At 40.4% G+C, this 60948-nt stretch overlaps 1 protein-coding gene and 1 long non-coding RNA gene across 21 annotated transcripts in view; both read right to left on the minus strand.

Annotated features, from left to right (window-relative positions):
- Window positions 1–5774, minus strand: part of LOC120111499 (calcium-transporting ATPase 5, plasma membrane-type-like) — a 27866-nt gene extending 22092 nt beyond the window's left edge. The window contains exons 1-3 of one of the 3 annotated variants that reach the window (XM_039128583.1): window positions 5613–5774; window positions 1643–1871; window positions 1295–1498 (exon numbers count right to left, since the gene is read on the minus strand). In XM_039128583.1, the coding sequence (XP_038984511.1) occupies window positions 1295–1453 (159 nt within the window). In that variant the 5' untranslated portion in view covers window positions 1454–1498; window positions 1643–1871; window positions 5613–5774. The remainder of the gene's footprint in view (window positions 1–1294; window positions 1499–1642; window positions 1872–5612) is intronic. The other 2 variants (XM_039128578.1, XM_039128575.1) reach the window with 2 other exon arrangements.
- A 26753-nt stretch (window positions 5775–32527) lies between these two features.
- On the minus strand, window positions 32528–60706 carry LOC120111500. 18 transcript variants are annotated; one of them, XR_005512664.1, is made up of 17 exons: window positions 60557–60706; window positions 60190–60328; window positions 59690–60076; window positions 58976–59257; window positions 56937–57015; window positions 56585–56860; window positions 56424–56505; window positions 56075–56197; window positions 55844–55909; window positions 55653–55726; window positions 54909–55018; window positions 53063–53223; window positions 50083–50211; window positions 48339–48492; window positions 34699–34798; window positions 34209–34326; window positions 33477–34133 (listed from the first exon to the last, which is right to left on the minus strand). It is a non-coding gene; the product is annotated as an uncharacterized LOC120111500 (long non-coding RNA). The 18 variants fall into 18 exon arrangements; XR_005512666.1 differs by having other exon boundaries at window positions 32528–34011; window positions 34086–34133; window positions 56424–57015; XR_005512665.1 differs by lacking the exon at window positions 56585–56860.
- Between the last annotated feature and the right edge of the window lie 242 nt (window positions 60707–60948).

The raw sequence follows: 60948 nt of genomic DNA on the forward strand, positions 1-60948 counted from the left end.
GACGACCATTCCAAGTACGCCGACCGCCTCCTCTCCCTCTCTCTCTAACCCCCCGCCCTATGGAAACCCGATTGTCCCAAGAGCCAGAGCATCATGGCTTTCGATCAGACACCGGCCCTCCCTCTCCTTCTTCCTCTTCCCCGCTCTCTCTCTCTCCCTCTCTCTCTCTAAACCCCTCCCTCTTCGTTCCAAACTAGACCCTGCCCCTCTCTTTTTCTTTTTATTTTCAAATTTTGAATTGAGATTGGCAAACCTTATGCTGACTTCAATTCAAAATCTGAAAATAAATAAAAAAATAAAGAGACCGAAATGCTCCTAGCACGGTACACGGATCCATACCTCACCATGCCGGTCGCTAACCGGTATAGATCCCAGTACCGATTTTGAGAACCTTGGTCTAGTGCCTTTGTCTTGAGATTGAATTGAGCACGTAACTTATTGGTACCCCTAGTCTCAAGACTAATTGCTCCTACAATTAAGAAGCAATCCATGAAGAATGCTTTATAAGAAGCCATGGCTTGATCTTTGAATAAGATTGCTACATATGACCAGGGTTCTATATTGGGAAATTCCTAGAGTGCATCAATCTTCTCTCAAATTATCTTTCTCCACATCTCTCTCAATAAGAAATAAAGATATTCAGGGCATCAGTCAGATCGCTGCCCTATATTGCTTCACGCCCTGCATTTATTGTCTTGAGTCCTAGTCCATCTTACATCAACTTCTTCCATTGCCTATTCATCCATCTTAATGTTTTCCTATAATAACTCTGCTGGTACCACCTTCTTAGGGGCTCTAGAACTACCCTATAATAATTCCGCCGGTGCTAATTTCTTATGCGCTCTAGGACTACCAGTCCACTCTAGTAGAACACCAAGATAAAATCAAAATAAACATGCACTTTTAACAAATAAACTATCAGAAACAACTTGAGCTGCATCCATCCCCAAATCAAATCCCCATCTATGAGGTGCCATGACTCTACTTCCATCTAACTTAACTGGGTCCCCTTTCTGGACAAACACGAGGCAAGATATCTATAAATAGAAAGAATTAAAGAAAAGCAGTATTCCAAATTAACCACCGCATTGCTGAAAACGCATCAGATTGCATACAATAAAAAGCCATGAAGAAATACAAATCCGACTTGCGTATTGGTATGAAAGCACTTGTAATGCAGTTCAAAGAAATCAACGCTACAAAAAAAAAGCACTTATAATGCAGCTCAAAGAACTCAACGCTACAAAAAAAAAAAGAAGAAGAAGAAAGAAAAGCAATTAAATCAAGAACGTACTCTCCATCTCCGGAGCCGCTCTATGGGGGCGTTCTTGGGAGGGATATCGAAGGGGCCGCTGGAGGAGCAGATCTCGCCAGGGTTGCCACGCTCGCGGCCGCTCTCCTCATCGCATTGCCGCATGTACCTGTTGGGGGACGCCACCGGGCGGAAGGCCATCGCTGTCGCAGGAGAGATGACACCGTTGCGGTGGATCTGCTACCACTAAGCATCAAACGGCGGTCGATCGTTCCCCTCTCCGTCTCCAAAGAATCAATCGAGAAAGAGAGAGAGAGAGAGAGAGAGAGTAGGGTTCGCAAAGACCAGTAGGAAGAATACTGCCCTCCTTTTTATTGAGAGGCGGCTTACCTGGCGGATTGGAGAAGAAAACTTAAGAGATGGTGGGAATCGGAAGCAACGGGGACTTCTTCTTCGTTATTTCCTCCCTCTGCTCTCTCTCTCTCTTCCTCTTCCCGCGCCGCTCCTTCTTCGATATCTGGCTTCCCCTTTCCGGCCAAGAAACTGCTCTCCAGGAAGACCGGCAGGAAAGACGGTGATAATGAAGGAGGAAGTTTCCTCGAAGCTTCTTTCCTACTCGCTGCAACCATATATATATATGTAGAGAACGGTCAAGACTATTTGGTGGAAGCCCACCGGTAACGTAGTCTATAGTGATAATGATGCATCATAGCCGTTTGTTCGGGCAGGCCAGAGCAGCTGGCGGGGCGCCCGTACGGCTCACGCATTTCCTGCCGTTGTGAAAGAAATAATGATGAAAGAGAGGGCGGACTCAAAAAGAAAGATGTAACCTCTTTCAGGACAGGTCCTGAGTTACGTGAGGCCTCTAACGCAGAACCAAGAGAGTTTGATTAAGTAACGATGGTTATGTAACAACATAAGTACTTCCAGAGTCCAGACTGAATAGATTGGATGCCTGTATTCCGTTACAAGACATAAACCTCAGATGATGACATGGTTCATTGGCATTCCTAGAGAGTCAAAACGTAGCTTAAAGGTCACATGGAAACATTCAAATTCTCACCACTCAGGTCTGCATTTGGGCCTTTGCCGAGATGCCTTTCGAACCGATGCTTATCAATCTACTGCACATGCAAGACATATCTGAGCGCCCAGCCCAGCTTGTCACAAATCCAGATGCCTACCGATCTCCTCGAACAGCAGATTCCGTAAGGCATCATCGACACCACCACTTACCTAATATTCTCTTTTGGGAAGGCAAGATAAAGTTAATATGCATTCGGTTTTCTTCGAAATAATCGTGATGGCCTTGGATGCTTCCACGTCTTGTCTCCTACGGGGTCTCACAAGCCTACGATCACTCCACATGTAAAGAAGTCTCTCAAAGATGATGACCCCAAATTGCGAACCTCCCTATTATTTTATAATAATAATAAACAAATTTGTTCCATAGACTCCCTAAAGCCACTGTTAAGCTTTTGAGACAAGGGATGATTTTAATATAGTATTAAGATTGAGATTCTGTGTTCGAATTCTATTTTTGCATTTTTTAACTTCATTATTAAAAATTTTATATATTGAGCTTATCCAATAAAAAAAAAAGTCCGGCTCACACATACGAAGAAAAAAGTGTAAAAAAATATAAAATACATAAATAAATCTATCTTATTTTATTAACTTAAATTTTTAAAATAAATGGTGATTTTAACCTTCAATGACTATTAAATAAAAATAAAAATAAACATTTTAGTGAGGGCAGTTTACATGCCTGCTCTACTTTTTTATTATTATTTTTGGAGAATAGTGCCTATGACTAGACAAGAGAGCCACGGAATACTTCAACTAAAATAATCAAGCATAAGGAAAAAGATGGCTCGTCACGCAGGAACAGCAATAAAAATAATTATCTGTGATACTTCGTGTCCCAATTAGCTCTTGCCGTATGCTCACATGGATATTCTGACACAAAATAGGTGGCATGCGACGTGTGGGCTGGGCTTCCGAAACAAGGCAAAGTAATGGGCATCCAAAGTGATTTCCGCATCACTAATTAATTATTATCAAGTACCAAGACGATAATACGCGGCGAGGAATAGTGGATTCCGACTGCAATTCGTTGTCTAGTATAATTTTTTCAAACGTCAACATAAAAAAAACTCAAAGCGGTTCCACTCGTCAAATTCTGGTGAATAAATGCGAGTAGTTCCACCGACTTGTATAAATCTAGGGGCTTCCGGCTTAGAAAGGGCGTCAGCTACTCGGCCAGCCCCAGGAACGGAACCTGATTCTCTTGCATTCTCTTGCGTTCTTTAGTAGAGTAGTTGAAGCTGAGATCACCTAGAATGTGGAAGAATGTCTTGCCTCATAGATATATGCTTGGAAGCCCTAGAAAATATTACATTATTCTATTTACGACCTATCTTGCAGACAAATTATACTATACATCGCATGCACCGACTTAGCCATGCACTATACCGATCAGCTCATCTTCTTTGGATGGTTAATAATGAGTCAGGCTCATGGAAAGGAGACGAGGTGATTAGCATGGTGCACAGCTATGTGATGTATACATGTGATCTATTCCTTTCTATTTCTCATTTTTCTTTTCCACAACTTTATCCCTCTAACCATAGAAACACTAAACTAATGGCAAATGAACTTACTCACTGATTAGCTGGTTTAGGGGATAATCACTAATAGTTAAAATATTCAAGAGATGGTTAGCTATTCAACACCTAGACATAGTCTACTTGTATGCAATGAGCAACAGAGTCTTTTTCTATATATCATAAGCACCTGGCAACAATATAAAATTATGTAAATTTGATAGTATTTTACAAGGCATGAGCAGTGCGAGTTCGAATCGCCTCCATTTCAAGATTGAACTCGAGTTTCGATCTTGCAATCATGGCTGTTGATGTATCTATACTGGATGCGATTGCTTGGTTGTCACATGATACATGTAGCATATCCTCTCATACGCTTATGTGGGCCGGGCCTATGCAAATACACGACCGTTGTGCAATGCATAACTAGTCGTGATTGCTAGAATGGACCTCTCTAGTTCAATCCAGAACTAGAAAGAACCCTGGCTTAAAAGTATCATCTCATACGGTAGTGGTAATTTATAATAAGAGAGAGTATTTTTTGATCTGCTTAACTATAATTTCTCCAAAAAATAGAAAAATAAGAAAAAATTGCTGAAGTATGGCTCTAGACCCTTTTCGATTTCATTAAATAATAAAACTGATTTTAACTCATCTATTTATACTATTAAGGTTCGACTTGAGTAGAATTTCTCGTCTACTTGAAAAGATAGTAAGATTTTCTCGAAATAATAGTTTCTAGATATCAACTTGATATCAATATAAACTTTGCCTTCTACAATCTCGATTCTCTGAAGAAGCAAACTCTCAAAAAAATTATCATAGCAATATCAACTGTGATATTAATATCAACTTTACTTTCTATCATATCATCTGTTATTTTTTGAATTAGAAGATACAATTATGTCAAAAATTTAAAAAAAAACCGACAAAATTCGATTTGGTCAGATATTTCAGAGACCTAAATGATTTCAAAATCAGGTTATTCGGAGCTATATGAGCTTATCAACCGACTATCAGGTCGTAGAACACGAAAAGTTATCCCAATTTATCAGAGAAAAACATTTCTAATGAATACATATGAAATTTATGTTATCTAAAAGTTAGAATGCAAAAAATTGATATTAAATATTATGGATCTCAATCATGTACCCTATTCGAACCTATCCAAGATAATTATAATGGTTCACAATGAATCTGATGATCCTTTTTGAATCAAAATCATGGCTTTAAAAGTACCATCTCACATAGTGAAAATAATTAACATATTCAAGTTCAAAGGCTTACATGCAACCGAGATGATACTATGCATCTTATGTGCAATGAAAGGTCCGTGTAGAGGGAGTGTTTGGATGGTAGCTCATTCAAAGTGGAAGCTGTCACACGGAGAGTCCGTGTGGAGCGTCAACTAAACGGCCGGACGCACAGCTGTCGCACATGCAGCCTGCCTCGTTTGCTTCCGTCCAAAAGCACGTTTCCAGCGGAACCGTTCCGCTCGAATGCATACCAGCCCGTCCGATCGGTCGCCGACGAAGTCCGCCACGGGACAGACCGGCGGACGAAAAGCATCCCAAGGCCCGTGAACGGACGACACGTGTCCCTGATAGCATCCATCCAACGGGACCGCAGGTACGTGTCAGAATCTCACGGGCAACGGACGGCCTTCTCCTATACGTACACGACCTAGATCTAAACCTTTCCCTGAGCCTATCTGTGTGAAAGAAATGGCTACAGTGGTCGGAGGAGGACCGTACCTTTGCCGTGGAAAAAGCTGGAAACTAGGATGCGGCGAGGGGGTCCGACCGGACTGGCTTCGCGTGCTTGGGGATCTCGTTTGTTCCTTCCGTCTGTCGTTCTTTATCATGGAGAGGTCGTAGAGCGCCTGCCACCGGCGCTGGTGCTTTTGCGCTAGGTCAAAAGATGAACGTCGTGTCGCTTAATCGATAAGGATATAAATAGAAGAGAAAATTACAGATTGCCCCTCCAACTTGTCACGGGTTGCATTTATACCCTAAACATTCTAATTTTTTCATTGAGGCTCCTAGAAGTTATGACTTGGTTGCAATGCTTCTGTCATCCACCAACTCCAATGTTTTTAACGGTGTGTGTCAAATTGCTAAGTTACCTCTAGATTTTAAAATTTAATTTTGGAGAAAAATTTCTTAGTCCCTACGATCATTTCTTCTTTCATTCTAGCTAGGAATTGAATTTATCGCTTGCCTTTGCTCCTCTATTGGTCTGGAAGGACGTATCGCTCTATTGGTAGCCTTGGTAGTACCAGATGTGACGTACTCACACGTGGTATTCGTACCGGAGCCCGGAGGGGTAACCGAGCCGGTCCCACAGGTGAGGAGGATATGAGTAAAACCGGCTAAGGTGCCAAACACACGGTTATTTCTGCCCGCATCGAACATTCTCTTAGCGGGGTGGGGGCCTAGTGGGAGCTGCTATGCGGGGGTGGGTTTGCCCCTTCCTCCCCCCCTTCCCCTTTTTTCTAGCCAAAAAAAAAAATGCACAACCCTCTCAATTTGACTAAGCCTTTCTCTTCCATCTCGCATGTCTTCTGATTTCCTCCTCCTCCATTTCAACTCCAGCCCTCTCATTTTCTTGACTCTTTTATACCCTCTTTCCATCTTTGCAACTGAGGTAGAAGTCATGCCTCGTTGGTGTGCCTGCGTGCTTAAGTTAGAGGCTATCCCAAAACCCTCAAATAAATAAGAGAATTGTAAAATTTTGTGTATTTGTATTTAAATTGCTAGGCATGTTGTTTAGACTATTTAAATATGTAATGCATAAAAAAATTTGAGCCCTATCTTCATATTTGTTACGACATAGAAAAATCCTATAATGTATGGGATCTAATTGAAAAAATTAGAATTTTTGAGATATAAGTGCATAATCATGAAAAAACTGATAAAATATCTCTATATTTTTTTTCCTAAATAAAATAAAAAATAAAAATAATTACTGCTAATAAAAAAAGCAGAATAATAATCAAATATTTTTTTTAAAAAAAATTAGTCCACGAGCAAGGTTGGCAGATGATTTTGCACTTGAGGTATAATGACCTACATCTCATTAGGACTATAAGCATTGCTTGCATCTGCATGACTCGAGGCTTACCTAGCACGGGAAATGAGTTAGCGGAGGGGTTGAGTGGATCCGGATCCGAGGCTGTTGCGACCTCACCAACTCAAATGTATTTAAGATGCGTAGGTATTCTCAGGGTGATGTGCACCAATATCGAAGTTGTTAGTGACCATCATTAATTGGTATCGGCACTCTCATGATAATAGTATGTAGGTTTTTTCTTTTTTTTTGGTAAGCAAGAAGATAGGCATGTCGGTCAAACAAATTACAGTGGCCCTCCTAAAACACGGCAAAGACATAGCGCCATATCGATTGAACCGGAAATTGTCCTGATGGTTGCTTTGGAGTTTGGACTTGTAAGCGGAACTCGCGGAGCCACAGCCTCGGGGTTCCAGGCATGCACGGAAGCTTTGTACAGAAGCCACGATAGTCGCGACTCGGCGAGGGCGGCAAGACGGTCCAATCGCTCGATGCCAGCGAGGGCCTGATGAAATAGATAAACCGCACCGGCCGCGTTACGAGACCCGCGAAACCGGATGGACCCTTCACGTGCCAAGTGACGGGTGGGCCCCATCGACCGGCTTAGACGCCGCGTGTTTTCATGGAGATGGTCGAGGCGAGCCCGGACGTCGGTTGCACCAGCAGGTATTGCCCTCCTCGAATCTACAGGGTTCTCTCGTGAGAGGACACATGGGGAGGGGTATACTCCAGGCTTTTTGCTAAAGATGAGAGCTTTAGGTTTTAAACTACCACATCAGTATTTTTAAGGGTCCAATAAATTTTTATGTACAGTTGAAAAGGTGTACCAGACTATTCGTGCTAAAATTTTGCCCATCTATAAAAATTTAGAGGGCATCGGTCAATGTACAAAGAGATATGAATCTGTATACACAAAATAAAAAAAAACTCACCGAATTGATTCAGGTCGTGCTGCTGTTTGCTACAAGCCCCAAACCATTGCGGTCAAAACTTGCACCAATTGCACGAGCAAGTTGAACTGCTCAGTATTCACAGACGCAACGGGTTGAATTGGCGGAGTGTGTTCCAAGCTATGCAGAGAGGCATTAGATGCACCGTGCGTCCTTCGCGACCTCATAGTGACAATATTTCCCTTCACTTGGTATCAGTATAGTTGGGACCTTCCTCTAGCTTTAATTTATTGCCGTAGAATTTTGAACTGAGGTCGGAGCATTATTCGGCTAACATGAGGCGGTGTGAATCAAGCTGAATAAGGTGGCCAACGTGTGGAGAAGCTGATTTCCTCTGAAGACGACCTTCAAGAAGTTTGTTCGCCAAAAGGTTTCTGGTGGAAGGTCCTCCAATGCCTAAGTCAGAATAGAGAGGCAACAATATAGAAGAAGGAAATTCTCATCAGAGTAGAGTTTTCTGAATGAATGAGCTTATCTAAGAACCTTCGGGCTACCCCTTTATAAAGGATAGTCTACTTTGTTGTTACCTGATTTGATGCAACATGTATTAATGGCCAGGTGTGTGGGAAAAATTAAATGCGCATGCGGCCAATCTTGGGCCGCGTGCGCAATGCCAGCGGGTGCTGGAATGGCCGCGTGCGCAATGTCAGCAGGCGCTTGCTAGCGCCCGTTGTGCTCTTTCTTTTTGAATTAAAGGAGGGCTGGCCGCGTCCGCATTCCACGGACACGTGCCAGCCCCATTGGCCTCCGCGTTAAGAGCGAGAACGCGTCCGCGAAAGGCGCGGACGTATCCACAAAATGACAATAAAGCCCCTAAGAATACCCCGATAAATACCATTTAATTTCATCTCTTTCGGAATACGAAAAATTAGAGAAAAATATTGAAAAAATTCTGGAGAAAAATTCTTCCTCCTCCTAGCTACTTGTGATTTTTATTCTTGTTCTTTATATTTTATTTTATTTCTTTTATTTTGTTCTTCGCTGGATCTGCAAGTCCGATCGGATTCGTTTTGATTTCTTCCGAGACGTACCGAAGAAGAAGTTTAGGATCGTCGTATCTCTGAGAAGGGTTGCCAGGAGACCCGTACGTGGAGGTAAATACTTCTTTGGGATAGCATCTACATGCTTCGATCTACCTTCAATTAAGCTATTTTCTTCTACCTTTATTTTTACTTTAATATTAGTAGATCTGTAGGATTTGAAATTCTATGATATAAATTTATTAAATGAATAGATTTATTTTATGCTAGAATAGATTTATTTTATGCTAGAATAGATTTATTTTACATTAAAATAGAAATATGTGGATGCCAAATGATATATATATATTATTCCTTTTAAAAGTTTCTATTAATTGCATTTATAGATTTATTTGTTTATTTAGATAATATATTGCTAACAATCCAAAGAAGTGTTTGTTCATTTTTTTTGTTAGTAACATATAATTCAGTAAATCATTCTGAAAAGATAATTATTTATTTAACCTCCAAGAGATTTATCATAACTCCATTTGAACTCCTAAAGGAGTAATTTTCAGATCCCATTTAAACAAAAAATTTAGAAATTGGTTAATACATAATAATTAATTTATTGAATTGACTTATTAGATCTCAATCAATTATTCTAATAAGTTAATAAATCAATTCTAATTTATATAATTCATTGAATTGGCATTTTAGATCTCAATTATAATAATTAATTTGCTACATAAAATTAGTAATCTATTATTCTAATAAGGTAATATATCAATTCTAATTTATATAATTCATTGAATTGACATTTTAGATCTCAATTACAATATCTGATTTGTTGGCACAAAATTAGTAATCAATTATTCTAATAAGGCAATATATCAATTCTAATATATAATTCATTGAATTGACATATTAGATTTCAATTATAATAATTGTCTAGCTAGCACTAAATTAATAATTAATTATTACTAATTCGGAAAATTCAAACAGAAAATTTGAAAATTGGTTAATCCATAATAACAAATTTAAGTTTGCACTTAGGCTTTTCTAAAAATTAAATTTGTGTAATTTCTAGTGATTATATCCACTAACTAATAGTGTCAAAAAAAAGCTTGTCAAAAAGGCATAAGTGCCTAAGGAAGGCTGGTACTGAATTGAGCCTAGTGTTCCACCACCGATCTAAAGCTGATCTGGCTATTAGTTTTTGGATATATCAACTAAACATCCAAAATTCAATATAAATATTAATGCAATCTTTTGACATAAACTTTTTGCCTTCAAATAGGTTTCTATCTCTTTTCTATAATCTTGAACTTATGGCCTCTAGCACTAGTTACCATCTTAGTGTCAAACCTAAAAAAATTGATGGCCATAACTTTAGGAGGTGGCAGAACCAAATGCGGTTCTGGCTCACCACATTAGGGTTGATCTCAGCCATAGGTAAAAGCATCACAGAAGTTGATGACGGGTCCAATTCAACTACTTCACGATATGCCACTCGCCAAAACTCAAACCGAAACTCAACCATCTCCAACATTGAACTTTTTGCCTTCACCAGTATACCCTCTAGGACACCTGATGAGATAGACGATCATTGCATCCATAAAATTCTAGGTACCCTTTTTGAGAGGCTGTATGATATCTATTACACAGTCAAGAGTACCAAAGAACTCTGGGACACTCTAGATAACAAATATAATCTTGATGATGCTGGAGTAAAGAGGTTCAAGGCCTCCAACTTCAATAATTTTAGGATGGTGGACTCAAAGCCTATGAATGACCAAATTTATGATTTTGAAATTCTGATCCACCAACGTAGGGCTAATGGATCCAATTTGGATGAGTCATTCCAGATAGCCTGTCTGATAGATAAACTACCAAATTCTTGGTCTGATTTTGCTAAGACCCTGAGCCATACCCAAGGAGGTCTCACCCCTAACCCAAGTTTTGCACTCCATTAGAGTAGAAAAGCAGCATAGGCTTAGGAGTAAAATCTCTACTGGATACAAGAATAATGCTTATAATGTAGAGAACCCTTCCAGAAAAAATCAGAACCGACCCTTCAAAAATAAGCATTACAAAAAAAAACCTTACAACCCTCGAAACCCTAACCACCACAATGGGAAACCTATCTAATTTCAGGAGCAGAAGAAGAAGAAAGAGGATGGTGGTGTCCGTTTCTGTTATGTGTGTGGTCGTACTAACTATTTGTCTCCCCAATGCGTCTATAAGAAGACTGCACCTTTTCAATCCAAGAATAAGGGTCCACACACAACCAATGCTCAAGTCAAAATGGTGACTTCCGGCGCTGGATCTTCTGAGACAGCTTTCAAGTCTGTTTCCTTCACTTCTGAAGTTAACATGATTTTACAAGCATTGGATTGGTGGATTAATACTGGAGCTGGTATTCATATTTGTTCGGATCGCTCCTGGTTTTCTTCTTACCAGATCTCAAGTGGAGGAGCTGTGATTATGGCAAACAGCTCGGAGGCGCATGTGCTAGGAATGGGACGAATAGACTTAAAGCTTATCTCTGGAAAAGTTCTGTTCCTGCACGGCGTCTAATATGTTTCAGTTGTTAGGAGAAACCTCATTAGTAGTTCCTTGCTTGTCCAGCAAGGCTATCGTCTTGTTTTTGAGTCTAATAAAGTTGTAATTTCTCATTGTGTAATATTGTTTGGAAAATAGTTCTTAAGTGAAGGATTGTTTAAGTTGAATGTAATAGCTCATTCAATGAATGAAAATCGTTTGATTATGAATATAGAACCTCCTTCTATTTGACATGTTAGATTAAGTTATGTAAATTATAAGTCAATTAAGCAACTTATGAACCTAAATCTGATACCAAAAAGTGATCTTAAGAACCATGTGAAATGTCAAATTTGTATAGAAGCCAAACTTCCTAGGAAGCCTTTTAAATCTGTTAATAGGGATTCACATCTATTAGAGTTGATCCATAGTGATGTTTGTGACTCTGGTAGAACCTCTAGGGGAGCTAACAAATACTTTGTGACCTTCATAAATGATTAATCCAAGTTCTGTTACATGTACCTAATTAAAACCAAGGATAAGGTGCTTAGCAAATTTAAGATTTTTAACATCAAAGCTGAGAACCAACAGGAGAAGAAAATTAAAATTCTTAGATCAGATCAGAGAGGTGAATATACATCAAATGACATAACTCAATTTTGTGAAGATCGTGGAATCATTAATGAAGTAATTGCATCCTATTCTTCCTAATCAAATAGAGTAGCAGAAAGGAAGAATAGGACTTTAATGGATATGGTTAACTCCAAGCTTATAAGCTCAAGAGTACCAGAGAATTTGTAGGGAAAAGCTCTAGTTTCAGCCTGTTATATCCTCAATAGGATTCTCTCTAAAAATAATGATCCAACCCCATATGAAGTTTAGAAACATAGAAAATCTAATCTTAGCTATTTAAAAGTGTGGGGGTGGTTGGCAAAAGTGAAAATACCTAATTTTAAAAGAAAGAAAATAGGACCTAAAACAGTGGATGTGATGTTCATAGGATATGCAGCCAATAGTAATGCCAATATATTTTTGGTGATTAATTCAGAAGAAAATGATATTAGTAACAACACCATCATAGAAGCTAGAGATGCAACATATTTTGAAGACACCTTTCCACTTAGGACTAGAGTAGATAGTGGTATAGCTAATAGCTCTAGTAGAATAAGGACAAGTGAAATAGAAGTAGAAACAGAACCTAGGAGGAGTAAAAGATCCAGGGTAGAGAAAATATTTAGAGATAATTTCTATATCTTTCTTATAGAAGACTCTCCAACTACCTTTGAGAATGCAATGAAATCCTTGGATTCACTTTTTTGGAGAGAAGCTGTGGATAATGAGATGCAGTCAATTATCCAAAATCATATTTGAAAATTGACTGATCTTCCTCCTAGCTATAAAACTATAGGGTGCAAATGGATCTTTAAGAAGAAACTTAGGCCTGATGGTTCTGTAGATAAATTTAAGGCTAAATTAGTTGCCAAGAATTTTACTCAGAGGCCTGGGGTAGATTTCTTTGATGTCCATGCACCTGTAGCTAAGATTACAACTATTAGGATCCTTATAGCATTAGCCTCCATCCATAGATTAGTAATTCATTAGATGGATGTCAAGACAACTTTTCTAAATGGAGACTTAAATGAAAAAATCTATATGGACTAGCTAGGGAGATTTGTAATCCTCGACCAAGAAAATAAAGTTTGCAGACTAGTTAGATCTCTTTATGGTCTTAAACAAGCATCCAAGCAATGGCATTTGAAATTTGATGAAACCATAATGACATTTGGATTTGAAATCAATAGCACAGACGAATGTGTATATCATGAGAGAGTTGGATATAAATTTGTGATCTTATGCCTCTATGTAGATGATATACTGATCTTTGGGACAAATCTTCAGATAATTGATGAAGTAAAACAATTCTTAAATCATAAGTTTGATATGAAAGACTTAGGACAAGCTGACTTAATTTTAAATACCAAAATTATTAGAAGTGCAAATAGTATTAAGTTATCCTAAAGTCATTATGTTGACAAGATTCTCAATAAATTCAATTATACTGATTGTCAGCCTGTCTCAAGTCCCTTTGATCCTCTACACATCTTAAGAAGAACTTAGGAATTCCTATCTTTCAAAGCCTATATGCTCAAATCATAGGCTCACTAGAATTCCTAGCAAACTACACCAGGCCAGACATAGCATATGCTGTGCATAGACTTAGTAGATATACTGTTAATCTAAATAGAGATCACTGGACAGCATTAGAGATGATCCTTAGGTATCTTAAGGATACCAAGTCCTATAGTTTGAACTTTAGCGGGTTTCCTGCTATTCTAGAAGGCTATAGTAATGCCAACTGGATCAGCGATTCCTTAGATGTTAAATCCATCACAGGATATGTCTTTCTCTAGGAGGTGCTGCTATGTCTTAGAAATCCACCAAACAAACCTTGATATCTAGGAGTACCATTGAGTCTGAACTGATAGCTTTAGACACCACTAATACTAAAGCTGAGTGGCTTAGAGATCTACTAATAGACCTTCCTGTAGATGAGTCACCTTTATCACTTATCTCCTAACATTATGACTGTAAATCTGCAATAGATAAGTGCAACCAAGAAAATGCCAATGTAAAAATGAACAGGCACTTAAAAGTGCGTCACAAATCATTAAGATACAAATTGAAAAATAACATTATTGTTTTAAATTTTGTAAAATTAGAAAATAATTTGGCTGATCAGCTTACAAAAGATTTGTCTAAAATAGTAGTTCCAGAGTCGTCGAGGAGGATTGGACTTAGCCCATAAAGATAGATCACTACGGTGGGAACCCAACCTTAAAAGGTTCAATGGGTAGAAACAAATCAGAGTGTGACTAAGAGGAACATTGTTTTATATTTTCCTCATCCCTATGGCATTAGTGCTCATAAAAGCAAGCGGTAGGATGAGTTTATTTGTATAACTCTTAATGAGTATGAGATCCAAGAGGCATGAGCTTCCTTACTAACTTCCTTATTAGAACTCACTTATATGTACAGTTGTGAGGCCGCGATTATGAAAAATGGGTGATTCCCTAAAAAGCACCTAAAAGATACCTGTGCATTGCCATAATAGCGCAACCCGCTTAGAACCCAGATCAGGCTATATTATGTGTGCTGTTGATTTAATCTAAGCCATGGACCGAGGTTCAAGGTTAAGACCACCTTGGTTCCATAGATGTAATCAACTGTCACTAAGTGAAGGTTCAAACTGAAAGGTACCTACACCTATTATATAATATAAGATATCCAACATTTTGTTTTGTTTTAAAATTATTTAAAAATAATAATTTTTGTAGGGGATTGTGGGAAAAATTAAATGTGCACGCAACCATTCTCGGGCCGCGTACGGGCGCTCGCTGTGCTCTTTTTATGAATTAAAGGAGCGCTGGCCGCATCTGCATTCTGCGGACGAATGCCAGCCCCTTTGGCCTCTGTGTTAAGAGTGCGGACACATCCGCAAAAATGACAATAAAGCCCTTGTGAATACCCCTATAAATACCCCTTGATTTCATCTCTTTCAGGATACAAAAAATTAGAGAAAAATATTGAAAAAATTTTGAAAAAAAGTTTTTCCTCCTCCTAGCCACTTGTGATTTTTATTATTGCCCTTTTATATTTTATTTTATTTTTTTATTTTGTTCTTCGCTGGATCTGCAAGTCCGATCGAATTCATTTTGGCTTCTTTCAAGACGTACCGAAGAAAAAATTTAGGGTTGCCGTATCTCTGAGGAGGGTTGCCGGAAGATCCATACGTGAGAACAAATATTCTTTAGGACAGCGTCTATGTGCTTTGACCTGCCTTCAATCAAGCTATTTTCTTCCACCTTTATTTTTAATTTAATATCAGTAGATATGTAGGATTTGAAATTATAAGATATAAATTTATTAAATTAATAGATTTATTTTGGGCTAGAATAAATTTATTTTGCGTTAAAATAGAATCATTTGGATGCCGAATGATATATATATATATATATTATTCCTTTTAAAAGTTTCTATTAATTATATTTATAGATTTATTTGTTTATTTAGGTGATTTATTGCTAACAAGTTGTACGTTTACGACGTGGAAATCGTTCCTCATGGGCGGCATATGGCGCTAATCGTGCGCTGACACAAGTACTGCCATAATTGTCGATTGCCAGAACTGTCAGTCTCTATCGGCATGTGTCGATTGGCTCCTCGGCCGTCGTCGAAATTGTTCACCTTGGTTTATATCTAGGTCAAGGAGATCGGCCTAATCCGAGGTCGAGATGTTCGACATTTCTCCCATCAGGTAGACTCTAGACTTGTTGCTATAGATGAGAGCTTTAGGTTTCAAACTATCACATCAGTATTTATAAGGGTCCCATGAACTTTTATGTATGGATAAAAAAGTGAACCAGACTGTTGATGCTAAAATTTTGCCCTCCTATGGAGGTTTGGAGGGCACTAGTCAATCCATAGAAAGATGCAGATCTATACACACAAAGAAAACAAAAGCTCATCCGATTGGCTCCGACTGGGCCCTTCGATGCCTAGATCAAAAAAGGCTTTAAAATTGGAGGTCCCTTGGCCTTCTTTATATAGAAGTGGTAAGGATCTATTACAATTGGAGCCATAACTTCTACCTTATGAGTCATAACTAAGAAGAAAAATATGGGACATCTCGATCTTAGGCCAAACTGACCCCCCTAACCTTGGACATGAACCGATATGAATGACTTTAGCTCCAACTGAGGAGTCGCTAGTCGCGGAGAACCATCAACACACATTGACTAGGGCTGACAGCCCTCACAACCAACAACCTGGGAAGTTCATAGTCATGGCAGCCCCACATCTCGTATCAGACCTATGCCGCACTCTGCCCATGCAGACTGACCCCTGCACCATTACCATACCAGATGCTTAGCATGCCAACTGACCTCTTTAGGTCGAAAATGTCTTAAGCAGGAGAATCGGCCGCCGCATCGAAGGCTTGGCACACCAAATGATTTCTTCGGGTTGAGAATGGCTCGAGTAGGAGAACAGGACGTCGCGCTAAAGGCTTGGGGTGCTAACCAACCTCTTCAGGTCAACAATGACCCATGCAAGGGAACCGGCCACCGTGCCAAAGGCTTGGCGTGTCACTGACCTCTTCAGATCGAAAATGGCCCAAGTAGGAGAACTAGACATTGCGCCGAAAGCTTGGCATACCAACCGACCTCTTCGGGTCTGGAACGGCCCAAGCAGAAGATTGAGCCTAGGTAAAATTTCTCGGGAGCCGAACTTGGAGAAAATCAGCCTAAGAGCTCAAGATAAGCTAAAGCTCCACGAGCAGGAGGGTTCGATGAGACAACCTGAACGTCGAATAAAGAAATAAATAACAAGTAAAAACCAAAGCTAGGTACTTTAAGAAGTTCTTTATTCATGTTATCTTCCTGTACATGCATTAATCTTAGCAGAAATCTTGCAAAAAGAGCTATGGTGAAAGGTCGAGGCCTAGTGCAAACTTAAATAAAGAGCAAACAATAATACGACGCAAACCATGACCGGAGTCAGGTAATTGGAAAACTCTTTATTTTCAATAAAATTTTGAATTTTTGTATTGACCTCAGCAAAGACCAAATAAAAAGAAGAGTACATTAAACTCGGTTCACCTAAGCAAAAAGAAAAAGCAAAATCAACAAGATAAAGGGCTACATTCCTCACCTTCACCGCCTACGCCGCTGCCGATGTACCTAGTTTTCTTTAGTTGAAAATATGCAGCTCTTCGTCAAGAGCCCCACCGGCCAAGCTGTTGCCTTGGGGGTTGGGTCATCGGACGCAATCCGCGACATCAAGGCCAAGATCCAGGACAAGGAGGGCATCCCCCCATATCAGCTCTATTGCCCCTCTCCCCCGTCGCCTCTGTCATTTCCACCACCACTATCGACCTCAACATCTCTAGATTCTCTACGAAATTCAGGGTCATCACCTCCATCACCGCTTTTATCGACGTTGTGGTCATCAAGGATAGAGAAGTCCATTCCCAAGAAAAGCTGTTGAGCTTGAGCTCAACATGCTTCGAAGCCTTTTCTAAAGGCATTAGCCGCAGTCTCCAAGGCCTCCTCTCAGAACTCCCCTGAAGCGCGGTATTCTTTGACCGCTTCTGCAACCCTTGCCTCGGCACGAAGGCCCCGCTTGCTGGCCTCGACAACTCGTTGGTCTGCCTCCTTGGCCTATTGTTTAGCCTCTCGGGTCCTCTTCTCGGCTTGGGCCAGTTTCGCAAAAAGATCTACCGCTCTCTGATCGGTGGCTTTGAGGGCCTTCCTGGTTGCGAACAGGTGGGCCTCCTTCACCTCTGTATGGGTTAGCGCAACCGAGGTGCGGGCTTCCATTGACCTAGACTCGTCCTCGACCGACTTAACCTTCGCCTCGGTCGCGATGGCCTTCACCTCGGCTAGCTCAACCCACTCTACAACCACTTTTTATTGCCCTTAGAGCGTCAAAATATGCTTCAAGAACTTTTTGGCTAGCCACTGCATCTCGTTGACCACATGGGCATGCTGGAAAACGGAATGAGAATCAATAACCAAAGTGAAGGACCACGCAAAACTTTGCGAGTCAGAGACCTACCCAAATGATTGTGGTGTAGGCATCGTTGAGAAACCCGTCAAGGCCAATAAATGTAAGATCTTCGTGTCGGGGGCCGCATGGCCTCGATCAACTCCATCGTTACCTCGGGGCTCGCCAGAGCTGAGTCTGACTCCCGGACAAACCATCGCAGAGAGTAAAACCAGGGAGCACAGCCCCAGGTAGGAGGGCGCTCCTAGCTGGCAGACAAGCTTGGATCAAACTGAGCCAGGGTACGAACATCGAGAACTAGACCCTCGTGGGGATCCTTGATGGCAGCTTCGTCGGCAACGATCGAGGAAGATTTCCCCCTAGGTCTTTTCTTCTGAGAGGCCCCGACCTCCACAGCATCTTCAGCAACAATAGATCAGCAGCTTCTGAGATGCCATTAATGCGGTGATCCAGCAAATCGCTCTCAATCGAGGTAATTGCTCAACTTCAATCGCCCTAACCAAAATATAGTTCATAATCGAAAGTGGAGGGCAAGTGATAGAGAAAATATGGGACATCTCAATCTCAGGCCAAACCGACCCTCCTGACCTTGGACATGAATTGAGGTGAATGACTTTATCTCCAACCACGAAGTCACTAGCCGAGGAGAACTATCGGCACACATCAACCAGGGCTGACAGCCCTAACAATCAACAGCTTTGGCAGTCCTGCGTCAAACTTGTGCTGCACTTTATCTACATGGACTAATCCCCGCGCTGCGGTCGTACAATCGGCCGTTGTCTGGCATTATTGTACGTTACGTCGGCCTAGATAACGACAAGACTGGCTATCCTATATAAAGGGGGCAACTCGGGAGACTTGAGGTATGTGTATACTAAGCACTCACTATCGCTCATAGGGACCACCTTCTGCTGAGATCTTTTCCTTCTACACTGTTGCCTCATTATTTTACTTAGATATCAGAGGGTCCCCTGCCGGAAACTCTCCAGCAAGTAGATTTCTTGTGGGCAATCTAGCGGAGGAGACCAGTGCCTGACGCTTAACCAGCCTGCTCAGCTTGCCTTCAGCTAACCTTAGGATCGTCTGAACTGCACTTCCACCTCGGTCCGAATTCGACAGCAATTAATAGATTCATAACCATCCTAATTTTTTGGATTAGAGCTGTAAATGCTCAGAAATCAAATATTTTCAAAATTGTTTGCCATGTGTCCATCCAAAAAGGTTAGCTTGATGCCATATCACATACCATTGCACATTCTTCTCGCCCTCTATGTACGGGGCAATGTCCTGTGTATCCTGTACATTGCCATTGCAGCATGAACCCGTTCAATAGGGTGGTAAGCTCTGGCGGAGACCCGCAAATCCATTTTAACCCATCAGCAATAACTAAAAAAGAAAGAAAAATTGGTGGTGAGATTAAATATTTCAATAATTTTCACTTCTAAACTTTGATTTGCATAAACGTATACATCATATCCAAGAAGGTGCGGATAGGCATGCAAGACAATGTTGCTGTCAACCACCACGAACAACCCTAGAGAGAATATGTTTGTTTATTGCATGAGAGCAAGATTAACTAACCCAATGAGATCTTTAGCATATATGAGTAAAGTTGACGATGATCTAATTGAGTTTGGTCAACCACTAAGCACTCACTAGATAAGAATGTTTTTTTTCAGACGTTCTTCTGTCTCGTTAAATCTTTTAACCCCGTATTTTAAATCTGGACCCATGGCTTATTGGCTAATTTAAGCTATAACTCACAAACCCAAGCTCTATCCCCAAGCAAACAGAAAGAATCTTTTGTATGGCTGATCATGCAAGAATTTAATTTGTATTTATACGTCCAGAACTCAAATCTTGAAGTGCAGTGTCCATTGCCTCCACCGGTAAGTAAAACTCTCTATTAATTTCAGCCATGTAATAAGCCTAAACACCACCCCTTGCGGAACTCATCCGGCATTGCACTTGTTCTACTCCATACGCATGTTATAATAATGACATCCAACTTCCATGCTCAATCCAATCTAGTAAAACTTATCTTGTCATCCAAAAAAAATATACCAAATATAAGCCTGCAAACCATCCATCACGCTACGCAATTTACAATTATGATGTGTCCTACATCGTGCGCTGGCATTGGTTTCTATCATCACACTGAGACGATACAAATTTCATGTCACCGACTCCTCGAGTTGTCCAAAATTATGATCATCCATTAAAGTCCACTTTAATAAGAGAAGAAGCAGCATGCAGCATGGCGACGACGGCAACTTTCCTCTCTTTTTCATTGAACCGTGTGGGACAAAAGCACAACGCGCTCTAAGGCGACAGCAGGGTCGACTTTTGAGTCTTTTGGAAGACTTCTCACGAGCGATGACGTCGAGAGTGGGGAATAGGACTTGATACTATGCGCCTTCCTTGGGCGGCAAGGGACGGTAGCATTTTGTTACCATTAACCGAAGGTTGATGGAGATGGGGGGATGAGACATAGCTCGTTTGATGCCTGCTTCCGTTCCTTAAGCTTTTGGAAAAGTATCAGATTGTGGGATGAGGCATATGCTTGGGCCTTGGGGCCGAGGAAAGTATCATGATAGCTGCTGCTAATAGACTTTTGATGCCCAGAAAGTTGGCGTGGGAGGTGGCCGTCGAACAGGAGGGCACTTGAAGAATGACCTGGGCTGTGCTGGCTTTTCCTTCTGTTGAAGGCATAGAGGGGCCCAGCTCTTTGGCAAAATTAGTTATAATACGCGCAAACATACAAACAGACTCAAACTTCTAACCAGTGCAAGAGTCCATCAGTCCATGGTTCCATGGCAATGCATGCTACTGTGGCAAAGGGTGGGATCGTTCTGTGGATGAGAGGGTGAGAATGGATGCTTGGACGAGGTGTACTGAGTATCGCTAATGAAGAGGAGTGCTTCTTTTTTATTTTTTTTTTGTTTGTTGGTACATCAGGGGAGGCAAGCCTCAAAAGAATGTAGAAAAGTATTTACCAAAGAAGAAAAAAGGAAAAAGAAAGTAGAAAAGTGAGAGCTAGCAGAGCAGATCCAGGCTTGCCTCCCATTATGTATTGGAAGAAAAAAAAGGTACTGAAGAGGAATGATGTTGAAGTCCATGATGCTAGAGTAATCCTACTGCGGATTGTAGTTTGCTATTATTAAGATTCAGTATCGCAGAGCAAAGGTGCTGTCTGGGCTCCCTCATGAAATGGAGTAGAATGGTTAAAGCTGGATACAAAGGTCTCCAGGCTTTCCATTTGGCACAGTGAGCCATGATCCCTGAGCGAGAAGCACCAATAAATAATTTCTCATCAATCAATAGCTGTGTGCATGGATTAGATTTATATTCTACGATGAAATGTAAAAGCATGGCTCCCTCCTCGTCCTTAATATTCATGCATCTCTTCTGCTCTATAGGGTTTGATAGATACACTTCATTTGGTTTATAACTTCATATTGAGAAAAGAAAGAATATAATTGCGAGTCTTATTAGAATTATATACATACATATTATTCCCTGGGAAACTAAAATGACGGTCGATTAGATTGCTGAGATGTCAGATTAGCAGATCGATCGAAGATTTTGGTCTATCAGGAAGTAGGACTCGAACTTGCCCCGGTAAGAGGATTTTACAATTTCTAATCGGATGAGAACAACGTAAAGAAAGAAATGCTAGAAGGAAAGTATAGCAAACCAATAGGATGGATTACATAAGGATAATTAAGTACAAGTTAGGGGATTCTTCAAGATACAATGGTCATCAACCCAAAGGATCGAGATACAAGAGATTCATGAAAAGCTTGCTCCATGAACAGGACTCTCCCCAACCACAAATAACTACCTGAAAAGCCTACCAAAATCTATGTCTCCTTTAAACTGTTGTTGGTTCTTGAAACTACTTGGGCTGCATGTCATCTAATGGAAAAATATTGACCACCTCGACCTCGGACCGAACCGACCTCATTGACCTTGGACATAAATCGAAGAAAATAGCTTTAGCCCTGGCCGAAGAGTCGATCAACCGAGGAGAACAATAAGCACATATTAACAAGGACTGATAGTCCTAACAACCGACAGCTCTAGCAATCCGCAGTTGTGGCAGCACCACAGTCTGTGCTCCGTCAGCGCTGTACAACGCCCACGTGCACTAACTCCCACATCATGGTCATACTATCGGTCGTTACCTAGCCATTAGTGTATGCCACATCAGCCCAGATAACGATAAAACATACTTTTGTATATAAAAGGGTTGCACGAAGGACCTCAAGTACGCACGATAATATACACATATATTATCATTTATAGATACTATATTGAATCTCTCTCCCTTCTATACTGTCGTTTCTCTATTCTGGCTTAAACATCAGAGGATCCTCGGCCAAAAATTTTTCGGCAAGCAAACTTTCTTGCAGGCCATCTTTGGAGAGAGCTACCGCCCTATACCTTAACTAGCTTGCTCAACTCGTCTCCAGCCGACTTCGGATTGTCCAACCTGCGCTTTAGCCTCGACCCGGATTCTGCGGTAACATCATCCATATGCTAACTCACATTCTCATGTACCTTCATACCCAATCAAGATTAGGGAGCGCAATTGCTAGAGCACGGGAGAATGAAGAGTAATGATTTAAGCAAGAGCAGCCGGACGGACTACTATAGTGAGTCTAGTGACTACTAAAGTCTTTTATTTCTTTGTAGTTAAGTTAAGGTAAAAATTCTTTAAATAAGGCTTTTAGTATTGAATTCTAGTCTATAATTGCCACATGGCTAAATTAAAAACTAGACATATTCCCTCTTTTTGGAGTCTCTAAAGTGTCTTCAAAAACCCCAAAAATCTTTGTCTGCCATTAATGCTTAGAATTCAAAAACCAAGCTTAATTTCATGCTTAGCTCGGTAGTGGACGATATCAATAATGATACAATTTAACCATTATATTATGTAGCTTTCCAATGCATGCCAGCTATATTTATTAACTGTTATGCAACAAAAAAGCCATTTAAATGAGGACTCTTCCACCGTTTGCTTTTCACATTCTCCTCCATTGGGCAACCCTAGCTCACTCACTTTCCCTGCTTTTCTCCTGTGCTTCCAAATCTTCTATTTCTAGTCATCTCTCTCTCAACCATACCCGAAAGCCTTGAGGTATAAGTTGTGTCAAGCAAGGCTGATTCGAGCAGAGATCTGATAACCGACAAAGAGGACTTTACAAATGCTAATGAAAAAAATAACACATAAAATAAGGGGCCAAAAGGAAAGTAATAACTCACAAACAAATGCAACAAACTAATAGGATTGATTGCACAAGGATATCTGAGTACAAGTAAGGGGCCTCTTCAGGACGGAATGGTTGTCACGCCGAAGAGTTAAGATACAAAGCATTCATGCCTCCACTGCTCTGTACAAATTTTGGGTAGTTCCTGAAGTGTTGAAGATACACTCTCAACTCCTTTTTAAAAGGGATGACTGTAAATAAATGCTCGGCAAAACTGCCCAAATCCATGTCTCCTTCAAACTGCCATCTATTTCTGGAACTGCTTGGGCCACGTCATCCATACACATGCATGTATTGAAATTTAAATGTCACAACTATCTCTCATGTGCATGAAACGCATCAGGATCTAATACATTTTTATATATAACGTAAACTGGCCTTGACCCCCGATTTTTCACCAAAAAAAGTCCTATTTCTTCTTTTTTAACTCATTGCAAAGGAAGTATGATTCACCTCAAAAAAAAAAACAGGAAGTACGAGGCCGGAAGCCCCGGAAATATGTCGGATCTGCTGTGCTTTTTTATAATGAGATACGGTCAATTGCCACGAGTTGGAATTAGTGTGCGAGCCGACTTGGCTTTTCCCGGAGAACGGGATATGACAAAGCAAACAGACGCCAATGCGGCTAGTGGATAACGTGGATGCCCTTTTTTTCTATCTTCAGGAATAAAAATTAAAACAAATTTATTTTTAATTTTAAAATATAAATACATTTGATATATTTAATTATTTTTTAAAAATATAAATATCATGGTAGTTGCGGCAATTGTGGAGGTGGCACGGTAGTGATGATATTGACGGCAAAGATAATGATGACATAGTGAAGATAGGTAGAGTAGTGGTGGTGACAATGATGATGTTGGAAGGCATGATAGTATCAATAGTGTTATGGTGGTGAAGAGTGGCAAAAATGTGGTGAAGGTGACAGCGATAGTGGTGGCATTGGTAGAAACAAGATAGTGTTAATGGGAGGAGATGGCGCTAGTATAGCGAAAATCGTAATAATGCCTGAGGTAAAGGAGGCAACGATGGCGGAGGTGGTAGGGTCAATGATGTTGAAGGCAATCGTGATGGCAATAGTAAAGATAATTATGACTTTGTTCGCAACAATGGCATAATATGAGTTTTTTTATTTTTAAAAATACTGGAAGTAAAAAATTTCTCACTATCATTTTTTCAAAAATAATAAAAATAATTTCATAAACTAATAATTAGAATAATAATAGCAAACATGTTACTTGTCTTGCTTTCTAGGTTGTTATTTTATAAAAATAAAAAAAATATGAAAGTAATAATTACTTTTATTTTTTTAGAAATAATGAAAATAACTTTGCAAAATAAAAAAATAATTACACCAAACATGATTTTTTTTATCTCTGCTTCTATGATTTTATTTCAAAAAAATAAAAAAGAAATTGAAGTGATGCTAAATGGGTCCTTAGGTGCTGTTTGGCATATTTTTAATTTTATTCTTAGAAGTATAAAAATTTTGCTTCTGCTTTATTTTTAAATTTTGATAAACATAAATATATTTGCTATAACCAATTAGTCTCCAAAATATAGAGATGACGATGGTAGCTAAAGCAGTGGTAATGAGGCAGAGATAGAAGGGATGGTGCTAGTAATGATGTGGTGTTGGCGGCAGCTAGGACGGTGGAGATTACAGTGATGATAATGGTCGTGATGATGATGGTAGAGATGAAAATGGTGGCAGTGGCATCAATGACGACAATGGAGATGATATCAATAGTGATAGTAAAAGACATGTATTTCTTACTTTTGAAACTAGTAAAAGTAAGACTTTTTTTAACTTTCACTCTTAGAAATAATAAAAATAATTTTAAAAATAAAAAAAATATAATAGCGCAAAACATATTTTTGCCTCAAATTTGTGATTCTATATCTAAAAATAAAAATAAGAAATAAAAATGAAACCAAACAATGCTCTCTCTTTTTTTTACCATCGACGGCCTAAATAAAGAACCTCTAATTTGTAACCTAAGACCACAAATATAATTAGATAGGGAACCTCTTCTGATACTTATTAAAGCATAAGGGATGATATGATTTATTCAAGAGAAATAAGCATGTTTATGTTTCAGGTCAACCTTAAGATACCTTGAACTAGTGCCTATTTTTCTTTGTTTCTTAATCCATCGGAAAGTCTTTTCTTTTCTTTTCTTTTATTTGTGTATTTTCATAAGAAAAGAGAATGAGAGGGGGACCAACCTGCACTATATTTATCAAAGTTTCTATACTCGGAGATGCCCTGTTCAATATTTGAACGTAAAACCTTTGTTGCTGAGCAGAGTATGACCACTGAAATAAACCCTGAAAAAGGATCATTTACTGTATTTAGAAGGGAGACGAAATGCTTGGTCTCATCCCCTTTGATTGAGGTGCACATCCCCATGAAGTCTAGCTATGATGAAGGTTTCTGTGACACATAACTTAAATTCACATAGCTATATACCATATGTGACTAATAATATACCAAGTCATCAAATGAGAATCTCTGCAATTAAATTAAAACTCTCTTGGGTATCTTGGTATCCCTGCCCTGTAGCTTCTATTTTCTGTGCATGGACTTGTCAAAAAGTCTAATAAAAATAATAAATAAACAAAATAGTATCCATCTCCCAAATAACAACCCAAAGAAAGAATAGGCGGAATCTATATGGGCAGGAATCTATTCTCGCATGGTCTTCACCCTTGGAATGGATCCAACTCGTGCTATGGAGGTGATCGCCTTCCTCAACTCGAGGCCTTACTTATTGGTACAAGCTGTTCCTTTTTTTTCCTTTTTCCCTGTCTTGCCTGCCGGGCTAATGAGTTGCAAATCAACACATCCCTCGCATATTACCAAGTTAGCTGATTTGATCGGTTCATAGCTAGACTTCATGGGGATGTGCACCTCAATAGAAGGGAGCAGGATAGGGAGCAGAATGGAAATGATAGAAGGGAGATGAAAGTGTCAGCCTAAGTTACCAAGTTAACTTGAGAACAGCTGATTTGATCGGTTCTCATCCCCATGAATTGGCAACAATGCTCAGATGTCCACTCCTATAACAACAATGCTCGATCATTCCCATGTACGTTAGATAGTAAATGCACTCTCGCTTATCTTGCTTTTGGGAGCCATGCTTATCTTGCTTCCACTCAACAAAATAAGGAAAAGAAAAATGTAAGGCAAAACTGGCGTGCCAGCGTTTGTACAAAAAACAAAGTTGATAAGGGTTGAAACGGTGAAACATCCAATTATAACCGCCAAAGAGATGGAGGCAAGATGGAAATGTTATTGTTGATGGTAAGATATAGCATGCGAAGCTGGCTGCAGCACAGACAACCACATGGCAAGGTGGTCGCTGATTCTATTGCCCTAGGCTGTGGTCAGGGTCGGCCGAACTCTTAGATGACTTAGGCGGTCGTCTAAGGCTCTGACTCAAAAAAAAACCCACCATAGAAAAGGTCTCAAAAACAAAATGGAAAGAAAAAAAAACTTTCCTATGAGTTCGCTTTAAGCTGGCCTACTGCAAAAGACAAAACGATCTTAGGCCCTCAAATATATTGGGCCGCTCCTGGCTGTGGTAGCATACACTCTTCTACTTTAGCTTCACCCCGCTACAACAACAAGACGGATTAGGAACCTCAGGCCAAGACTCTCTCTTGTCTCTCAAATCCTAGACGGTTTGGTAGGCCGTTGGGGGATTGCTAAGACCTGGACTTGATACAGACCCCCCTCTATCCAAGGCCGGCCTTTCACTCGAGCAAATCATTGCGAGCATGACACATGGCAAAGCTTGATCGATTGCATTATTGGAATTCTCTGCACCTTTCTTTTTTTTAAATAAATTGGATAAATTAAGCCATTCAAGTATAAATACATTAGTTTATAACAATCAAAAAATAAAATATTTAAAATTTGAGCAAAAAGATTTATGGTAAAGTCTCGTAATGTGGTTCTAGAATGGTTGGCTATATAAACAATCATCCAATCTGCTACGCTAATAATTTTTTTTATAGATATATGATATCTAAAAAAAAAAAAAAGCAATATATGCATCAACATCAATTTTTTCATATTCGAGCCATATGCCCCTTTGACTGAGACTTTTTTTCCGCTTCGAATCACTTTGGCTGAGATATTACGACCTTCATGCCGTCGTACTTTTTTGGTGGTTCACTTTCGTACCCAACAATGACTAAGGAAATGGGGATGCAAGTATTGAGAATATCTCGCTCAAGCACAAGAATCTAATGCTCCACCTACACAAGTTTGACATGCTCGGGAAACAATATCGCCTTATACGATTTTTGTTCGGCTTCTACCTTTTGCTGCCCTTTTTTCTCTTCCCGAGGGATTGTCCCTCCCAGCCCTCGATGGTCTCCTCTGGCAAGTCAACTTTGACAGCCAACAATTTCCACTTATAAATATAATATGAGTATTAGAAATAATACTATATATTCTATTATATATTATAATATATGGCATTATAGTAAATTAGATTATCTAACGACTAACAATCATAATATACTTATAATATATTACATATTGGTATTTTATATCATAATATTAAATTTGAAATACTATATTAATATTAGAGATGGATTATGCTTCTTCTTTTTTTTTTTTACTAAGGCAGGTGGATCATACCTAACGAGTACGAATACACCCAATAAGAGTGTTCGAAGCAACTCTCCATCACCAGCCCACAAAGCACTACCGGACTGGCTGATTATATAACTAGCCACTCAGTTTGCAGCTCCATTAATTTTACGGAAAACATGCTTGGCCTGAAAGGTCTCTCCGTCCCACACCATTGCCCAGATATCTCAGAGCAAAGGATGGATACAACCATTACCCCTCGGGCCTCTCCGAATCCAACTAACGACCGTAGCCAAGTCTTCTTTCAGGACAATAAAACTGGCCTGTAAAACATATCGGGCGTAATGCAGGCCCGCCCAAGCAGCCTTCAACTCGTACCCAGAATCGAAATGTTGAAGAGTTGACTACCCCTTGCAGCCACGATTCTAGTAGACGGGTCCCGAATAACAAAATCCGCATCGCCCCGCGTACCTCCGTCCAAAATAATAGATTATGTTCTTTTCGAAAAGAGAATAAAACTCATCTCCAAAATTCAAAATTAATAACGTCGATTTTGAATAATCACACTATTAACTATGGTTACACTATTTAAAATATCTAAAAACTAAAAATTATATTTTGATATTCTCATAAATGATTGTTATATACCGATCATTCTATTGTGTTATACTAAAAATTAATTGATTGTCATATCAATTGTCCCAGTATAACATTCTTATTCATATTTCTTGAGATAGTATTAAAAATTAACTCAAAAATAATTATGTACACCAAGGTCCGCCGTACCGGTACCGTTCGGCGTACCGGTGGCCGGCCGGACCGGTACGGTACCGGTCCGGTCCGGTACGTACCGGCTGGTACCGGTCCCGTACCGGCCGGTACGCGGTGGTTTCAAAAACCACAGCGCGCGGCGCTGTGGTTCTAAAAAAAAAAAAAAAAATCGTACCGGTGCGAACCGGCCGGTTCGCACCGGTACGAGGTGCGTACCGGCCGGTACGGGCTCCGAACCGGCCGGTACGCACCCGTACCGGCCGGTTCGGATAAAAAACCGGAAATACCGGTTTTTAATCCGTTCCGGTACCGGTTCACGGCCGGACCGGTACGTACCGGCCCGTACCGGCCGGTACGGACCGGTACGGCATTCCATGATGTACACTGCATATACGACCATAATAATGCATGCCAGTAATATTATTTTATTCATCATGCAACTGATCTTAACGATGGACCACCAGCCTGCAGCAATAATTTTGTCCTGGCTCTTGGTAGAATTGGGCATTCCGAAGCTTGAACGGTAGTTACTACCGTTTTTGTAGACTAAAATGGAATGGCGTGAAGGGAGAGAGATGCGTGCTTTGATAAACTAATAAAAGATATCACTAAAGCGTTTCACTTTAAAAAATTTCAAAACACCATGAAATTTGTGTCCATTATCTTTTTCCTTTACGTTTGGTCCAACCAAATGTTATGCAACTTTGACCGCTTCGAATGGATCTTTATTCCTTATTGCCCTTTTGTTCCAGTTGTGGGCGACCGCAACGTAGAATAAGTGATCTTCCATAAAGCATTTCACTTTGAGAAAATCAAAATACGGCAGAATCTGTGCCCATAATCCTTTACTTTTTGGGTTAAACCAAATCTTATAAACTTTTACCACTTCGAATTTCTTTTTGCTCTCTTAGGTCCTAGTTGTGGGTGACAGCAACGTAGAATAAATGATCTCCCATGACTGGGATCCACTTGGGGTAGGAAGTAGGAAAATTGTTCCTCATGGTTAGTCTCCACTCTTTTTTTTCTTTTTTTTTTGCGTTTGGTGGGGTGGTTACATCGGACCCTTAATACAATTAGAAGCATCAATGTCTCAAAATTAAGAAGGTACAGTTAAAGAGTTCTCTCAAATGAAGCCATGCAAATGGTAATTGTATAAGATACAATCCAAACTGCCGCACCATTTACCTCTCGATTAATACAATCCACTTCGAAAGCCTAGAGATGACGGAGTGTCCTCCAGATGTACAACAGGCCATGATTTTGGAATCAATTGGGCTTCGGCCCACCACTTTCCTATGTTCAGGACTGAATCCACCAATGTGTAATGTCATCAACTAGCCTAATGGTTCAGCATCCATCAATCTGCTGCTATCATTATCATATTTCTCAACAACCTGCACCTAAACCCTTTTCCCATATATCCTTTCCACCTTAACTACCCAACTGAAGCCATAAGAGAATGTTTAGTGTTACATAAATGGAGTATTGACTCAGCTATGGCCAAGCCATCTAGCGATAGCCAAGCTTAATACCACCTTCAGCCCATTCCGAATAACCAAATATGCGACTACAGTACGGACTCCAACTTATATATGTTCAAAGGCACTACTATGCCAAGTTCCATGAATGTAAGTAAGTGATTATATACTGTATACTCTATACCATATACCACATATCCTATATTGTCTACTTTGTGCTGTATACCCTATATCGTATACCATATATTCTATACCGTGTACCTTATGTCGTATACTCAATACCTTATATTGTATACCCTATACCATGTACCTTGTACCGTATACCCTATGCTGTATATTGTATACCGTAAACCCTATACCGTATATCCTATACTACAAACCCTATAGCGTATAAGTAAACCCTATATAGTATACCCCATAGCATATAAGTAAATCCTATTCCGTATACCCTATATCGTATACCGTATATCCGATATCGTCTACTCTATATCGTATATTGTATACCATGTACCATGTACCGTATACCGTGTACCATGTACTGTATACCGCATATCCTATACCATATATCGTGTACCGCATACCATGTACCGTGAACTGTATACCGTATACCGTGTGCCGTGTGTTGTGTACCGTCTACCCTACATTGTCTATTGTATACCGTATACCATATACTGTATACCCTATATCCTATACTGTGTATGTGTACCGTATACCATATGTTCAAGGCTGAATCCACCAATGTGTAATGTCATCAAGTAGCCTAATGGTTCAGGGCTGAATCCACCAATGTGTAATGTCATTAAGTAGCCTAATGGTTCAGCGTCTATCAATCTGTTGCTATGATTATCATATTTCTCAACAACCTTCACCCAAACCCTTTTCCCATATGTCCTTTCCACCTTAACTACCCAACTGAAGCCACAAGGGAATGTTTAGCGTGACATAAAAGAAGTATTTTATGACTCCTTTAAAAAAAAAAAAGACTTTCCTTGAGAAAAGTGCTTGGTAATCTTGCAAAAGTGCTTCAACAAGTAGAAAAGAAATCATAAAAATGCATCTAGAAGAAGGTAGAAAGCCTCTTTTTTTTTGCTTCTTATCATATCGTAGAAGCAAACACCCAAACGCACCATAAGACAACCAAATGGAAAACCAAACCGCTATCTTTCCAATATAAAACCTTATAGTCCTTAGACAGTAGATTCAAACCTTTCGTTGGATGTTCTGATCGGGCAACCGGTAAGTATGCAAGACGAGGGACTCGATTGAAAACCTGAGGTTATGGGAATGGAATGGGTAAAGGCTTATCACAATGTGCCAGAAACCAAGCTGTCTGCTTCAAAATAAAAGGAAGAAGAAATGGAGTAGCTGGATTTTTTCGGGGTTTCTTTCAGTATATTGGCGCAATACAAAGAAATGTTGATGGCTTACACTCGCGTTTGTGTAACAATTGATAGTATTAGGCTTCTTCAATGGACCTTTCTGACTCTTTGATCATTCTATCCTTTCAAATCAATCCGATACGGGTGAAAATTGCTTCTTGCGTATATGCTAATGTCTAAAGATAATTCTACATTCTAAAGTTTGTTGCAAGGGGGTAAACATTTATTGTCAGAAATACTGCACATTCCCTCCATCTTCCTCATCCCTATATGTTTGTTGGTACATTCTCAGATATCAAATGAATAAAATCAATTCCCTATCCAAAAAGGCTGGAAGATTTGTTAGTATTTAAAAGTGTTATAGAACAGTGCCAGAGCGACAAGCTCGCAACCCCACCATTCAACACAACGCCAGCCCATCCACCAACTTGTGCCTACAGAGCAACCAAAAAAGTGACTCATATGGGCACATTGGATTGGGTTGAGCACACATCCGAACCCAACTAAACCTAGGGCATTCTCTAACCAAATCCAACAGAACACCAGTTTAAACTAAATTTGGATTAGGCTAAGTCAGATAGATCAGAAACGGTTGGGCCACATTTTTATCAAAACTGACAGTACAAACATTCATAATTCGACTATAAAAAGTAGTCCTTGGTGCAACGATAAGATTGCTCTATTATGACTTATATATCATAGGTTCGAAATACAAAAATAATCTCCCTGTATATAGAGGTAAGACTACATACATCTGATCATCCCAAACGAGCACTTGTAGGAACTTCTTACACTCAGATGTCCTTTTTTATAGATTTCCATAATACACAAATAACTTACATAAATCATAAATATAAATTGGATTCATAAATATATTATTTATTTATTACTATACTAAGTTGGATTTGATTAAGCATGTCCAATTCGGGTCAATTTGGGGTCAGGGTGCTATTGGATTTAAATTCAACTCTAGCCTAACCCTTCTTAAAGATTGAGTTGAAATTTTCGAGCTCGAGCTCGATCCAAATTTACAAACCTTGATCCAAATCTACCAATCATGTTGAGCAAAACCAAAGTTGCACCCAAGGCAGATGGTCTTCACTCCAAGCAATTATTATGCACTAAACAGTTTCATAAGGATTGACTGAGTTTTGAGAACTTTCCCCCTTTTCTTTGATGTTCTTATAAAATATTATATAAAATATCCCTTACACAGGAAGAGCATCCGTGAAACCTTCCGTTCTGCGTCAGATGTCTCTACTGTTCTCTGCAAGAGCATCGCAGTGATCTCATATAACCCTGACTCTTTTTGAGGACTCTTAAGAGGCTCATGCTTTGGTTGACACCAATCTAGTTGTGTCTGGATTGGCACCAATATAGTCCTTCATGCTGTAGGCAATAAAGATCATTTCACCGTTGTTCCTGTTGTCCACAACTCTGCAACATGTTAGTAATGCCACAAGATAAAAACTTCACCCTGCACCAAGCTACTAGGCGGCCATGTTCCCAGATAAACTAACTAGCTCGAAGCATCATTATCAGCCTTCTAGTGGTTTTGAAAGTACTTGGATATCTGAGTAAGATTCAAGCTGAAGCAGGCGGGTAGCTCCACCCGTGGACTGCCTATAGATGCCTCACCATGACCAGGCCTCCCCTGCCTTTTGGAGACTAGATACTGAGAGCATGATTAATGGAGCTGGACCACATCCAACTATAATACAACGACTTTGTCAAATTTAACCAAACAAAAAAAGCACTACATCATCTTTTGTTTGGTGAAATGATGACTGGTCGATCCTTAGAATAGTCAATCACCAATGTAAAGTTACTTAAAACATATAATTAACATGATTGTCAGGAAGAAAATAAATCCTAAGAGCAGGCAAACTTGGTTCTGAGATGACATACCTGGGCACATCTGTAGGGTGATACTACTGTATTGCTGAGTGCTGGAGTTGGTGGCACTCTCACTGACTGAAATAGGTCAAAAGAAAAGAAAAAACTACTGCTGATATCAGAAATAACCTCATAAGCCAAAGCCATCGAAATAATGTATAATTATATCAGAAAATAAGGAAAAGAATATCAAGGCTGAAAAAGAAAAGTTGTACTGTCTGGGAGGAGGAGTCATCCAGATTTTTGCAGTTTTTTAGCAGGCTGCAATGATTGCTTGCAGAAGAATAGACCATCCAAAGTATGACTGATGATTTTCTATTTTATTTCCTACTTCCCTTTCCATTCAAGTAGCAAATAATATTACATAAGCATAAAATTTAAATTTTAAAAGAATCGGACTGGCTGCTGGTTGTTCAAAATAGCCATGAAGAATACGTGGCAAATAATTTACTGTCATGGATAACTTCCTGCTGAAAACAAATACTAATATGTTCAAGAAGGAATACTTCACCAACAGCGGAAGGGAAAGAGTAACTTATCAAATTGAAGCAGGTCATTTATATTGTAGCCCTTAATACACCTCCACTTTGTAGAAGCAGGGGATACAGTTTGCCATTGGGGTGTCAAAGCATAAAAACATGAGCCAGCAAATCAATCATGGCCTCTGCAGAGAAGCATATAAAAGCAACAGCAGAATATTCAGGTAAGAGGCATCATAAAGACATCAAGGGAGGAGACCTTTTAGCATGCAGCCCACGAAGTTTTCTATGCAGGATCGCAAAATTCCTGCATAAAGGACATTAAAACAATAACAATAATAAAATACACCTTAACAATTTGGCATGAACCATCAAACCCTACCTAATGCACATGAGGCAAGAGATGCATGGGAAACCAGTTTATACAGCAGTTGGTCTGCATGGGCCCTCTGGATACAGCTGGTGTTTGCAAATAGCATGGAGATCTTTCAAGTTGTCTTCTGTCAAAGCAAGGGAAAAATTAAAAAAAAAAAAAAGGAAAAGAAAAGCACAATGAAGATCAAAACCCTAGTTAACTGGGAGGAAAAGTGAAAAGTGTAAAGGGAACAACACTATAAAATCGAAGAGAATATGCATATATAAAAATGAAGTAGGTTCACATTCCATGCATGTTATAAATTCTGATTCCAAGCAAACAACCGCTAAATGTTCAATCAAAATGGTATATTTGAGAACTTTGGGTCCCTGAAATCCTTATGTTGATGGAACTGCATACTCCGAGTCTCCATGCACCTCCATATCCATAAATTTTTTGAGAAGTATAATAGAAGAATTAAAAATAGTAAACATATTTGAAAACAATTTTAACTAACCATAATTAGAGAAGTTAAAATGGGACGGGAAGGAAGAGGAGGCTCATATTCACCATTTCATCCAGCATTGCATGTTTTTAACTCTCTGCAACTGAAAAAACTTGACACAGAAATGTCTATAACTAATACTATGACAGCAGAAAATTTGGCGAATGCATAAATATTCATTCTGCATTCAGCAAGAGTAGAGTACCAAATAATTTGAAATATAAATGAAATCAGAAGAACTAAGCAGTAGAAAATCCAAACAAAAAAGAAACAAAAAAGACAAAATTAGAACTAAGATACGATAAGTTATAAGAGAGGACATGAGTACTCGGCTGCAAGTATATAAACTGAAATGGAGAGTATAATCAAAAATGCTCCAATAAACTGCGATTAGTATTGTTTCGACATCCTGATAGACGCCAGAATTTGCGCCCACCTCCATTTGTGCACATCTACCATAGGAGGCATTGAATTTCTTATTCAGACGAAATTAGGTCTTAATTGCCTTAATTCGGGATTAGTTAATTAATTGTCTTTTATTTGGTTGTCCTTCTCAATTAGGCCACCTCCATTTGTGCATGTTTACAAATAGAAGACGTTGAATTTTTATTCGGATGGAATTAGGTCTTGATTGCCTTAATTCCGAATTAGTCAATTAGTTGTCTTCTATTTGGTTGTTTTCTCAATTAGGCATATTGTCTTTCCATTATAATAAGAGTCCAAGTTAGGTAGGAGTCTAATTGGCATAGGGGCGCCCGACCCCTATAAGAGTTGTAATCATTTTCAATTGTTGGAGGGATAACAATCCCGAAATTTTCCTATGTACTCTCTCTCACTCACGCCTCTCTTTTCCTCATGTGCTTTCTCTCTCTCTCTCTCCCTTTCTCACGCTCTCTCTTGTTCTCTTTCTCTCCACCCTCTTCTCCTAACAATCCACCAGTGAGATCTGTCTTGCAGATCTTATCAACTAGATCTGCCTTGCAGATCTTATCAACTTGGTATAAGAGCTATAGTAGCCGATTTGCTGTAGTAGTCGGCTCACTACGATAGCCAATTCGCTATAGTATCCGATTGGCATCTAGCATAGCTTCCACGCGCTCAGTTACAGATGAAGATCGCCTGTCGAGGGTAGAGGTCGAGCTCCACAATGTCAACATGACCATACGCCAACATGCGGATGCTTTTGAATCCATCAATGCCAACCTAGAGACCCTTTTATCTAACGTGGCTCTCCTCCTGAAGGACAGGGAGAGTCCGCCTCCTCGGTCTCCACGTAGCCCGACTTGACGGATTCCGTTGGGTGACGGTGGAACAATTCAACCACGGCTCGCGCGGGTGGACTTTCCAAAACTTACAAGTGAAGATCCGACGGGATGGATCTATAAGGCCGAGCAGTTCTCCCGTTACCAAGGCACCCCAGATATGGAGAAGGTACTATTTGCTTCCTTCCATCTCCATGACGAGGTCCTATAAGCCCTCTATGTTCGTTTTGGGCCATTTGAATATGAAAACTTTGATGAGGCTCTCGCCAAACTACAACAAATGGGGTCGGTGCAAGATTATCAGAACCAGTTCAAGTGGCTGGCTTCTCAGGTTCAGGGCTGGCCAGAAGGGGCTCTTCTAGAGAGTTTTATAGGCGGCCTTTGGAAGGACATTCGTTTGGAGGTTAAGCTTTTTCGGCCAAAGATGATGGTGCATGCAGTGAGTTTGGCGTGACTACAGGAAGACAAGATCCTTCGGGCGAGACGCAACTCACCTCGTCAGGGTCTACTTCCTACACTAATGCAGAAGCCACCGCCGGCCTTGCCAGCACCCAGACCGGCCCCGAGCGTTGGGTCGGGCCGACTCCCACCCCCAGCAACCCCATCGCAGGTTCTGACAGGTGTTGGTCTCAGGCGCCTGACTTAGGAGCAGATGCAAGCTCGTAGAAAGAAAGGCTTATGTTACAACTGTGATGAGAAGTTCGTACGAGGACATGTCTGCAAATCTCAGCAGTTGTTTTTGCTGATATTGGAGACAGAAGAGGAGGTGTCGATACAGGAGGAGACGACTGCAGAGGGGGAGCAGGACCTGCTCGACCACCCCAAGATCTCGATTCATGCCTTGTCGGGATGTACCTCACCTTAGACGATGCGAGTAGCTGGGACGCTAGAGGGTCGACCGGTGTCGATTTTGATAGATAGCAGTAGCACCCACAATTTTGTGAATTATCGGTTGGCTTGGAAGCTTCATTGTAAGATCGCACCCGCGACGCCTTTCACAGTGATGGTGGCTGATGGCAACCGCTTAGCATGCAACAAGGTCTGCAAGGCTGCGGACGTTCAAATTCAAGGGTACCTATTCCAGGTTGACATGTATCCCTTGGGTCTCCAAGGGTCGGACATCGTCCTCGGCATTTAGTGCCTTAGGAGTTTGGGACCGGCCCTTTGTGATTGGGAGAAACTCACTATGCAGTTTGAGGTGCAGGACGTCTGGTACCAATTGGAGGGCGATTCAAAGGCATCCGTGCTGTCGGGTACCCTGCATTCGATCCAACGACTCCTATGTCCAGGAGCCGATGCGTACATTATGATGGTGGGCCATACTGGGCAAGGGAGCCCGAACGGTGAGGAGCATGATTCCCCATGAACCCCTTGCTGGAGGAGTTCAGCCACTTGTTCGAGGAGCCACATGGACTACCGCCCTCTCAATCGCATGACCACCGGATCGAGATTGTTCCAGGAGCTGGACCGGCTAACGTGAGGCCACACCGTTATCCACACATTTAGAAAGCGAAAATTGAACGTATTGTCTGGGAGATGCTAGATGCTGACATCATTCGACCGAGTACAAGTCTATATTCTTCTCCGGTCCTGCTCGTAAAAAAAGATGGTTCATGGCGATTTTGTGTCGATTATCAGGCCTTGAACGACATCACGGTCAAGGACCAATATCCGATACCAGTGATTGACGAGCTGCTGGATGATCTTCACAGGGCAGTCACCAAACTAGACTTAAAGTCTGGTTATCATCAGATTCGGGTCGCTCCAGAGGATGTACCAAAGACAGCTTTCCGCACCCATGATGGTCACTATGAGTTCTTGGTGATGTCGTTTGGTCTCACCAATGCTCCGGCTACCTTCCAGGCCTTGATGAACGACATTTTTAGGTATGTTCTGCGCAAGTTTGTTTTTATTTTCTTTGATGGTATTTTGGTCTACAGCAGGACATGGGAGGACCACTTGCGCCATCTTCGATATGTCTTCCAGACCTTGCAAGAGCATTGCCTCTTTGCAAATCGGAAGAAGTGCACTTTCGGCCAGTGGGAGGTTGACTACCTTGGGCATCTCATATCCGCCAGGGGGGTAGCAGCTGATTTAGAAAAAATCTGGAGCATGGTGGACTGGCCGAGACCGCAGAATGTATGGGCTTTACGGGGCTTCCTTGGGCTGACCGGCTACTACCGAAAATTTGTGCAAGGATATGGAAAGATTGCCGAGCCACTGACCAAGCTCCTCCGGAGGAACGGATTTCAGTGGACACCCATAGTAGAGAAGGCTTTTGAGGATCTCAAGGTCGCTATGTCTTCTACATATGTGCTATCCCTTTCGGATTTTTCCAAAATCTTTGTGGTGGAGGCGGATGCATCCGGAAGTTGCATTGGGGCGGTTCTAATGTAGGAGGGCAGACCCATTCCCTACTATAGTCAGGCATTGTCAGAAAGGGGTCAAGGGCGATCCACCTACAAGAAGGAGCTGATGGTTGTCGTATATGCTGTCAACAAGTGGCATAGCTGTTTGATCGGGCGCCGGTTTGTTGTTCGTATAGACCACCACAGCTTGAAGCATCTATTGGAGCAACGGATTTCGACTATGGACCAATAGAGGTGGGTGGTGAAGTTATTGGGGTTCGATTTTGAGATTGTGGACCAGCCCGAGCGTGAAAATAATGCAGCAGACGCACTATCTCGTCAACATGAAGCTGGGAAACTAATAGCTATCACTGTCCCACGTCCAGATTGGTTGGCCAGCTTGCGCGAGGAGGCAAGGGCGAGCCCTCAATTGGATGAGATTTGGTGCCAGGTTCAGGTGAGGGAGGACCCTTCTTAGCGGTTCGCCCTTATTGATGGAGATCTGTGGTACCGGGGTAGCCTAGTGTTGCCTCCAAATTTTAGTTCAAAGAGAAGCATGTTGCATGAGTACCATGACACTCCTATTGGGGGACATTCTGGCATTCTAAGAATGTACAAGAGGCTGGCCAACAACTTCTTTTAGCAGGGTATGAGGAAGGATGTGAAAGATTATATTTGTGCATGCGGCATTTGTCAGCATAACAAGTACGAAACGATGCTCCCTACTGGTTTGCTGCAGTCGTTACCAGTTCCAGAGCAGGTTTGGGAGGATATCTCAATGGATTTCATCAAGGGGTTGTCGTGTTTAGCTGGTTACTCCATGATTTTCATTGTGGTCGATAGATTGACTAAGTATGGTCACTCCCTTCGCTTGAAGCATCCATACACGGCAAAGACAATAGCTAAGATTTTCTTACGTGAGGTTGTACCCCTTCACGAGTTACCTCGTTCGATGGTGTCAGATCGGGACCCCATATTTATTAGCAAGTTTTGCCAGGAGTATTTTTGATTATAGGGCACAAAATTGAAGACGAGCACAGCCTACCATCCCCAAACCGATGGGCAGATGAAAGTCTTGAACCGGTATATGGAGACTTATCTGAGGTGTTTTGCAGGCATACGACATAAATAGTGGGTGAGATGGTTGCCTTGGGCAGAATTTTGGTATAACACCTTCTTATGACTCCTTTCGAGGCAGTCTATGGACGGCCACCTTCAATGCACCGCTATGAACTAAGCTCCACATCAGTAGCATTGGTTGATCAAGAGTTGCGTGCTAGAGATGAAATCCTACGACTGCTTAAGGATAATTTGGTGATTGCACATAACAGGATGAAAGTCCAATTGGACAAGCCTTGTCGGGAGCTCGAGTTTAGCATTGGGGATTAGGTCTACCTCAAGCTCCAACCATATCGATAGACTTCAATACAGATCTGTGCTAACAAGAAATTGGCGCCTTGTTTTTATGGACCATTCTAGGTGATTGAGAGCATTGGATCAGTGGCATACAAGATTAAGCTGCTGGATGACTTCCGAATCCACCCAATTTTCCATGTCTCAAAGCTCAAGAAGCAAATAGGGGATGCAGGTAGAGCGCTTCCTTAGTTGCCCACATTCTCTCCAGAAGGGGAACTGGTTTTGGAGCCAATGGAGATCTCTGATTTTCGTTGGGTTAAAAAGAAAGGGGTCTATGTGCAGGAGGCTCTCGTTTAGTGAATGGGATTACCCAAAGAAGTTGCTACTTGGGAGGAGTATGACAAGCTCAAGTTACAGTTCTCTCATCTGAACCTTGAGGACAACGTTCGTCTTGAAGGGGAGGGGAATGATAGACGCCAAGATTTGCACCTACCTCCATTTGTGCACGTCTATAATAGGAGGCGTCGGATTCCTTATTCAGACGGAATTAGATCTTAATTGCCTTTATTTGGGATTAGTCAATTAGTTGTCTTTTATTTGGTTGTCCTTCTTACTTAGGCCACCTCCATTTGTGCACGTCTATCAATAGGAGGCATCAGATTTCTTATTCAGAAGGAATTAAGTCTTAATTGCCTTAATGCCGGATTAGTCAATTAGTTGTCTTTTATTTGGTTGTCTTTCTCAATTAGGCGTATTGTCTTTCCATTATAATAAGAGTTCAAGTTAGGTAGGAGTCTAATTGGCATAGCGGCGCCCGACCCCTATAAGAGTTGTAATTGTTTTCAATTGATGGAGGGATAACAATTCCGAAATTTTTCTACGTCCTCTCTCTTCCGCTCACGCCTCTCTTTTCCTCACGTGCTCTCTCTCTCCTCCTTTCTTACGCTCTCTCTTGTTCTCTTTCTCTCCACCCTCTTCTCCTAACAATCCACCGGTGAGATCTGTCCTGCAGATCTTATCAACTAGATCTGCCTTGCAGATCTTATCACATCCATTGAATACTTGTAGATGTTTTGTGTTTGCCTGCACCCATGGTCTGCCATACCGGCCCGTACCGGCCGGTACGTACCAGTCCGGCCTAAGATCGGTACTGGATCAGCGTGGAATCCGGTACCGGTAGTTTATTGTTGAAGAACCGGTACAGGACCGGTTCGGACCGGTACGGAACCGGTATGTACCGGTCTGGGCCGCCACCGATACGCCGACCGATACCGGTACGGCGGACCTTGCCTGCACCTATATACGTATGTATGCATGTACATGTACGTATACATATTTATGCATGTACGTATTCATGCATGTATTTTTCATGTGTATATGCATGTGTATATATGTATGATGTACATATACTGATATTTATTAAACCAAATATTTTTCATGATGAAAACCCCAATCATTTTAACCATTAGCATCCAAGCCTTTTATCAATTATTTGGGGCCTGCTTAATAGATCCTCATTCACCAAGTTCTCCTGTCTTTTTAAAATATATTCAGAAAAATGGAAGTGGTATATCAACCGGTCGACTAAATAAAAAAATGAAACAAGATCATAATTGCTCCAGTTTTGAGGGGAAAGATTGCAAACTTTTCAGAATAGATATAGTAGCTAAGTGTGCAATATTTATATTACATGGAAACAATGCAACTATGCAGATCACCCTCACAAAACCATAATATTGCTCGCTGATCCAAAAAAATAATAGCGCAATTGATCAAGCATCAGAAACCATAAATAAACAACAAGCCTTATCCTTCCAGAACAAATCATCCTTGTCTTTCCGGTAAGAAAGAATCAAAGAAAAAAGCAAGATACATACCACCTCCACCACCAAGAAAAGCCTTTATAGGATAATTGGTGGGGACACAGACCACCGTTTCCAGCATGTGTATAGGCGTCGCCGGCGTGTATAGCACTTTGGCTGCCCTAGTTTTATTTTCTTATGTATTTTTCGTTTATTTATTATGTATTTTCGTCCTTGTTAGTTGTTGACTTGTTATGACTGTATTTAGCTATGTTGTGGGGATCATGGGTAGTTATATGATGTTTTGTGGGAATCATGGGTAGTTACATAGGGGGGGCTATATATATGAAACCCTCATGTCTATTGTTGTAGTCAGGATATTTTGGATTAAAAAAAAAATCGTTGCTCTGACATCTGGTGGACTCCAGAACTCCCCTCTCCTCCTTTCCCCTTCTTATTTTCTCCTTTAAATCATCTGTCCCGCATCAGTTTGGTATCAGAGCCCTGTTGGGCTTTGCCTCTGTGCCAACGCCCCGATCCTGTCTGTCTATTTCCCTTCCCTTTCTTTCACTGCCATTTTCTGGGCTGCAGTGAGACAGTCGGCAAAAAAAAAAAAACAGAAACCTTTGCAGCTGGTCTTCCACATCCATTCTCAGCCGGTTCTTCTTCCACAGAAGCACCACAAAGTGTATGGCAGAGCACCGCCGGATCCCAGGATTCCGGTGGGCACACGAAATCTACGCGGTAACCCGACCCCGGACGCCGGAGCGAGCTGACGGACCACGGGTGACTCCCTCTGTCAAAAAGAAGAGGAGCATCGCTGCCCTTCTTTCAGATCTGTCCCTCGGACCCGCCGAAGCGCCTGCCGGCCACCGCGCACACGAAGAGAGACGGGAAGACATCTCTAGTGCGAAGAAACCCAGTGCCGGAGCAGGTGACCGGTCGCCGGCCACCACCACAGACCACTGAGATCCACCTGCACTGCTAGCGTGGACTTCGGCACGATCGGCCGCCGGGAACTGCCAGCAACCGTGGGCGTGAATCTCGGCACGCTCACTTGAAACTGTTGGAGAGTTTCAAGTGGGTAAACGGGTAGACTCCAAACCCGTTAACCTTCGGTCAGTAACCCGGATCCGTTCCCAAAAAAAAAAAAAAAAAAAAAGAAAGAAAGATTGTACCTGTCGTTCGACGGAGAAGAACCCTAGATCTAGGGTTCCGCCACCACTGCCGCCGTCGACGCATTGCTGCCCGCCACCACCGCCGCTGTCGCCGCTCTTACCACCGCTGCTGGCGCCGATCGTGGGATCCCTGTTGCTGCCGCCGAGCCGCCTCTCCCTTCCACCGCCAGGCCCTTCTCGCTCGCCGACGCCGCTCACCTCAGCGACCGCATGCACCGCTGCTTCAGTCACACCGCCACCCTCCCCTTCCCCTCTTTTTCATCTTCTCCGTTTCCTCCACCCTCCACCGACCCTTGAGTTCTTCCCATTTTCTTCTCCCTCTCAGCTCACTAAAACCCTTCTCCCTCCCATCTCACCGAAGCCTCTCTTTCCCCGCGCCACCACCTCCACTTCCGTTGCCGACTCCATCCTCCGCCCTCGCCGCTTCCTTCGCTCCCCAAAACGAAGATCGCCACCCTCCGACATCGCCCAGCCCCAGAGGCCTTGGGCCACAACACCAAAGGGACTATCTAAGAGCACGTGAGACACCAGATGAGCATGTAATGCGCAGTATTAAGATCGATGCACCAAGTTATGATGGTCGTCTCGACCCAAAAGTCTTCATTGACTGGCTCGCTGATATGGACCATTACTTTGAATGGTATAACCTGTCTGAAGATCGCAGAGTTCGTTTTGCAAAAATGAAGCTCATTGGTCCCGCAAAGTTGCATTGGAACACAATAGAAAATATGCTTGCTAGAGCTAGACAACCCCCTGTGGTACAATGGGATGAAATGAAGGAGAAGTTAAAAGAAAAATATCTCCCAACATCCTATAAGAGTCGCCTGTTAGATCAGTGGCAACGACTGATTCAAGGAAACAAACCTGTGTCTGAGTACATAGCTCGCTTTGATGAGTTCTTCATGCGATGTGATGCACGCGAGAGTGTGGAATTGACCCTTTCTAGGTTTAGGTCCGGATTGCGAGATGATCTACAAAAAGAGCTTATTCTACGTGAGGTCAACTCATTAGAATATGCCTATCAACTTGTCCAAGACATTGAGCGTTATACTAATAAGACAACCTTTAGGCGATTTGATCTTAAGGAGACCAATTATAAGTTCACCCATGGTAGTCAAACTAATACTTGGAGTAAGCCTAATAATAGAAATCAAGCGACCGAGTCCCCAAAAATTATTGATCAAAAGAATAAGGGAATTTTAAGTGAACCACCCAAAATTTCTCGAGATCAGTGTTACAGATGTTTTGGTTTTGGGCATAGAGCTAGTCAATGTTCTACTAAGAAAACACTGGTCATCGAAGAAGATAGAAATGATGAAGAGAATGAGTTGGTCCACGAACCAGAGATAGACCCTGAAGAGTCCGATGAAGGTGAGGAACCTGGCTCACTCGAGGGTTCCACTCCTTTAAGCGTTGTTAGGTGTGTCCTTACACAACCTAAACAAGAAGATGATGACTGGAGGCGCCGATCCATATTTCACACCTATATCAAATGTGGTGAACATAACTGTAAAGTTATCATCGACAGTGGGAGTAGCGTCAATGTTGTATCCACAAGAACTGTCAACAAGCTACAGTTAAAGACAGTGCCTCATCCTAACCCTTATAATGTGTCTTGGGTGGATAAAACCGCTATACCAGTTACTGAGCGTTGTCTAGTCCAAATCAACTTTTCTGAATATAATGATAAGGTCTGGTGTGATGTTATTCCCATGGACGTTGGACACATCATCCTTGGTAGACCGTGGCTTTATGATTTGGATGTAACCATTTATGGCAAATCCAATTCCTGTTCTTTTGTTTACCAAGGAAAGAAAATTCGACTAAACCCATTACCTCCTAGGCCTTCTATTGCTGGAAAGAAGGATGTGAAGGTTGAAAAGCGCCTTCACATCATTAGTCCTAAGGAATTTGAGAAAGCAGCAGCCCAAGAATCCATAATCATTGTGTTAGTGTCCAAAGAAGTTGTTCCTGATTTTCAAGTAGATTTCCCGAAGGAAGTTCGTCAAGTTCTGGAAGAATTTAAGGATCTCTTTCCTGAGGACCTTCCTGATGAGCTTCCTCCTATGCGTGATATTCAGCACGCCATAGACTTGGTTCCAGGGGCGACTCTCCCGAACTTGCCTCATTATAGACTCAATCCGATTGAACATGCTGAATTGAAACGGCAAGTTGATGAACTATTCCGAAAAGGGTTCATCCGAGAAAGTCTTAGCCCGTGTGCGGTGCCCGCGCTTCTAACGCCCAAAAAAGACGGCACTTGGAGAATGTGTGTGGATAGCAGGGCAATCAATAAGATAACGATTAAATATCGATTTCCAATACCACGATTGGATGACATGCTTGACATGATGGCAGGTGCCACTATCTTCTCCAAAATTGACCTTAAGAGTGGTTACCACCAAATCCGTATCCGCCCTGGTGATGAATGGAAAACAGCTTTCAAGACCAAAGATGGGTTATATGAGTGGCTAGTCATGCCCTTTGGGTTGACAAATGCACCTAGCACATTTATGCGAATTATGACCCAAGTATTAAGACCTTTTATGAAAATTCCTTGTAGTCTATTTTGATGATATCTTAATATATAGCAAAAACAAGGAACAACACCTGGAGCACCTACGTTTGGTCTGCAATTTCCTAAGGAAAGAGAGTCTATATGCAAACCTTAAGAAGTGTTCATTTATGACTGATCGTGTAATCTTCTTAGGGTTTGTTGTGTCTTCTGAGGGTGTTTCAGCAGACCCACAGAAGGTCCAAGCTATTCTTGAATGGCCTGAACCCACTACATTATTTGAGGTGCGAAGCTTCCACGGCCTAGCTACCTTTTATAGGAGGTTCATTAAGAATTTTAGTACAATCACTGCACTGATTACGGATTGTATCCGAAAAGGTGAATTTCATTGGACCGTTGCGGCCTCAAGGGCATTCCAAGAGATCAAGACTAGAATGACTGAAGCTCCGGTAATGCGTCTTCCAGATTTTACTAAAGTTTTTGAAGTCTCTTGTGACGCATCTGGTCTAGGTATAGGTGGAGTCTTAAGCCAAGAAAGACATCCTATCGCATACTTCAGTGAGAAGCTGAATGATGCCAAACGAAAATATTCCACCTATGACAAAGAATTTTATGCAGTTGTACAAGCGCTGCGTCACTGGCGTCACTATTTATTACCTCAAGAGTTCGTATTATATTCCGATCATGAAGCTTTGAGGTACTTGAATTCTCAGAAACGATTGAGTTCACGACACGGAAAGTGGGCTGAATTTCTTCAAGAATACACCTTCGTGTTATGTCATAAAGCAGGAATTGACAACAAGGCAGCTGATGCCCTAAGCCGACGTGTCGCATTACTTTTGTCAGTAAGCATAAAGGTTACTGGATTTGATCGTATGATTGCCGATTATGCAACTTGTCCCGACTTCGCTGAGATCTATGCTAGTGTGTTAGAAAGTCACACCAGGGACAATAGTGACTACCTTGTGGTTGATGCTTTCCTGTTCCGAGGAAACAAGCTGTGTATCCCTCAAACATCCATTAGAGATTTTCTTATTTGGGAACTCCACGCGGGAGGAATAGCTGGCCATTTTGGTAGAAATAAGACCATTGATATGGTCGAACAAAGATTTTATTGGCCTAGTTTAAAACGGGATGTTGCAAAAATTGTTAGTCAGTGTCGTACTTGTCATCTATCCAAACAGCACAAACAAAACACTGGCTTATATACACCCCTTCCTGTCCCAGATCGTCCTTGGCAGGATATTAGTATGGATTTCGTGCTAGGGTTGCCAAAGACTAGAAGTAAGCATGATTCCATTCTCGTGGTAGTGGATCGGATCTCTAAAATGGCACATTTCCTGCCCACTTCCAAGACTTCTGACGCCTCCAAAGTTGCGAGGATCATCTTTGATGAGGTCGTTAGACTCCACGGGCTTCCAAAATCAATAGTGACTGATAGAGATGTCAAATTTGTTAGTTATTTTTGGAAGACCCTCTGGAATTTCATGGGTACAAAGCTTAAATATTCCACAGCCTATCACCCTCAGACAGATGGGCAAACTGAGGTGGTCAACCGCAGCCTAGGAAACCTTCTACGATGTTTAGTGGGTGACCACCCGGGTAATTGGGATCTTCTCCTATCCACAGCTGAATTTGCCTACAATAGCTCTATGAACAGGACCTCTGGTTTGAGTCCTTTCGAAATTGTCTTAGGCTATGTTCCGCGAAAACCTGTTGATCTTATCCCAGTAGCACCTAACAATAGAATCTCTGAGACCGCTGAGTCCTTTGCGCAACACATGCAAAATTTACATAAAGAGATTAATAAGAAAATTGAAATCAATAATGCGAGATATAAAATGGTCGTTGACTTACGTCGACGTTATCAAGAATTTCGAGTGGGTGATGATGTAATGATCAGAATCAGACCTGAACGGTTTCCACCAGGAACCGTTAGGAAATTGCACGCCCGAAGTATGGGTCCATACAAAATTCTGAAACGGGTTGGATCTAATGCATATGTGGTGGATATTCCAAGTGATTTTGGGATTAATCCAGTTTTTAATGTAGAAGACTTAGTTGCCTACCGAGGTCCGACAACTATTCCTACCGACCCATTCAATGAGCCTGACACTGACCTCACATCCAACTTTGAGACCATATCTCCTGCTCCTGCCTTGCCTCCTGTACCTATTTCTCCACAGATCACAGACACAGTGGAACAGATTTTGGACGATCAGATTGTCAGTACATAGAATGGTGGTTATCAGCGATATCTAGTCAGGTGGCATGGTCGACCTCCGTCAGATGATACTTGGATTAGCAGAGATGAGCTTCAGCGACTTGCTTCAGACCTGTTGGAGCATTACCAGACATCCGTTTCGCCAGAGGCGAACTCCTCTCAGCTGAGGGGAGTTGGTGGGGACACAGACCACCATTTCCAGCATGTGTATAGGCGTCGCCGGCGTGTATAGCACTTTGGCTGCCCTAGTTTTATTTTCTTATATATTTTTCGTTTATTTATTATGTATTTTCGTCCTTGTTAGTTGTTGACTTGTTATGACTGTATTTAGCTATGTTGTGGGGATCATGGGTAGTTATATGATGTTTTGTGGGAATCATGGGTAGTTACATAGGGGGGGCTATATATATGAAACCCTCATGTCTATTGTTGTAGTCAGGATATTTTGGATTAAAAAAAAAATCGTTGCTTTGACATCTGGTGGACTCCAGAACTCCCCTCTCCTCCTTTCCCCTTCTTATTTTCTCCTTTAAATCATCTGTCCCGCATCAATAATCATCAGCTTAGGAGAAGGGGCATCCCTTTACTCCACCACCATGATTACCAGCAGAAAGATGATTCCAAGAGTTTCTGGAGGAAATGGCCTTCACGTATACAAATTCACAAGAGGTTAAGATACAAAAAAAAGTGCAACATTGAAAAAACAAAGGAAAAAAAAGGCCGGTCTTTTGAGTTGCAAAAGTAAGAAGGGAGACTCATTTTGCCCATTTACAAGACATTTTATGGGGTCTATATTGGACTGCAATGGTAGCTTTGAGAAAACCAGAATATAAAACTAAACTGAGCAGTGTCTGCTTTATTTTCTACAGTAAGTAGTTCTTAACTTTTAAAAGAATAAGAATATCTATTTCTTGTGCAAAATAACCATGAAGAATATGTGACAAATATTGATTTGAATGGATAATACCTGAGACGAGAAAGCTAATATGTTCAAGAAGAAAAGGAATATTTCAGGGATGGCCGAAGTGGAAAACTTTCTTATCAACTCCAAACAAGTATAGAAATTTGTGCAGCAGCCATGATGCACCTCATCTTGGTAGACATGGATATGGTTCAGGCGTCTGTAGCATCAAAGCATAAAATTGAGCAAAACCTCACTGCCTCGAGTTCAGTAAGAAGATTGCATAGATATAAAATAAAGCATCTCAAAAAACTAAATGACAAGTTGGTATTGAATAGAATAGGAAATCAACAATGGAGAGTCAAAGGGGAGCACCCTTTCATTGATGCCAAAGAAAATTATGGTTAAACTCCCAAAATACCTTGATAAAGAAAGCTTAAAAAGATAACCAAAGAAACAGAGTAAAATAACCCTTGAAAAATCTCCAATACCCCACCAGCCACTTAGTATAATGACACTAATAAGAAATCAGTTTGTTGGGCCTCGTTGTTGCATACCCATGCACCGAATTGGAGGCTTCCAGGATAGACCAAACAAGACCAAAAACTTTGTGCCCCAGAAAGAAAATTAATGCAAGTAAAAAAGATGAGTTAAGGGAACAAAATAAGAAAACCCAAGATAAAATTTCCTTGGACAGGAATAGGTACAAAACCACTAAAATGTTATAAACCCTGATACCAAGCAAACCAATCCAAAACGTTAGTAAACCAGAATGAATTATGAGAAATTAGGTCTCCAGAATCCTAGCTGCTTTTGGTACATGTCCACATGCTATAAATTGCTGAGGAACCATGTGAACAAATTGTCAGAAGCATGAAAATGAATGAATTAAATGTGTTTTAGAAAACAAAATCTTTAAAATCTGGAAATCAGGAAAGGGTAGAAAGGGAGAAGAGGAAGAGGAGGCTAAGATTCACAAATTCATCCAGCATTGTTAGCATCATTGGGTCTCTAATTCTCTGTAACTAAAATAAAATAGCTGCAAACAGTTTCCTGCAGAATAGCAAATCATCCACGCCTGCTTTGATGTTTAAATAGTTGTTTCCTCTTAACAGTGACGGTAACCTTTGTCTGACGAATCATCACCCCCTCTTCTTATAAATCGAAGAACAATGCCATGTTCCTGTTTATGAAAAGATGGCGAACAAAAGCAAGTGCGAAGAAAGAAAAGAAGAAAGCGAGAGAAGCACCATATTAGCACCACTGCCACTAGAAGACCAAGCAGAAGTATGAAGAGAAGTTTCATCTGATAAAAGGGAGAGAAGCATGGGCCAAGGAGAGGGGAACCTTCAAACCAACTATGCTCTTCCAAAAGCTTCACCCTAAGCTTGAGAAAGAAAACCAACCACAGATCCAAGGTCCAAGGCTCAGAGCAATCTTTTTGTCAGACCTTAAAATCCCCCTCATTCCTCTCCTGTATGGTTATCTATCTCTCCATCTAATAAAGGCTGCAAGTCGGTCGCCTACTGAACAGTAGAGATCATTCAAGAGTTGCCTAGGCTTTCATTCATTAAGACATGCAAGGGAGAGGAGAGATGGGGTTCAATTAAGGATCAAGCTAAACTAATGAAAAATTATTACAGGTGAATAGAAACAAAGGGAGAGAAGAAAAAAGAAAGAAAAAGAGTAGCCCTAGCCCATGGGTAGCGCTTCTGGTGATCTTATCATCCCAAATTCTTGTAGCCATCTTGAAGACACTGGTTACATCTTACATGAGAGCTTAGTAATATGGATGTGCATGTAAGCGTACCCCACTGGGAGATCCCCTTGCAATTGTTGGACAACTTCAAGCTTGTAATCCACTCTTCTTCCTATAACTTTTTCCGCTCATTTTGCTTTTGAGTTTTGAGAGTGCAGTGAATGGGGTGCACCAGCAATCCTCAACAAGAAGAGGAAAAGGAAAAATGAAGGGGTTAACATCATAATTTAAAATTCTTATAAAAAAGATCAACTTAATACAAACTTCATATCTTGTGATAAAATGAGAAAAGTGGAGACATGAGTCAAGAAAGAACCTAAGAAAATCTCTAATTCAAAGTTACAACAATAATAACCATAGTCATCATTTCAGATAAGAGTTTATTTTTTAATGCTTCAGATTCAAAACCACTGCATGCCATACATCAGACAAACAATTTTGTAAGGTTTTACCAACCTTATTATAATGAAGTAAGCATTTGCATTCCCATAACCTAGCTGCTTTATTTCTATGAGATCTACCCCCCAATCTTTCATCCACCACTATGTCATATGAAATTCTGAGAACTTGAGAACCCAATCAGCAGAAAACAAAAACTAGCAAACAAACAAACAGACAGAAGAAAAAGAAAATGGAGGCACAAATCCACCGGTTTCTCAGGCACTCTGTGAGTCTTAGACCATCTGCGAACAGCTACAACAAGTTGCCTGCAAAATGGCAGACCATCCAAGCTTGCCTTGCTGTTAGAGAATTTGACCATCAGCCCTTCCAGCATCTAATTGGCAAAGAAAGTCAGAAGTTGGGTCAAAGAGAGCATCAATGTCTTCCGCTTTCTCAGTATCTCTCTCAGAATCCTAGATCAGTAAGCTAATTGGACGAGACTCACATTTTCTTCCACTTCACGAGAAGAAGGCTTTCTAGGGAGGCTCATGAGTCATGACCAAGACCATAGGGATGGCAACCAATGCAAGTGTTCCAACCGTGTACATGATGACAGTGGCAAAAAGAAGCTGTTTAGATAAGATGAAGCCATACAAAATGATCAAACAAAGATATGAATGAGAATAGAGCAGGTTCTTGTTATGGTCCACCATGTTTACAAACATTCCTAAACTTCAACCAGCAGGTATGTCCACAAGGTGATTTGTTGTTGGTTTGTTTACCACGCAAGTGCTCCAACCGGGTTCATGATGAGATTGACCCAAAGAAGCTGCTTACACAAGATGAAGCCATACAAAATGATCAAACAAGGATATGAAAGAGAATTAGCACAAGTTATTGACATAGTGCACCATGCATATAATCACCACAGTGAGTTCTGTTTGACAGGTCAAATATAAGACAAAACTGTCACTCTCCTTTTATCAATACAGACAAATTAGCAATTTCAAATGCAAGTTTTTGGCAAATAAGCAGCTAGCATGTTGTTTCACTAAGCATGTCATGCTAGTCTATCACATTTTGGTTTTGACTTGAGTCAATCTGATCCTAAACCAATACCAACTGATTCTAGATTTCTTTGTATATCATACCAATCACCATTTCAATAATAATTAAACTAAAAATCTATACTATTGATAAAAATGAGAGTTTTGTAATCAAGGAGTTTTCCTTCCTGATTCCGCATGCTGCTTTTTATACCGACAATGCTCTCCTATTTATTTTATAAATATGTTAATTATCACACTTACTTTTTGCCTATCTTAACTACACACACTTCATCTCCTCATTTTCCAATCAAATCGGATCCCTCCCATAAAACTTGCAAACAAATTGGACCTCATTTATTTCCCTAATTTGACTCCCATGTAGATTGAATTCTTTGAATTGACTCCTAAATAGATTTGACTCTCCGTTTTCTCTTCCCTCCAACATGCATTGCACATGCCTCGTGACTAGTACTTACAAAAAATAATGCTCTATTATGTGGCTTTTATGATATCTTGACAAAATCTTAACAATGGACTTCACTTTAATACATAAAAGAATGTTAGTGTTTGTCTGACAAATATTTTCTCAGCAATTCTCCCTCTACCTGAATCAGTCTTGGCTCAAAATACTTTTCGCTATACAACAGTTGGCTCTGAGGCATTGGCATCTGTAAGTATCCAGAACACCAAAACTATAAATTCAGCTTTCTGAAGATTATTTCGACCGACCAAGAATACCTAGTTATTCAAAATGTTAAATCAAATTTATAATATTTATTAAAACATGAAAGGAAAACACATCTCCTCTGCATGGTTGAAAATTTTCTAAATAGATAATAATAGCATAGCTTATTGAAGATGGCCTCTTGATGCTAATTTCAAAATGAACCTTGCTAATGAAAGACAAATTTTTGTTACAGTATTAACATGCTAACAAACATTCAACGACTGATTGACCAATAAGTTAAGCAATCAACTGCCTATGCTGAGCCAGTTTCATACTTGACTTTGACATCAAAGTCAATTGAGGTCAAAGATTCCCGGGGCAACTGATAATGACTGTAAACTTGCTTGTCTGTTATGCCATACCAAGTTATTGGAAAAGCATCTTGAAACCTGCATGAGTGCATTCTCTACAGCATCTCTGACCCCAGGCCTACAAGGATCCTGAGAGCCAACAAATTCAGTACCCAAAAAAGTCACCACCGATATTAAATCAAACAGAGTAAAACAAATGAGGTGGAACACAGAAGACGACTGGTTAGGATCCAGTAATGACGTCAGAAAGTTAATAACATGAGAAATTATCTTGATGGATATTAGTTGGACTCGATTCGCCTATTAGTTTACCCTAAATCACCAAAGAAAACAGATACAATTTCTTTCTCTAATTTGGCTTCCATGTAGATTGAATTCTTTGAATTGACTCCTAAATAGATTTGACTCTCTGTTTTCTCTTCCCTCCGACATGCATTGCACATGCCTCGTGGCTGGTACTTACAAAAAATAATGCTCTATAATGTTACTTTTATGATATCTTGACAAAATCTTAACAATGGACTTCGCTTTAATACATAAAAGAATGGTAGTGTTTGTCTTACAAATATTTTCTCAGCAATTCTCCCTCTTCCTGAATCAGTCATGGCTCGAAATACTTTTCCCTATATAACAGTTGGCTCTGAGGCATCGGCATCTGTAAGTATCCAGAACACCAAAGCTATAGCTTCGCTTTCTGAAGATTATTTCGACTGACCAAGAATACCTAGTTATTCAAAATGTTAAATCAAATTTATAATATTTATTAAAACATGTAAGGAAAATAAATCTCCTCTGCATGGTTGAAAATTTTCTAAATAGATAATAATAGCATAGCTTATTGAAGATGGCCTCTTGATGCTAACTCCAAAATAAACCTTGCTAATGAAAGACAAACTTTTGTTACACTCATGGTCTGTCGTACCGGTCGGTACGGGCCGGTACCGGCCGGTACATACCGGTACCGGACCCTACCGGTACGGTACAGCTACATATTTCGGTACCGAACCGTACCGATCGGTACCGATGCGTACCGACCCATGCCGACACATACCGGCCCGTACCGAACCGGTACCGGCCCAAACCGACCAGTCCATACCGGCTCCAATTTTTTTTGGCTTTTAGTCCCATCGGTACAGTACCGGTTCGGCTCGGTTTGGTTCGGTACCGTACCGGTACCGATGCCCACCGGTACGTCGGTACAGTCGGTACCGCATATCTTGGTTACACTATTAACATGCTAACAAACATTCAATGACTGATTGACCAATAAGTTGAGCAATCAACTGTCTATGCTAAGCCAGTTTCATACTTGACTTTGACATCAAAGTCAATTGAGGTCAAAGATTCCCAGGGCAACTCATAATGCCTGTAAACTTGCTTGTCTGTTATGCCATACCAACTTATTGGCAAAGCATCTTGAAACCTGCATGAGTGCATCTCTCCAGCATCTCTGACCCCAGGCCTACAAGGATCCTGAAAGCCAACAAATTCAGTACCCAAAAAAATCACCACCGATATTAAATAAAACAGAGTAAAACAAATGAGGTGGAACATAGAAGATGACTTGTTAGGATCCATTAATGAAGCCAGAAAGTTAATAACGCGAAAAATTATCTTGATGGATATTAGTTGGACTCGATTTGCCTATTAATTTACCCTAAATCACCAAAGAAAACGGAAACAATTGCTTTAACTGAATACTATTGGTTTCCGATCCAGGTAATTTTTGGATCAGGATGATGTGAGAAGGGTCCTTAACTCCTTATTAATTGGATAGTTTATTGTGGAAAAATAGTACTAATGGGCTCAAAAAAAAAAAAAAGTAGTGACTGAGTTATTTGCATGTCAAATTAGGGAACAACGTTAAGATTCACTGAGCTAGTTGACATTTGCAGTCATGTACATAATAAATTTATTAAGAAATACTGTACTTGGCCTACAGCAAACACTCTGATATCATTCACATTTTCTGACATATAGTAAAGTGACTCATTCCTTCTCCTTTCCATAGTGGAAGAAATATTGAGTATCTAACCTCCCCATAAATGAGTAAATAACTAAAAATGGAAGGTAAGGGTCTTTATCCGGGGTTGCTTAAGAATATATAGATATATATATATAAACATTGTCTAGACATAACTTCAATGACCAACTCGATCACTGCCAGATACATTTCTCACCATGCACCTTCTGTATCCCCCATAATACCAAGTAGAATCAGGTCATCCTCTGGCAACTGCCAGTTGTCTCCCTATTCCTCATTAGGAAAAGTATACATATAATTTGTACAGAAGCGACACAACAAAGGCTAACTGCTGTCATATCTTCAATGAATTTCTTAAATGCATTAACCTGCAGGGACAAAATGGTTCAGCAACTGCTTAACTAGTAAGGATTAAAGAGCTTCACCTTGTCTGAAGTCATTGGCTGAGCCAAACCATCTGGTTCAGGCCAGCTCTGCATGCAGCAGGAACAATTTCAGCAGCACCTCTCCAATGCAAGTGAACTTCAGAATCTCCCTGCAATTACAAATAGACAAAAACCAAAATGAATAATTAAGATATGCAGCCATGCATCAGTGTGAAGAAAAATACTGCATAAATAAGCATGAGAAAACAAGATATCAGTGCATGACTGCGCTGGCAAGATGCCCCATGTAGCAAATATGCAAGCATCAGGTAACATAATTAACACAGCATAGATCTAAGAACTCCAGGAAATCTAGTTAGGAAGCTATTTTAACACTGTTAGCATTTGAAACCAGCATTATTAAGCTTCACAGAAAGTGGGTCACAGAGATAAGTAATTATTGAGGCTAGTATACAGGACAAAAAAAGTAAATGCCCAGCAAACCAGAAGAACCAAAATGAGCCTGAACAGGGCACATAGTTTGCAAATATTGTTTTCTGAATAGTGACAAAATTGCCGCATGGTCCGATAATTCAAGTAGCACCCGATTAAGCAAAACTATTATCAAATCATCAGTGAACCAACCATACTTCAGAAGTGAACCACATATGCCCACAGTTCCATCTGAGATGTATAAAATTCACCAAAGAGAGGAAAAAAATTATCAATAGCCCTAAATTAGTTCTCATTGTCAGCAAATATAGAACCAATATGGTTTTTTAAATAAATATGAAATGTGATTACCACGTGTACTGCAGCACCACCATGCTTTTTCTCAGAATTAAAGGGGGAAGACTTGAAGAATTGAAGATATCAACCTTGCATCATCAAATTTCATCCCCAGATATGCAAGATCATCAACATGATCAACAACTGATGAGAAAAGACATTGGTGTTATAAAAGAAGGTAAACAGCATTATTGTATAATGTATACCTGAACTGCCCAATAAAGGATAGCCTTTTCAGTAGGTGAACTAGTATCCTCAATAGTTCAGCCACTCTAAAGTTCATAAAAATCAAAAAAACACAGAAGATATAATGCAGTCAGCACAATATTATATCGATCTAGTTCCAAAACAAATAAACAAGTCCATCTTGGTCATAGTCATAGTAATAACAAACCAAGTTGTGGTTAGAGCAGTTCAAACAGAACAGACAGGCGTACCTCTGGCTCAAATATACCGACAGTTGTATTCTGAGCAATTCCTTCGACTGAAAAATAGAATGCAGTTGAAGATCTCAATTCCACATCTTCTAGAGGATCTATCTTCCTCCCACCAATGTATGCCTCCATGGTGGACATGTAAAACATGAATGTAGAACATTTGAAGATTTAGAAAACATATAAAATTTGAATACTTTTTAAAGGAAAATGGAAACTTCTACTTCTTCAAGTGGACCCGGCATATTAAAAGCCAAATATCACACTCCCATTTTCACATCTACTTGCGATTAAACTTTGAAATAATTAAAAAGCAAATAGTAAAGACCATGAAACTACACATTGGTTATACCTAATTAAGGGTCAAAGCTCCTTTTATAACTGCAAATAGTTGCAGCTGACCCCATAGTTTCACATGCTGAAAGCCTAAGCACCTGTAATGCAATCATTTGAACACCATCCAAGCATATATGCCAGGAAACATCTGTATTTAAGTTCAAGAAAGATATGTACCAGAGAAATCATGTGTACTTATATCAAGGTGAAGGTGACAGCCAACGTAAGCAGTTTTGGTACCACAATAACCACAACAGTCACAAAGTTATGTTTTTTTGGGGCGTTGAAAGACCTTATTTTATTTAAGAAAAGAAAATATGCCAATATCTGAAGTATGAATAATACTGCAACTGTCAAGATCTTAATGGCTCCATTCACTGCACACTCTACACTTCTCTATCCCTTTATAACTTGCAGCATCAGGGCTTGCTATATCAGTAAAGTATCTGCAAGCTTTAATAATAAAAAATCTTTTGTTGCTAACAATATAGAATGATGTAATGATGTACATGAGCAAGTTCTTACTTACCTGACTGAAAAGACAGCAAGAACCATAGCAACTACCCTAAGCCCTGCTATGCCCGTTAAAGTAGCACCAACATTACCCTCTGCAGAACAAGGTACCCATACAAAGTCAAGTAAAGCACTTCTCTTAATGCAATACAATTCTTAGGATATATCATCAAAGCAAGAAATAAACCAGCAAAGGAGTTTTTTCGCCAGTATCATCTAAAACACTCAATATTGATTCCAGTAGCAGTTACCAGCCTAATGCACAACAAACTCCTTAACAGCTTCCTAAATAATTTTTCTAGCCTTAACAATGACCTAAGAATATAGTGGTCTAATTAGCTTTTGCCACAGATAAGTTTGTTGGTTCCTAAACAAAGCCAAGTCCACAACAAATTTGTGCATAAATCCCTTCTTCCAAACTTTTTCTGGTCATTTTTACCCTTCAACCTAAACCTAAGAGCACCTCCATTCACCAAGAAAATTTCTAGCCTATGTTCAATTATTTAAGCCACTCCAAAGTGGTGTTTTTATAAAATTAGTCTCCATTAACATTATTTATCAGCAATTTTAGTGTTTTGATTTCCTAAAGGTCCAAAAACATTCTTTAAGAGAATTGTGAAACTTTTCGACCATGTACATCTACCTACTTGCTTGGAAGTTTTCATCGCCAAAAAGTTTATCATGCATTGGACCACTAAATCTGAAAAAAAAAATATTTGACATGTATTAACATAATTTAGCAGTTCTGTCACTTCCATGCCCCAACAATTATGATGTTCTTCCTACAATATGCAACACAATTTTTTCTTAGAAAATGCATTCCAAGGTTTCAATTTATAAATTCCTTTAGTAACTAATTAGCCATTACATTTGGTCATCGTGAAGTAACCAGAATATTAGACAGGATTTTTGGTGTGACAATTGATTCTGAAAACTTTCCTAGTGGCATATCTAAATACAGTTTAATTTTTAAGAATCATAACTCAGCACATGGTTGCTCTTCAGCGTTTTATCATGTATGATATTGCAGTGGCTAAATGAGAGATGACATCTTTTGGAAGCTTAAGAAGTTTAGGTAAGGCTATCATGACAAGGTAGAATTAGTGTGAGATCAGGGACACAGTCATCTTTCATGACTTCCTCTAGCCATAAGTTCTAATGGATAAATTTATAGGCAAATCATGAAAGTTATTGCTTGAGCTTTGGTTTTGGTGGGCAATATCACATGCAAATTATGCTCCTACAGGCAAATCACCTTCACAAGATCTCATTATCACCTCAGCAATCTGCGGGGAAATTGATAACAGAAGTTGATTAAACATCATAAATTACACCTCACCCCTCCTGGGTGAATCATTAGTGGTCAATATCACATGCAAAATCATGAAAGTTATTGCTTGAGCTTTGGTTTTGGTGGGCAATATCACATGCAAATTATGCTCCTACAGGCAAATCACCTTCACAAGATCTCATTATCACCTCAGCAATCTGCGGGGAAATTGATAACAGAAGTTGATTAAACATCATAAATTACACCTCACCCCTCCTGGGTGAATCATTAGTGGTCTTTAATACAAAAGAAAGAAAAGTAATACAAAGGATGTGACATATACAACTTCATAAGTTGTTGATAAAAGAATAATTATGATAGTTGGCAAACAAAGAAAACAACAGAAAGGTATGGAGAGAAATGGCATATGGAGTTCAGTAGGAGGAAAGGCATATTTGGTCCCATTTACCAGAAATCTTGGGAGTCACCAATAGGCCACAGCAACAGCCTGCAGAACAACAGACCCCAAATTGCAAAGAATACAATTTTTTCACATTCTATTTCCACTTTCCCCAACTAATCAGCAAGTAATATTATGAAATATAGGATAAGTATGAAGTTGCAAATTTAAAAGAGTAAAAGAAGTTCACATTTTTGCTCGCAATTGCAAGAAGAATATGTGGCAACCAATTAATCAAATGAACAATTCCTGCAGACAAGCAATATTTATGCGTTTAAAAGGAAAGAAGTGTTTCATTGATGGTCATAATGCGTGGAGTACATACCAAATCTGAACAGGCAGCACAGAAATTAATGCAGTAGCACTTGAAACACCACTTGAGAGCAGCAGGGAGTGTGATCCTGGTGTCTGAAGCATAAAAGCACATAAGCAGAGCAAACTACCATTAAGTTTGCAGAGATGAGTAGGAAGATTGAGAAAAATAAAAGCACATAAAGCAGCAGCATAAATCATTTGAGGGATTCTATTGCATCATCAAGGGGAAGTTGAAGCGGATGGGCTTCTTCAATACCAGCTTCAGAAAAATTTCTAAGGACTCCTTCAACTCCTGCAATAAGGAGGCTAAAATTTTTTATGAAAACAAGATAGAACTTAAGTTATCATGAGCCCCGGTCATCCCGTATGAAAGCCGCATTAGAAAAAAAGCAGTGCCAGGTCTGTACAACAAAGAATTTGCTCTGGAGTATGGTATGGGAGCTTTTCCAAGTTGTTGACTGACATATTATTGCTTGGAGAGAAAAGAAGGAAAGGAGTAAAGAGATGGAGGAAAAGGGAATCCATGCAAGACAGCGCGCCTTCATTTCCCAAGAAAAATTAGTAAAAAAGGAGTAAAAAAATGATGAATCAAGAAATTTGAGAAATCGTCGTTGGAAGGCGATAGATTCTTCAAAACCTTTACAAATCTAATTGGAAGCAAACAATCCCTAATTTTCAGTGACCAACATAATATAATTTGAGGAATTGGGTTCTAAAACCCTACCTTATATCCTCCATTGACCTCCATATCCTATGAATTCTTGAGGAACCACAAGAACAACTCATCAGATGAGATAAACAGCAGCAAAAGAAATTCACGAAACCTTAAAAACAAAATCTTGAAAAAAAACGCCGACTTAGAAAAGAGAAGAAAAGGAAGAGGAAAAATTGGCTCGAATTCACCATTTATTCGCGTTCTTAGCCTCAAGACGTCCCCCAGATAAAGCAAGAAGGCAGCAAACCGAACAGCAGAGCATCCAAGATTCCGCTTTGCCGTTAGACATAGCCGTTTTCCGCTTCCCAATGCAGCAAACCCTCGTTCAGGAATCATCACAGCCTCTTCTTGTAAAACTAACAGCAAAAAAAATGAAGAAAAGAAGCAAGAAAAACCCTAGAAAAGAAAAAGGAAGAGATAAAGAAGCTTAACATAATGGCCATAATCCGTCTACATGAACAACGGTAAGAAGAAGAAGAAAGAGAAGGATCTTGATAAAGAAAACCAACCGCAGACTGAGGGTTGGGAGACTTCTTGTATCCAGGATACGATAATCTGGAATAGGAACGAAGGAGGAGGATAAGAGAGAATTATCCCAAGACCCTTCTTTACCGACCGATTCCCCCCGATGTAGCCGTGACGAAGATCCTGCAGCTTACGTCCCACGCGATATCTAATATTAAAATCTAAATTCTAAGTTGAAATGCAACGTTAAATAAGACGCTAATTCGGTGAAATTAATATAGTGAAAAATTAGTATACTGAACATAGAAGAACCCTAGGAAAGAATAACAGAGAAAGAAGCAACCAAGAGAGCAACGTCAACAAGAAGAAGAAAGAGAAGAAGGGCATGTGATCTTGATAAGGAAAACCAACCGGAGAGTCGGAGCTGGGAGACTTCTTGAATCGAGGATAAGATAATGTGAAATAGAGCGAAGGAGGAAGAGAAGAGAGAAAGGGAGTGATGCGAGAAGAATATCCCAAGAGTCCAAGACCTCCATGAATCGCCTTTCCCAGCACCGGACTCTCTTTATATAGAGTCCGATGTAGCCGTTATGAAGACCCCGCAGCTTACGTCCCTGGCGATATCAAGTATTCTAATTTTTTAAGGTTTTCTTTTCATAGATATCCTTTTAAAAAATTTAAATTTGAGTGAATACCTTCTAAATTTATATTTATTTTTTATTCTTCATAAAATAGCACAAATATCTCTAATATAACGATTCTACTAATAATATTAAAAAAATCATATTTATTTTAATTAAAAA

This window comes from Phoenix dactylifera, chromosome 1 (genome assembly GCF_009389715.1).
Source record: "Phoenix dactylifera cultivar Barhee BC4 chromosome 1, palm_55x_up_171113_PBpolish2nd_filt_p, whole genome shotgun sequence".
Taxonomy (NCBI): Eukaryota; Viridiplantae; Streptophyta; class Magnoliopsida; order Arecales; family Arecaceae; genus Phoenix; species Phoenix dactylifera.